We start from the raw sequence: 72089 nt of genomic DNA, 5'->3' as shown, positions 1-72089 counted from the left end.
AGGGAATTCAGATGAATGCTGAGACTAAGGAAAATGAGCCCTTCATCTTCCTGGCTGTGAAAAAAACACCGGGAGAAAAAAAAAGGGATTTTTGTCCTAAGAACAACAGAAAAAAATTGGACTTGGTGAGGAGTAAGGCCATCTGTGAGGGAAAAACAAGGGCGCCGCTTTGTTTCCTCCCAGATTGTTTAATTTTAAAATGTTGACCCATGTGAGAAACATTATATCTGAGCAGCATCAAGGTCCATATTCAGCGTAACCAGAACCTCAAAGGCCGCACATCCTAGCAATGTTTATAATGCATTAGTGGAACAAACTCTACACTGTACTCTCTTCACAAATCCCACCTGGCCACGTATTAGTTGCAGATGTGGCTCTCTAATTCATAATGAACTAATAATGGTTTTGTTAGTGCAAGGTTGTTTTCCTTTCCTCCCTCGCACACACATCTACGGGGCTAATCTGTGGCGGAGGTGTGGCAAGGCAGGAGGCGATATTACACCCCGCATGAAACACACACTTTGGAATGTGTTGTTGCACGCTCGCTCGGCTTTGAACCGCGCTAATGTGATTCTCTCATCATAAATGGATTCTGATCATTAATAAGGACTCATTTTTCCTCTCTTAGGGAGTCACCTCTCTGCGTCTGCTGAGATGATAGCGACTATTAGCTCACCTTCGTGCAGAACAGAAACCACGTAGGTGTGGTGCCTCTTTTTTTTTTTTTATTAAGTCTTTGTGTTTTCTGCTAATGAAAACACATGACAGAGAGCCGCAGTTTAACGCGTCCATATTCTGATGGTGCTCTGATAAGAGGATAGCTCAAGGACGGGACATAGCAGATAAAGAACAACAGAAGATGGAGATCTGAAGGCATCAATTAACAGCTTGATCCAGCTTTTATGTCAAAGACAATGAAGCTTAAAAAAAGGGGAGGGAAATGTAATCATAGGCATCTTTGCAGCTGTTGACATGGAGACAGATTGAATGCATCAACGCTCATTAGAACTTGTGTTAGAATTATTTTCAGGTCACTTGGAAACATCAATTATCTCAAGAAAAAAAAAAAAGAAAAAAAAAAAAAAAAAAAAAAAAATATATATATATATATATATATATATATATATATATATATATATATATATATATATATATATATATATGTTATGCATGCACACTGCACACTCTGGTCAATAAAAAGTTATCTAAAGGTTTACTTCCATTATAACTGTGTGGTATCATTGTCAATGATCACAGAAATGAAGGCTATGCAGTATATTAAATAAATTAGCATATTATTGAAAATGTTATTTATTACAGTAACTCCAACCTATTTAGGTGAAACACATTATATAGATTAATTGCACACCGACTGTTGTTTTCAAGCCTTCACTTCTGTTAATTATGAGGATTCTCTGCTTACAACTAATGAAAACAACATTTAAGACTGCAATATTAATTCAGATCAATAAAAAATAAATTTTATCACAGAAATGTGGCATTAATGACAGCTATGTTTATTATATGCTTTAAGGTTATTTTCAAGCTTTTTTTCATACTTAAATGATTCAGATTCTCAGGAAAAAATATTTAATATTGGAAAAAGATCATGAGTAAATACAGTTAATTTCAAATGATAATTTCACACTTTAAGGGGAAAAAGCGATCCAAGCCACTCTGGGACTGTATGAAAATGTAATTTTTTTTATCCTTTTCCCCTCTTCCCAGCGACATGCTCCAGCTCGTTCTTGGGGACCCTGAGGTGTTCCCAGGCCAGACAGGATATATAGTCCCACCAGGAAGTTCTGAATCTTCTTCGTAGTCCCCAAAGGGAGGCACCCCGGGGGCATCCTGATCAGATATCCAAACCACTTCAACTGACTCCTTTCGATGCGGAAGCTGCTTTGAGCCATAAATGGTAAATGGAATGAACTTATATAGTTCTTTTCCAGTGATATTGACCACTCAAAGCACTGTACACTAGAGCCACACCCACCCAATCGCACTCACTAACACGTGATATGCAGCTCGGTAGGCAACTTGGGGTTAAGTGCCTTGCCCAGGAGCACATCGACATGTGACCCGACCTGATTTTAGAAGGAAGGAAGGAAGGAAGGAAGGAAGGAAGGAAGGAAGGAAGGAAGGAAGGAAGGAAGGAAGGAAGGAAGGAAGGAAGGAAGGAAGGAAGGAGTTTCCAAGGGTTTGGGTCCAAAGCGAACCATAGAGAACCATTATTCAGAAAAGTAGAGCACATGGACCAATGGGGAACCTGCAGAAACGTGTTTTACAAAAGAAACTTCCAAAAAACGTGGACAGCGCTGTCCACTTACACCTTAAGGACAAAGGACACTCTTTTGAGGACAAAAATTTTCACATTTTGGACAAAGAAGACAGATGGTTTTTAAGGGGTGTGAAGGAAGCCATCTACATTAAGAGAGAAAGACCAACCTTAAACAGAGGAGGAGGCCTTAAGTTCCAACTCTCAAAAACGTACAACACAGCTATAGGATTAATTCCGGCCAGGCATCACCTTAACTCTCACCCTCATTCAGGTGATTAAAACATTGTTCCTTTAAGCCAAGCCAATAACAACCCTAACGACTCCTCGTTACAGAGGAGTGGACCAGTTTCGGTCCATTCTGCTTAATGGCTTTAACGACCGCCCATTACTAAGGGGTGGACCTGTTTCGGTTGAATTTGCATGTTATCTAAGCCATTACAGGCCTTTGTTTGGCAATGGTATAAAGCTTGTTACTCCACATTACTCCAGACTTTTTGAATTGAGAAAGCTTCCGGCAGATGAGGCGAAACGTCTTCAACTACGGAAAACAAGTCCAGTTGCTTTGTTTTTTACTTTTTTTGGAATGACCATGACCTGGATGACTGAGAATCTTCACCAGCACAAAATAATCTTGCATTGCCCTGCCCTGCTTGGCACCTTTCTGATCACCATGCAGACATTGAGTCAACCATGTCCTCCTTTGTATCCGGAAGGGTTCCAGCGCGAGGCCACCTGTAGGGCTCGGGTTTTATCCAGCAGTTTGGTTGATACTAAGAATTAAATCCTCAAGCTGTCGGTCTTAAGTAAGAGGTCGTATAGAGGACATAACATTTTGAAATAAGCCAGGAAGAAAAGTTGCATTAATTTGCCAGCACAGCTGGGCGTCCAACTAAGTGTTACAAATCATTAGTGCACACCATTTGATTCAATAAATCACAAGTGGAAAAGGATATGAGTGAATAAACTGTGTACCATCCAAAGTATCCTGCTGCTGCTTAGTGTACACTGTTTTGGCACAGAATGAAATCCATAGCTCAATGGAACCGCCGTCAGTTGCTAAATCGTCAACAAAATGATCAGTTGTGTAACATCAGGATCAGCTATCGAAAATGGTGGTTCTGTGCTTTCAAATCTAGAATCTGTTTATTAATCTTTACGAAAGAAAAAAAATCTGCTTATGATTTTAAAAACTCCACAGCCTATGCCAAACATTCCCTCATATTTTTTATTTTTTTTTTTATACATTGAGCTGCTTATTTTTTGTGATTTATTTGTATGGATTTGGCCAATAGCCTCTTCTCAAATCATGCTCTGAGGACGAAATGTAAAAAGCTCTCACCCTGGGTGGATCATCTTTTAAATTTATACTCACTGTGGTCACACAGATTGACCCCTTGTGCATTTCAACTCTGAGATAAAGCCTAATACGTGAAATACTGGAAATCATATCGAGCGTAGACTTATTACCACAAGCCCGGCGCATTACAAACCTCTTAAATTCCCATTATTTTACACTGCAGTACTTGTTCACAAAGATGTAAACTTAGGCCGTGGAGCAAGTTATGTGGTTTCACTTGATCACATGGCGCTGTGGTGACGTGCGAAGAGCAAAGCCGTAACACGTGTGGTGTAAGGTCCTAAATTACAATGACTTTTTACCCAGAACTTTGATGTTTGACCTGCGAGCATGGAGAGAATGAAGGTTGCAAGCTCTGTATGTGTATGGTGCTTTCTCTTCAGGGAATTCTACCCGTTTGCAATAAGAAAAACGGGCGATAAAGCAAATGAAAGAAGGGGAGGAAAGCAGGAGGAAATCCAGCAGTAAAGAGAACTGGGGATATTGTAATGAGTTGCACCTGTTTCCTTTAACCCAGCTCCAGTTTCCCTCTACAATCACATGCAGATTACCCATCAAAGCCCCTCTTCGCTGCCTCTGCTCAATGGATCCTTTGTTGCCAGTTGTCAGGGAGGCGGCCCACAAAAGTATGTAACACAAGCAGGCCTCATTGCTCTGGAACTTACAGTACATGTAAGCCTCTGCCAGCCACAACAGGAATAAAAAGGGAACGTTTGTAGACACATAGGCTGCAGAGCCGCTGTTTGCTTCTCAGACACTGGTGGCCGTTTTTGTGTGTGTGTGTGTGTGTGTGTGTGTGTGTGGGGGGGGGGGGGGTATGGCATCCATGACCACAACAGTTGCATCATCTGTCAACACTGTAAAAGGGGGGATTATGTGAGCCGTGCCACACAGGACTGATGTCGGCAGAGGAAGGATGAATTTTCCTGGTTGCTCATTTGCCAGGACAAATGCACACATGCTATTAATAACAGCAGCGGAGCTGGACAGTGACCACCACTAGTATTCCCCCACAAATGTGCAATATAGTGGTGTGAAATGTGCCCCCTTCCTGATTTCTTATATTTGTCCGTGTTCGTCACACTTGAGTGTTTCAGAACATCCAACCACTTTAAATATTAGTGAACAACAACACAAGTAAACATAAAGTACAGCTTTTAAATGAGTTTTTATTTCAAACGTACATGGCTCTGTGTGACAAAGTGATTGTCCCCTATACCTAATATAGAGTGTATATATATATATATATATATATATATATGTCCTGGGTTCAAGCCCCGAGTTCAACCTGGGGTCTCTCTGCATGTTCTCCCTGTGCTTCATATTTGCCTCCCTTTACTCTGATACCCTCTGACAAAGTACAGATCAATCCATAGCAGATAGAGTCTAGCTGTGTGAAATGTAATCTCAGCATTGATCCAGCTGTTCTTTGAAGGCCCCCAGAAGTTTGTTAGAGAACATTAGGAAACAAAGACCAAGTCCAAGGAACACAGCAGACACATCAGGGAGGAAGCTATGGAGAGGTTTATAGGAGGGTTAGCTTCCAGCACAGTATCCCAAGCTTTGAACATCTAACAGAGACCCATTTAATCTATAATCTGGCAATAGAACAGTATAGCACTACTGCAAACCTATTCAAACATGGCTGCTCTATCAAGAAGAACATTTATCAGAGAAGCCCCTAAGAGGTCCATAGTAACTGTGGAGGTTCTGAAGAGATCCACAGGTCAGCTAGGTGAATCTGTTGACAGGAAATCTATTAGCTGGATGCAGGGGAACGGAGTGGGACAAACTTGTGGAAGGTGATTAGGTCAGATGAGACCAAAGCTGAAGGGGTTCTTTTCTCCAGCAGGGTCAAGGAAACTGTTTTAATACGCTGGAAATCAATCCAGGGCAATCCCAGAAGAAAAGATGTTGCAAAGCATTTGAGAGTGGAGCAGAGGGTCCCCTTCCAGAAGGTCAATGGCCTTAAACATAGATCCAGAGCTGCAATGGCGTGTCCTTGTGCCAGAATGGCCTAGTCAAAGTTCAGACCGAAATCCAATACATAATCTGTGCCAAGACTTGGTAATACATTTTAATAAACAGTCACCGTCCTTTTTGAATGAGTTTAAGCTATATTATTATTATATTGCAATAAAAGGTGGTTCACTAAAGTATAGACTCAGAAGGGCTGAATAAACATGCATGCCCTGCTTTGCACGTTTTTATTGCATATTTGGAAACCGTGTAACACTTTCCTTCCACCTCACTATTCTGCACTACCTTCTGTCAGTCTATAAGAAATAAAACACACTGACTTTTGTTGTAAACGGCCAAAATGTGAAAAGGTTTACAGGCTATGGACTCTATTGCCTTCAACAACAGTTTTATTGATTGGGAAACTGTGAGTTATTTATTTGAGTCCGTAATCATAATCATCTCCTTTACCAAACAATAACTATGTCTAATAGCAGCGCGGTTTTAACTAGTGTGGAGAAACAAATGTAGAGCTCCATAGATGTATGTATCAGCTATAGAACAACATGTGAAACATGGAATATCATAAACATTCTCATCATCACAAATGAAGCTGTCTATTTATCTATACCTTCAGCATGTAACTGAAAACAGCTTGAGGACTGACATGTTGGTCAATCTTCCTGATCCAGGATCAGCAATAGCTCGGCACATCTGCTGCCGTCTAATTGCTCCATTTAAAGAAACTGTCCTTGATTAGGTCATTATTAGGATTATTTAGCTTTGCAAAGAGAGGAGCGAAGGGAGGAGTGACGCTGGTGGGGTAGTTGTACTGCTTTTTTTTTTTCTTTTTCCTGACACCGAATTGGATGCTGATAGGCTCACACGCTCACCTCACGGAACGTATGTGACAATGAGCGGCGGCGGTGGAGGCAGGAGGCAAAGGGAGGAGAGACCGCTCCCGCATTCAAGCGCTAATTAGAAAAATTAGATCTATGAAAGGCAGCGAGTGATCCAGGCCTTCAACCTACGTCTGTGTAGCGCTGTAGCGGCACAAAGAGGAGGCAACAATGAGCGCTGTGGAGGAGGAGGGGGAGATAAATAATTTAATCCATTATCTACTCTGCAAAGCTCATCAGCACTGCTACACAATGGCCACGATTGAATTGCTGATTGCATTTCTCTCCTACCCTCCAGGAGAAAATGCCCATGCTCCGCTATGTTCTCTCAGCCTGCCAGCACAACCACGAGCAAGAGAAAGGCAGAGCAGGAGGAGAAGTGAGGCAGGGAGAGACAGAAGAGTGTAGAGTGTCTCCCACCAAGGTCAAACTACAATGCAGCAATCTAATTAAGAGTATCAGAGAGTTTCCTGCATGGGGTCAACCTCCCTGTTGTGCTCACAGGCTCATATTGTCCATTATGTATGACATCGTGTACTTCTTGATGTAAGGGATGGACGTAATACTAATTAAATCTGCGTACTTCATCTTCTTGCCAATATCCCTTTTAAACGGCCAGTAAAAGAGTTGCAGGTATTAACTTTCTGGCATTGTTTGACTTGTAGTACGTTTGCGCGGATTATTATTCAAAGAAGAAGGAAAAACCTTCAGGATCACAATTGCATAGCATACGCTTTCAGACATTCATTGACCACTTTCACTAAAATAAATTGTGCTTTAGTCATTATTTGTATTTCCAAAATGTTGTAAATATAGATTCAGTTCAGTGTTGTAGTCAAGTCACTATGCCTCGAGTCCGAGTCCAGGTTTGAGTCTCCAGTGTCCAAGTCCGAGTCAAGTCCAAGTCATTAAAGAAAAATCCGAGTCGAGTCCGAAGCCAGGTCCACTACTCATCCGAGTCAAGTCCAAGTCGAGTCCTTATTGATCAAGTCGAGTCCAAGTTCCGCGCTAAAGCAAGCATAGTCTACATGTTTTTAAACTAAAAAATAAATCCACACTCCACCACATTGCACTAATAATTTAGATATTAAAATCATACACCAAATAATATTCTAATGACATATTAAAATTATAGCCTAATGATATAAAAAAAAGTCAAGTCTTTTTCTCAATTTCTGAGTCAGAATGATCTGAATGTAGGAGTCCGAGTCCAAGTTCGAGTCATCAGTGCTCAAGTCCAAGTCAAGTCACGAGTCTCTAAATTTAGCTAATGACTCGGACTCGAGTCCGAGTCTCGGACTCGAGTACTACAACACTGATTCAGTTTGGCTTCTCGTCAGATATTTCAGTTGAGGGTTTCATTCCCAAGGATTTTGAAAGTCCCAAAATGATGCCTCTTATTTATAGCTTTAGTCCATCTAGATAGGAAGGAGAGCATCAGCAAAGACTTTGACTGGGCCATTTTTCTAATAGATATGCTTTGATCTAAGAAACCCACTCCAGCTCCAGGGTATGTTCAGGGCTGTTGTCCAGAAGGTGAACCTCAGACCCAGTCTCAAGTATTCAGTAGCCTCGAACAGATTTTCTCTCAGGATCGCCATGGATTTATCTCCATACATCTTCCGATGAACTCTGACCAGCTTCCCTGGCCCTGCTGAAGAGAAGCAGGGCATGATGCTGCCACCACCATAATTCACCATGGGGATGGTGTGATCAGGGCGATTTGCAGTGCATGCAGTTTTCCACAGCACATAGTTTATGAACAAAGGCCAAAAATGTCAGGCATGGTTTCATCTGACGGCAGCAGCTTTTTTTCCCTAGATGTTGGGGTCTTTCCCTGCATGGCTTGTGGAAAACTGTTAAATGGGACTTCTGATTGCATTCTTTCAACAATGGCTTTCTTCTTGTTCCTCTTCAAGGATAGATTTGTGCAACTGATAGCTGTCCTGTCAACAGATTCTCCCAGCTAAGCTCTGATTCCCCTTCAGACTTGCCAGGGCTCTGTTTGCTGCTTCTCTGATTAATGCTGTCCTTGCCCAGCCTGCTGATTTGGGTGGGCAGCCATAGCTCGGCTGCTTTGTAGCCGTACTGCAGAGGAATCAAATAACAAGAAAATATAACATCTATCATTTGTGATTGTGTTCATGAATGCGCTGTCAATAGGGAGTCGGGACCCTTGTGTGATTGGCACCCCTCTCTCACTGCTGAGAATATGGAGACAGGTGTTATGTGCTTTCTGCAGGACTTCCCTGTGTTTTTTCCCATCGTGGGTTATCAGGTCGTTTTTTGCATCTTCGTTGATTGGGGGCTGGCAGAAGCTGGGGCAGCATTCAAGTGAGCACCGCCACTGCATGGAATATTGCTTTCTCACTTAAGCGTGCCTTATGCTGCGTTCAGAACACCTGGATGCCTGTGCAGAGCGTGTTGACTCTCTGAGCAAAGGGTGGACAGACAGGTCTGATGCGCGTTGGGAGGAGCTACCCTGTTCTGTTCCTCAAATGGAGAGAAATATTTACCAGGGTAAAAGTTTTCATAACTTACCTGAGATCCCAACTTCCTCGATAATTCTCCTACAGGCAAGTGCCGTTGCTGTCTCTGTAGTTATAGCTCGATAATAGATAATAGGATTGACACAAACAGCGACCATGAGTCTGTCCTCCTTTGTTGACTTCCTGTCATGTTTTTTTTTTTTTTGTTTTTTTTTGACTATTCATCCTGCACTCCATACTCCACCCTTCCCAGTCTCCGTTCACTCACGCACCATAATCAGTTCCTGCTGCTGCTGCTAATCAGTCTCAACCCAGCCTGCCTGGCTCTGTATATGCAGGTATATGCAGGCTCTCCCTACATATACCTGCCTCAGTCAAGCACCCAATGACAGAACGTCTCATCTTGTCCCGCTGCCTGCATGTGGTTTTTCCCAGTGCCTCTTGGCTCAGCCTGCTTCCCGTTTGGACCTGTTCTCGCCCTGCCCTCGCTGGTAGGTTTCTAGTGTGTGTGTGCACTGATGTCTCAGCTTGTTCCTGGTGTTTCAGTTTCTCGCTCTGACCTCGCTGGGTACTCATCAGCACCGTCTGGTCAGTTCAGCCTCTGTCTGCAACCTCTGGTCATCTACCACTTCCTTCCATCATCACCTGGTCAGCCGTCCTCAACTTTTTAAGCTTGCCTGTCTGTTCTGCCACCATTCACCTGTTTTATAATAAACCTTTTGAACGCTACACCGTGTACGGTCTGAATATCGGGTTCATCACGTACAAGGTCATTACACTTCCTGTATTTTCCCGGTCCCTCCGTCACGTTAGAAAATGTGCCTCTACGTCACATAGCGGAGTCTCTCTGATTGGTCGACGCTCTGTGTCCAGCTGCAAAGGTTCAGATTTTCCAACTCTAGTGTCTGCTGCTTTGGACGCTCAGATGCATGAAAGCGTCGCACCCAACAGGTGAAACGTGCTGCGAGGTGTCTAGATGCTCCAAGATGTGCGTCTGCCATAGACTTTGCATGTAAACCAGACGGCCTTGATGCTCAAAATGCATTCAATCTGAATGCATCAGACATCTATACAACATTCTTCCTGACCTGTCGGCTCTTATCTTTGGTCTTCATGATGCTGTTTGTTCACTATTGTTCTCTAATGGTGTATTCACCCCAAAAATGACTTCAGCAAAGAAATGTGTCTGATTTGCGTGCTGTTGCTCACTTGACAATTCGTCAGTAATTCGTGTGGCCAACAGGGACAACGCTTCACTCGTTTCACCACGTCATCAAATAGGGGGAGCTTCTATCCGCTTGCCTGTTGTTTGTTCAAATCAACATGGCGCACTAGAATTTTAGCAAGGGAGTCACAGTGCTGTATTTAATGTGGAAACCCTGTGTCCACCAGATCCTTCAAAGATGCTCCCAGTTCGTGGAGTCAAGGAGCTACGGCTGGATCATAATCGCTTCTTGTGCTACATCCGTCCTTCCAGGATCCAAAACTGTCATCCTGCTTCAGGGATGGATCACCCTTACAGCACAGGTAAGGCAAGAAGGAGCTCTGGAGCTAAGGGGGACTGCGGGAGGTAGGTGCAAGAGAGAAGTTCAGATTTTATAACCCCAGTGAAATTTGCTTCCTGTTAATTGGGGGTTTTGCTTCACCCTCTCGTCGCTACTTTCACTCTAATCACGTCGTTTGCATTGCTTTGTCCCTGAATCAGCCTCTACATAGGAATGTACATGTCAGTCACTCACGGTCATATTGTAATTGCCGTTCAGTGTGAAAGCACCGTAACAAACCTCTGAGGACAGAAACAGAGACAGCTGCGTTTCTACTGACATACTGACAGCAAAAGGCGGAACTGGATTTTAATTTAGGGTATCAAAATAAAAGGGGCAAACTACAACTACACGCAATACCTTTTAGATTTTTATTCATATATTCCTAACAAAAATAGTTGACTTCTGTTGTTGGAACATCACAAAATGTGAAAACTCATTAGTCACTGTTACATTTGGAAGGATATATTTATGGGCCTAAGAGACAGACCCTTTACTAAATACTCCAGCCTTTTCCTCTACTGCCATGCTTCCCTCCATATTTAAATCTGAGTTAGATTTCCAGACAGCTAATGGAGGAGCTGATTTTACATGTGCTACAGACATCCATCCCCTCCATACTTTAGTGATCCTCTCACCTTGCTACAGGGAAGGGCAACCCGATGCCTCTTTTATCAATCAATCTGTATTCACCCTTTCAATTTAATCTGGCGGCTGCTTTAAGGATTTTTCTTTTTTGCCCATCTCTTAAGGTTATCAATTATAAAAAAAAAGAAGAAAAAAAATGCAAAACTGCTCAAAGGTTTTGGGTCAAGTTTGATTTCAGATGTTTTTCTTCAAATGAGCCCGATGTTTCCTATAATCTCTGAAGTGTTTGTGAGCAGTACTTGTCCATTGTTTGGTGAAGGTCTCTCCCCGCGTTGTGGCTGCTTTTTAAAAGCTAATTTCTGGGTCAGTCTTTGTATCCGCCACTTTTAACAGAAATGGCCTTTTATTTTCTAAAACCACTTAGTGCTGACCTATGAATCATTCAAGTGGAAAATAAATTAAGCACATACTTTCATTTATTTCTTATTAAATGTATCAAAACCAGGAGACAATTACAAAGATATAATGCTAGAATTTATTGAGTTGGTAACATCTTAACACCACCACACGTAGCTCACAGCTCTCATGCAAACTGGTACGTTTCTGCTAAAATGTCAAACCCATAGCATCTTGTTTTACCTCAAAAATAGGACTTGACTCACAATGCGTTATGTGTGAGTGATTTGTTACGAGCAATTAAGAGTAAAACAGGGAATACCTCCACATAACTGGTTATTTTCCATTAGTAAGATTTTTAGCCAGGGATTGTAGAAGGTTTAGGCTAGTACTGGAAACGGATGGGATTTCAATGCACTGTTAACATCTGAAGCGAAATAAATCTGACTGCTGGTTTGCTCCTTGCTGCAGGAGTTGGAACTTTGATTTGCGAATGAAGGTCACATCTAACTTGGTCTTGTTGGGATTTCTTAATTGTTGAGCTAAGTGTTCAGGATAATGATGATGGCCAATACTAGATGAAAACACTGCACAGAGCTGTGGACTGAGATGGCCATGGAAGACTGCTTTGGTGGCTTGTGAATCATCTCTGTATTGATTAGGTAAAATGTTTTGGATCATTGTCCTTTCGAGACCCATTGACAACCTATTTTCTACTCTGGTAGAGTCCACCAGATTTATATTTAAAATCTCCTAGTTTTCAAAAGACTTCAAGATGCCAAGCACTCTGACAAAGTTGGAAGAACGTTTTAGGAGACACAGGCCCTCAGCCTCACTGATCCTCCATCAGTGGCTACAATGTGCTTTTCCACATGTTCATTCTTTGTTTGACACCAAACCTAGTTTGGACAAAAAAATACATTAATTCAGGCAGTGAGGAGTTCAGTCTGTCTCATCTAAACAAAGTGCAATGTTCCAGTCAAAGTCTCAGTACTGTCAAGCAATATCCACATGTTTACATTTATGATTGTAAGACAAAACTGTTTTATTTCTGGAATCTCTGTGTCCAGGTAGTCTCTAATAGAGGTTATGGAAACTTAGTGTCTCCCAAGATGCCCCGATCAAGAGCATCAACTGTGAGTTTTGGAAGCATTTTTTTTTCTTCTCAAATGGCCCCATGTGCCACTCTGGAAACAGAGACTTTTAGATTAGCAATAAGAAATTGTTGGGCACTATAATGAATTGAACTTGTCACTGCATGAATGAATTTACCTATATACCTAAAATCCTAAAAATCCTCCACCTCAAAAAGCTTCTTGGCAAACCCACCAGATGTTCCTCTTGTCTCTCCATCTTTCAATACGTCACTTTCCCTCATCCTGACCGCAGCCCCAAGCACCCACACTTAGCCGGAACTTTGGTTGCATTATTCAAAACTTGTCTGGGACGGGGTTATGCCTTTACATCGGGGTGAGTTACACTTTGATTTCAAATATTTTAATTCCAAATCAAATGCTACTGAAATAAAATATACATTTGTTTCAGGATGCGTTTTTTCATATCTTTGCTAGAGCAGCCAGGACTGTATATTTAATTGTATTTATATAAAGCACTTTAGCAAAATGCTCACTGTCCCATTTTGTATGCTGCCACGTATGACTAATTTAATGTGATATAACTCCAGCAGAATTGCAAAAAAAAAATTATACTGCCACTTTATATCCATTCTAAATAAGCAGCAGCCATTTTGGATTCTGAGGAGGAGGTAGCTCATGTTAAAATACAAAAATCGCAGGATGTTCCAGTGGATTTTTTACTTAGACTTAGAGATAAATATCTATTGTCAAATTTAAGTGTGCTGAACACACAGCTGTAGGTGAGAGAATATAGCAAGGCTTTTCGGTGATGGTGAATTCCATGTCTTACTCTTCTTCTCAGCTGCAGTCATTCATCTGCACCAAACTCTGCTATAGTAACAATACCAGGGACACTAGCGGTTCTGTTGGCTCAATTCCTGTTGCATGCTGGTTTAATTTTACCTTCTTTTTCATCATGACACATTTACATAAAACATGCACAGAACTGGTACACATGATGGTCCCCTTCGGCCAAGCCCTTGAAGGTCCTGTCCACAGTCCCGGTGAGGGGCAGCCAAGCTGCCTCTGCTCTGCTCTGTTTGTTTTATGGAGCAGCCGTGAAACCGCTTTGAGGTCAGCAAACTGGAGACAAAAAAAAAACTGTGCTGGGTCTCTTATGGTCTGGTCTGCAGAAAAACTTAATTGCCAAAAAGAGGCCGTTATTTTGCATCCAGCAGCTGCAGCAACAGCAAAGTCTCCAAATCAGATACAAAGCGGATGGTTTTGATTTTTTGATCAGTTACTTTTGCAAATGCTGGTGCAGGTGAGGTAAAAAAAAAAAAAACGAAAAAAAAAAAAAAAAAGAATTGTCTCAACTGCACAACACGCAGCATTATGGGGACTATATTCACACATGCTGAATTCCTCTGAGTGCCGTCATTATGCAGGCAGAACACAAATTGTCCAAGACCAAGTGAAACTATTTATAGACATCATAGACCCTGAGAGCCAAGTGTGTCTAATGGTGTAATTTGTATTGTTAATGGTAATGCGCTGTTAGTTTGCTCCATTTGGTTTTGCACAGGTGCACTGATGGGAGGCATGAGAGGGTCTCAGTCAGTCCAGCCCTCAGTCTGTGCTGCATGGCTGAGGGTTTTCCCGTGGTTCCGGGGCTCCCTCTGGTGGACCAGCACAGTTCTACCTCAGTCTGGAGTCAGGGCTGGTGGGAGAAGCTGATTATTGGTCGCTTTTGGAGATAAAATAGGATCAAGAAATTTCAATGCGACATCAAACACAGCACTAAACCAATAAATAAATAAATAACAAATAGCTTGTGTAACAACAGCCTGGATGTTTGAAATATTCTGTTCCTAATTAACCTTCAAGCTCATCAGCCACAATCAATATAGAGTGTGGGCTTTTTTTAATTGAGATGAAGTAATTATCAGACTGTATTCATCTCGTTAATGAAACAATGTTCCAATATGCCTGCGGCAAAACTGTTAATTGAGTTCTATTTTCTGAGACAGGAAGCCTCTCCTTGTGCCCATGACCACAGAGCACCAAATGACGGTTGGGGGGGGGGGGGGTCTTTTTTCTTTCTGCCTGTGTCTGTGCGGACACAAGAGCAGACTGTGGACTGGTGGAGCGTGCTGGTGCTCCGTCCCTACAGACGGTGACCCCCCTCCCCTCTAGCTCTCCTCCTCCCTCGTGGCCGCTCTTCCCTCAGAGAAGGAGGAAGTAGTTGGTAACACGACTGACTTCAGCAGATCATCCCAGTCGGTTATTTCACGCTTTCACTGGGTAAGTGCTCTCTGTTGAGGAAGATATAGCAAAGCAATTATTCTGTAATTATGAAGCCAAAGAGTTGGAGAGAGAGATAGAGAGATCTGGGAGAACAGAGCTCATACCATCCTTTGTAAGAGAACCATTAAATGGTGCAAAACCAGTCTTAACGCATATGCGCGCCACTATAAAAGCGTTTGCCCCTTACAGAGTTCTTTACATATTACGGATACATGTATCGGTTTATTGGTCAAATCTCAAACAAGAATCAATATAGAATGAGGATTTTATTCATTGAAGGAACAAAAAGCTATCCAAACCACCTTGGCCTTGATGATGATAATGATAATGATAAACTAATTCCCACCCTCAAACTCGATGTACCTTACCTCATCCTTGGTGACCAGAGGTGGCACCAAGAGTTTGCGTCAACTGAAAATGAGTGTTTTACATCACTGTGGAATTGTAGCCCACTCTGATTCAGTCACAGTGGAGGATTTTCATGCGTGGAGAGCCCCCTTCAGCTCATGCCACAGCATTTTACTCAGATCCTAGACTTTGACTAGGATCATTGTCTTGCTGCATAACCCAAGTGGGCTTAAGCCTGAGGTTCAGAGCTGATGGCTGGGCGTTCTCTTCCGGGATTTTCTGCTAGAGAGCAAAATTCATGGTTCCATAATTATAGCACGTTGTTCAGGTGCTGAAGCAGCAATACAGTCCCAGACCATTACACCACCACCGCCATTTATGACTTCCAGCATGTGGTACTTTAAAAAAAGGCTGTATTAGTTTTACTCCAGATATAAGAGAACGTGCACCCTTTAAATAGTTTCACCTTTGTCATAATCATTGATCTTTTGTGTTTTTCCGTCGGCAGTGGCTTTTGCCTTGAAACTCACCATGGATGTTTTTGCGCCCAGTTCTGAAGGTCGAATGATAAACTCTGACCTTAACTGAGGCAGGAGAGGGCTGTGATGCTTTAGATGTTTGGTCTGTGGTTGCGGTCAGTAGTATGATGAATACTATCAATAAACTCATAAAAAAGTACAGACCTTAATGTTACTGAAGCTTGTCTTGTTATTATTATAACAAGCTTGGCATGTTATTATTTTTTTCATATGAGGTTCATAGTTAGTTCAAAGTCGACTGCAACAAAAATATGAATGCAACACTTGGTTTTGCTCCCATTTTGAGATGAACTCAAAGATCTAAAACTTTTTCCACATATACAATATCTCCATTTCCCTCAAATATCTGTGTCTAAATCTGTGATAGTGAGCACTTCTCTAAAGACAATTACAAAGTCGGCTTTCTATTACCTGAAGAACATTTCCAGGATTAAAGGACTAATGTCTCAGCAGGATCTGGAAAAACTAATCCATGCGTTTATTTTTAGTCGAATTGATTACTGCAACAGAGTCTTCACCGGTCTGCCTAAAAAGTGGATCAGACAGCTGCAGCTGATCCAGAACGCTGCTGCTCGCGTCCTCACTAAGACTAAGAAAGTAGAGAACATCACCCCAGTTCTGAAGTCCTTACACTGGCTCCCTGTATCTCAGAGAATAGACTTTAAAATACTCCTGTTAGTCTATAAATCCCTAAATGGCTTAGCACCTAAATACATCACAGACTTGTTATCAGTGTATCAACCCTCCAGACCACTCAGGTCTTCTGGCTCCAGCCTGCTCTGCAGAACCTAGAACCAGAACTAAACATGGAGAAGCAGCATTTAGTTCCTATGCTCCACTTATCTGGAACAAACTTCCAGAAAACTGTAAAAGTGCGGAAAGCCTGAGTTCCTTTAAATCAAGATTAAAAACACATTTGTATAGGATTGCCTTCGACTGTTCTAGTTAAAATGTTTTAAACATAATTAGGTTAACTTTGTAGTCCAACTGTTTTTAATGTTTGCTTTTAGTTTCTATTCTCCCGTGTTCTTTTTTGTTTCTACATTGTATTCCTACTTGCTTTTAGTCTGCTTTATTTTCCTATATTTTAATCATGTAAAGCACTTTGCCTCTGTACTGAAATGTGCTATACAAATAAATGTGCCTCTCCTTGCCCTCTCCTTTGCTGAGATAATCCATCCCACCTCACAGGTGTCCCATATCAAGATGCAGATTAGACACCATGATTAGTGCACAGGTGTGCCTTAGACTGCCCACAATAAAAGGCCACTCTGAAATGTGCAGTTATGTTTTATTTGGGGGGGGGGAGTCTGGGGACTCAGAAAACCAGTCAGTATCTGGTGTGACCACCTTTTGCCTAATACAGTGCAACACATCTTCTTTGCATAAAGTTCATCAGGTTGTCAATTGTGGCCTGTGGAATGTTGGTCCACTCTCGTCAATAGCTGTGCGAAGTTGCTGGATATTAGCAGGAACTGGTACACGCTGTCGTATACACCACTCCAGAGCATCCCAAACATGCTCAATGGGTGACATGTCCGGTGGGTATGCCAGCCATGCAAGACCTGGGACGTTTTTTACAGCTTCCAAGAATTGTGTACAGGTCCTTGCAACCAGGGGCTGTGCATTATCCTCCTGCAACATGAGGTTTTTGGATGTATGGCACAACAATTGGCCTCAGGATCTCATCACGGTATTTCTGTGCATTCAAAATTCCATCAATAAAATGCACCTGTGTTCTTCGTCCATAACAGACGCCTGGCCCATACTATAACCCCACTGCCACCATGGGCCACTTGATCCACAAAAGTGACATCAGAAAACCGCTCACCCACACGACGCCACACACGCTGTCTGCCATCTGCCCTGTAAAGTGTAAACCGGGATTCATCCGTGAAGAGAGCACCTCTCCAACGTGCCAGACGCCAGCGAATGTGAGCATGTGCCCACTCAAGTCGGTTACGACGAGGAACTGGAGTCAGGTGGAGACCCCGATGAGGACGACGAGCATGCAGAAGAGAGACGGTTTCTGAGAGTTTGGGCAGAAATTCTTTTGCTATGTAAACCGCACATTAGAACAAGCCCAAATTGACCTTATCCTTTGCACCCTTTCATAGAGTTACGCCCCGGTCAAACATTAGTAATTCACCATAAAAATGTACAGAGACAGACATGTTAGGGAGCGCACCTCACTTTGTAAGTGGATCCAACAATAACTTGAGGAAGAAAGAAAAACAAATTTAATAGCAAATGATGGTCTAATCCAATGAAAATACTGTAGACCCCACAGTGATTTGCATCCAGATTATTAAAATGTGTTTCCGGTGGGAGTAGGAAGGACGAGTATGGTGACTCGCAGTGTTTTGAATCGTTCTGGTCAGATGTTTACATACCGTGCATTCCTCCTGGGTCATGAATGCCATATTTTGGACTTTGAATGGTGCATATGAGCTGTTCTTTAGATTGAAGTGCAATTTTGACCAACAACTTTACTTAATTTGGTTCAAAATTTGGAATTCATTGTTGATTTTCTCCAATTCAGAAGGAGCCAAAATTATATTTTTTAAATAAACTAATCTGATAAAATGTCCTTGACAAACTGCACCTTCATAACACATTTTAGCCATAAGCAAGCTTCTGACTCGATTTTACTTTTCCCCATGTGAGAATCGGTGGAGTTGTTATTGAATTGGCTGGCCTCCTGGCACAATACTGTTTCAAACATACTCTTCAGATTTTAGCAGGGTTGAGGCCGATCCAGAAGCTCCCTGTGAGCCTGCTTGATCCGCTCCATGTTTGGGTGGGTGTTTTGGATTATTGTTCTGTTGGAACGAACTGTGCCCACGTTTCAACCATATAGCTGTGGATTTAAGATGGAGGCAATCCTCCTCCTTTATGTTTGTATCCATTCTGTTCAATGCACCAGTACCACTAAACAGACCCTCAGCACCATGGCACCACCACCATGCCTGGCTGTTGGTACAGTGTTATGGCTGAAAGTTTCAATTCCTCCAACATTCTATTAATTGGGAACAGAGGATCTTTGCCTCTTGGATCTAGAAAACCTTCCTCCAGAAGACGTGGTTTGTCCATGTAAGTACATTATATCTATGGACCTCCCTTTTCTGAATTTTTGCTCAAAATAACATGCTTAAATCTAATAAGGCTTAGTTCAGCAATTACAAACTCTATTTAAATAATCTTGATTTAATCTTAGATAATATGTGGATACCTAATTTGCTATTTTAACAAAAGGGAACTTACAGTAATGAGCCTAGAAAAAACAAAACAAAAAAAAAAAGCTTAGATTTCTCCCCCAGAACTGGAGGCTGCTGGGTTTGGGTCAATATGGAGACCAATCAGCTAACATGCATGTCTTTGGACTTTGTGAGAGGCTGACGTATCAGGAGAGAACCTACACATGTAAACCCTATAAAGGCCCTGGTCGGGGCTCAAACTTAGCTTCTTCTTTAAAGCAAGGCAACAGTACCAACTCTGTATTGCTTTCGAGGAGAAAACACTCAGTTTACCATTTCTGACTAGATTGGCCTTGTCCCAGAATCATGCCAGGATGTTGTTGATGACAAAGTGACATTTATAGAAATCATAACAGAGATGTAGGGATATCTTTGAGCTTGAATGACTTTGAACATGTAGGAGTAAAACTACATTTAACTCATACGTTGTCCAACCAGTAGACATTTTTCTTAAAAAACACTTCAAATGCCTGATTAAAAGTCCAAAATGAATGCCATTCATGCCCCATGATTGTATGTATGCATCTTTCAGAGTTTGCTATCAGTTTAGTCCGTCAACTACCAGCCTGTTTGTTTCAGGCGCTAAACTTATTTGGGAATAAACAGTAGAAGGTGGATAAATGAGAAAGGCCGTGCAGGCGAGTCCGACAGCTTGTTTAAGCAAAGCCAGAATAAATATAAAGAGATTCCATCCAGCTATTTGTGTTGTGTTAGCATTTTAGCAGATGACTGCATATTGTTTTCCACTCTAGCTAGTCTCCTCCTTTGTTCCTACAGGGGGACCCGACACCCAGAACTAAAGCAAACAGATCTATTAAACTAAGTGCCCGTTAGCCATCTGTCTGGAGGAGAAGCTCTGATAAACTCTGGTAATGAAATGTAAATCCGAACTGCAGTGAGGAAGAGCATTACCCAGGACCTACAATTCAAAGTGCAGTCAACTTTGGACCCTGAAGAAAAAGTCATCCAGCAGATAAATGAAGGCAAATGAAGATTACAGGAGCCAAGCATTTTGCAGTCATGTTTTCTTTTATGTCAGAATGTTTGTGTCGGATGTGGGAATCAACAGAGAACTCAGTCAGAAGACACAAATGAGTGAAAATGTGAGTGGACAAAAAGAGTCCTATTACAATAAAGGCACTATCAGTCTCCTTCTGGCTAAAATCACCCTGTACATCCAGACTGTGTTCCATTCTGATTAGTGCCTTTTCTCTGGCTCCAGCTCCAAGAACAGCAGCTAACAGATTGCTCAAAAACACACAGCACTATTTCTGTGACAGAACACGGACAATACCTGTTTTAAAATCAAAGACCATCTCAATAAATCAAAAATGGAAACCAGGAAGCAAACGTTACAGTGGTCCATTCATATCTGTGTTTTTTCTATCCCCCCTCACCTTTTGGTCCATAAACGGTTTCCAATGCATCAATACCAAAAGGAATTTGTAAACAAGCTTTGGTGCACAAATCAAAGCAGAAGTTATTTTGTTTTTCTACAGAATCCGAGTTGTGAACAGGTTTTAAGTGTTGAGCTAGATTTCATTTGCTGCCTCCTGGTGGTAAGTCAACTAATAGAAATTATTTCTTTACAGCACAGATTTTTAGTACACGTTTTAGTTTTCTCATCAGCTGCTTCAGAAAAATAAAATAAAAAGTAAAACAACATTTCTAACATTTCTCATTGTAATTCAACAGAAGAGCCAGCAGCAAATCCAGTGAAATCACTTTGTGTATATCCCCCTCTGTGAAGCGTCTCTGTCAGAGTTCCTTCGCAGCCTGACCTCCCCGTTTTTCAGGCGCCGCCCTCAGTTCACCTTGGGGTAGATCTTTTCATAGAAGAAGCTTTGGGCCAACACATACAGTTCCCCGTCCTTTTCCCTGACGGCGTGAGCTCGCACGAACTGGAACTGCTCCAGCGCAAACTCGTAAAACTCATTCTCAATTTTCCAGATGTCGGACTGCTGCAGCTTGGCGATTGTCTCCTTGGTGGGAGGCTTCTTCTCGGTGGTCTTCCTTAGATGGGACCTTTTGCCTGGGAGCAACACAAGAAGTTTTAATGAACGTGTCATTATGGGAATAGCAGTTATGGGTCTATAACACGACTTCTGTGATTAAACTCATTAAGGGCCAATGAACATTTTAAGAGAGGAATTTACAATGCCAGGGAGAGTTTGCCTGTACTCATCATCTCCATGGATTCCACGATAGACCAGCCTATGAGGCTGCATTACAACTGTTCTGGTTGTAAGGTGAATTAAATATGCAACAAACAACTTGAGTTATTTTGAATAACAAGAACTTGGTGCACAGGTTTGGAACAACACACCTGGCATAAAGCTAAAAACAACCCGAACATTGAGCTGGATGGTGGGAAGAGCCAGAGACTCTAACCGCTCCGACCTTAATGGCCCCATTAGTGGGATTGTTCTGACTACAGTTTATAAGCCTGGAGCTTCCAACCATGTTCAGAACTGAAGAGGCCTTCTCCATGAGAGGTGAAACGTCTCCAAGAAACAAAACAAGTCCACCTGACTACTATTTAAGCACGTAGGATTGTCATGTCCAGGATGACATATGTACATCTAGTGCACACAGGGCTGAAATTATACGTCCAATGTAAACATACAACTCTACCAATATGAAGCAGGCTGGAAAAAAACAAACAACAAAAAACACATGCTTTCTGTAGCCATCAACAAGCTCCGGGGCTGGATATTTAAGGATTGGTGGAACTCCTTTAGATTGGTTGTTTTTTATAGGACAGACCCGCCTTTTAAACACAGAACATACAGAATGTACAGAAGCTAAATGCTAGCCTGTTTTTTAAATGAATTAATAAAGGAAGAAATGACATTATTTCTATTGTACTGCAGACAATACAGCAACATTTGAACAATTTTATGTGGAAAAACTATTTTTCACCATTCTTCCGCTTGGAGAAGTTGATCAGGTTTTTTGCTTTACAAATGTAAATCTTATGGGTAAGAACAGCTTATTCTGCAGCACCGCAGGGCAGAGAATACATACAAAAAACAAGTAATTATTTGTCTTTTTAAACAGTGGTAACAGTAGTGCATTTACCCTATTTTATGTTTGTGTGTATATATTTGGCTGATCCTGCAACTTCGTTAGGTGTGATGTATATCAAATAATATAACAAGTTAAATTTTAATTCATACTGACAGTAAGCTGGCAAGCCAGATTGATAATGTGTAGCACTCTAGTTCCATTTGACTCTGTTTGGGGAAAGCAGCGAATTTCAGAAGAACTTTCTGAGCTGATTGGGCAAAGTGACACCTAGTGTCCACATACCAAAGGTTGGTTGTAGCCAATCTTGGTATTAAATTAAAACGTACTGAGCAGCAGACCTCATGAGAAACCACAAGAAGGTAAGCTAGTCAAAACACTTCTTGCTGTTCTATCTTGTTCATCATTTTAGAATGTGAAAAAACTGTGACCCTTGTTCATTGCCTGTTTGTCCATTATGCATACTCTTAGCCAGAGTGTCCAAAGAGAAATTTCACCATGGTAACACACGGTGACAATAAAGACTCCTTGAATCAAATATGAAATTGTGGATTCTGACAAAACAGGTGTGAAAGCAGCAGCTACGCGTGTGTCCTCCTGCGCTGCCATGCTTGTGTTGGTTCGGCTTTGGGCTCAGCCGCTCTTGCTTTCGTCGCACCGGTATGTCCCGCCTTAAACTACAATACTGCAACGTGATTGGCCCGAACCATTTTTGGTTCAGACATCGGACAAGGTGGATTCTCAGGTGTTTGTGAACGCACAAAGGCAAGTTTAATGCATTAGAACAAGCCCAAAGCCACAAAGCAGGGCTAGCATGACCTGAACTCATCTCTACTAAAAATGTCTGAACTACGTTTAGAAACTGGGTCGGTACTTGGACAACATTAACACCACTCTTTATAAAGTCCGCTATTGATGTATAAAGTTTACAAAAATCTACCAGAGGCTTGTTGATGGCTCCAAAAAGTGTTTAATTAACATGCAACTTTGATCTTGTAAAGGGACATCTAACTAAATATTTATATATTTGTAATCTTAATCCTCTTTGTATAACTTTTGAGCCCTTTTAGTTAAGTAAATCTAAACTTGTGCACCCATTTTTTTGTCATTTGTTGTCTAATCCTTTCCAGCATTAAAACAAAAACTTCTTGTGAACTTTTAAAAGCCTCAAATGTCTGGCTTTCACATGGATGGTGAGCATAAGAGATCACCAGAACAGGATATGCCTCTGCTGCTACCTGTTCTGTAGAGTTCTGCCGCTCCCTTGAAGAAGCGTGGCAGCGCCGCCTCCAGGATCATGATGAAGTCCTCCAGCTCCTCGGTTACTCCAACTAACAGATACTCGTTCACCAGATTGTATTTGGCCTGCTCCAGAGCCCATCTGCTACCTGCATTCCTGCACACAAAACACACCAAACATGTTTCCTGTAGTTTATATACCAGCAGGATTGTTGGGATCCTGCTCATGCCTGTCTGGAAGCTTATTTAAATCATCTGCATCTAAGAATTTGACTTGCTCTACAGTTTCACACCAGTCCGAAAGGTGGCAATACTGTCCAGACCGCGCAGTGGTGAGAAACCCATTCATTGCTTTTGATTAGAATCGTCAAAGCAGGTATGAGGAAAGGCCCACTTACCAGCACTCTGAATGGTGCCCACAGAAAAAGGGGATTTGAAGCCAAAGCTTCTCAGCAGCACAATCGGACCCTCCTGATGAAACACAGTCATCAAAGCTCTGAAACAAACCAGAGGTTAACAGTTACTGTAGACCCAGATTTAAAAACAAAATTAAAGAAAACACAAGCTGTAAAACAAGTGATTGATACAACACAGACCTTCTTATCCCCCTGTTTTCTCCGTCGAAGGCCTGGTCTGTAATCGTCACCAAAGCGCAGGAAGTAGTAGTAGGACACAAGGCGTTCTATCGGATCCCGCACCACATTTATGTACATGGGTTTGCCTTTCACACCAAATCTAAACAAAAACAAGTAAATGGATATAGTGCCATTATTTTCTTTTTTATATGAGGAACAAAGTTTGGATAAAATACTCTTAACGACTGTTTTTATTCCATACAATAAACTGCTTAAACTATTCCTGGGCCACTTCTTTTTTCCTGTACCTTTTTCTATTAGGAACTATATGTGGAAATATTTTGTTCTATTATTATACTGGCGAGTATCAAATCTATTTTCCCCTCAAGCAGTCTGATGCTTACTCTATTCAGCCTCTTCTTGGCTGTCATAGTGACATCAAATCGTGGCTAGCTTTAATAACATAGAACCAAGGTGATTTTATTCAGTCCCAAATGTTCCACCAGTTCCGTATGTGCTGATCTCTCCTCCCTACCCCTCATTTAATCTCTGTTGTTACCACCCTAGGTGGTAAAGTAGACATTCCCGTTACGTTTGAGAACCACATTAATGCTGCGGTAAACTCTAAAATGAAACCTCTCCCTTCTAGGCGTAACCTGGAATCAGTAATCCATGTTTTTATGTCCTCCCAGATGGATAGATGCAACTCTAGCAGGAATTAGGCCAGTCACTTTCCACTAGCTGTCCATTTATTTTCAGGGAAATGTTATAATTCTTTTAAGTTTTTTAGGTCTCTTTGTCAAACCAGCTGCATCCCAAGGCCCCTTCTCGTTTTCTCAGGTCCAAGACAAGATATAATGTCCAAGTCTCCAAGTGTGGGTGGGTGGGACAGCAGTGTCCATATCAATAGTAGTCGGGGTTAATGCACATTTTTTCATAACAAAGTCCCACACCTTTCCATTTTTAGATTTTCCCCTCTATTCATTATAACATTATAGGCATTCCACTGCAAAATATTGTCCTTAAACCTGCTTCTGTTATAGTCGGGTCTTAAAATCTGCAGCTGCAAAAGTAAAAAAAAACCACTATACTAATATTGGCTTGTGATGTAAAAGTGATGTAAAAGGGCCAATTCACCTCTAATTTACACTCCATAAGGAATTAAATATCCTATCAGTTCCATTAAGATTGTCTCTAAAATCTTTGGAAATAGCAGTTTTAGCGCTTTGTTTGGCATTTTAAAACAAACTGGTAGTAAAAAGGTCACTTTTTGGTCAGTAAGGAAAACCATTCATCATTATTATACTGTTGATCTTTAGAAAATAAAAGAAATACAAAAAATGTAAGAAATACAAAAGTATGGAAAGTTGTTTTTTCCTTAATTCTCCATCTTAATTATAGCAACTTGTGTACTTTTCCAGACTGCTTGGGCTCTATGCGCAGCCACCGCAGAGCGTGAAGCTGGAGTCTCTGAACTGATTCGCAGTGTTATTGTAACCAGCCACCGGTGAACGGCTGGCAAGGTCATGGCGAGGCACGCCAACAGAAGGTCGCTCTCTCTCTCTGAGAAACACTTAGACCATTAGAATAATTACCTGCGATCACTGGGATGATAGAGTCAGGGGAGATAAGGACAACAATGCTATTAATCAACACTAAAGCACAAGTTGGCAATCAATACATGACCTCCCTTTATCTGCTCTGCTAACTGCATGTAACTAATCTGGATATTAATGGTATTACAGGAAATGAAGCGCCTTACTTTGAGAAGTCCAGATAAGCGACGTGGCCGTGGTAGAAGCCAGGCTTCATCTCCCTCCATGTGGTGACGTTGCGAACAAAGCGCACCTGCAGACCGAGATAATGGGAGTTCATTGTGGAGCAAAAAAACAAACAAGAGACAACATTAAAATGTTCACCGTGTGCTTTGTGGTACATGCGGGTTTAAGTCTGGGTTAACAGCAATGAAGAGTGGAGACATTTGAATGTAAAGACCCCGGTTAGCATCCTGGATGCAAATGCAGCAAAAGGGGAGATGTGGGGCTGTGATGTAACCGCAGACTGAAATGTTTTCCTCATCTCAGCCTGATCGTGTTCACAGAGTGTGTGAGGCCACGGCGCAGCTATTGTGAGGGGGCAAACAGGATATTACCTTGGCACTGGCAGCCAGACAAAACAATAGTATAGCTGCGGGGCATTTACGCTGTGTGACCTGAGCTGCATGTGCTCAGTGCAGCAGGCGGCAAACAAATACACCCAGGAGATGAAAGCAGATGAAAACACGACACCTGGAGAAGTAAGTAACGTGTAGCGATACGCTCCACTTATTAGCATGTGATGGGAACGGACCCAACAATGTAGCACTGGGCTACTAAACCAGGGACCAACAGCTTCTTGGAGAAGGGGCCGCACTGTACCGCAGTGTTTCAAAGTCCTGTTTTAAAATGAAAATACATTTTGCTAATTCTTTTTGGAAATCAAAGTCCATGAGTCCACAGAGTGGCCCTCTCCATTACTTCTCTGTTTGTAAGGCTATTGGAGGCTAATGTGGCTAATTATAACACAGGGAGCAAAAGGTGTTTTGTTTTGAAACAATTTCAGTATAGAATGATCCTTGATATGTTCCTGATGTGTATCAACAGCAAATTATCAGGCAAATGGAAGCCCACAGTGGCACACTATAAAATAGCAATTCTAATAAAACTATTAAAAAATGTAGACTTCCATAAAGACTATTAACATGTATACTAATGGCATTATCTGGTTTAATGTTATGCCAAACAGTGAAGTGACACTTAAAATATAAATGTCTCTAAACAAGGGCTGAAATGTCGTTTTACTTATTGGTTTAGTCCTAATTAAGAAAGTTAAATTTTACCACATATAATTATTAATTTTATAATAATACAAAATTTGAATTAAATAACCAATTGTCGGCTTTAGGAGTGAAACTTCCAGTTAGAACAACAATGATTCAAAGCAACAAGTGGTTTATCTCTGTCTGTGATTGGACAAATATACTTTTTTGTTCCCAATTTACCGTATAGAGACAAATACGGTAAATGGAGTCACAAATAAAAAACACAATCCTTTGTTCTTTTCATTGCAAAGCAATAAACTGTTTAATCCTAAGGTTTAAAATTAAATAAAGCTTGTGTGTTCTTGCTTTATACCCACATTCACATGTGGCTTCAGCGGGCTTCTATTTTTAACCCCCACATTTAGCTGCAGGCATCAAAGCGTCCACAGGCGTCAGGCTGTGGATCTGTGGAGCAAAACTCTCTTTTCTTTGGTCACCAGTGTATGATTAGTATCGGCACGGAAACGGGCGCATTACGAAACACTTAGATTAGCGGTTCTCCATCTGTAGGGCGTGTCCCCCTAAAAGGGGCATTAAGGCACGACAGGGGCACGAGAGCAGTCTCTTTTTTTTGGGGGGGCCCAGAAAATCCAGCGCAGGTGTGACACAGGTAAAGAACAAAACAAGAGGCTGTGTGGGGCAATGACAGATAAATCCTGTCTAATGGGACAACGGCACCATATGCTGTTTGGGCTGAGCCTGCAGTCAGTAATGCGAGTAGCAAGGTTTTCTGGGTAATCCTCAGAGCAAGGGTATCAGTGCATTGAGAGTGAGAATAAAAGTGACCTTTCAGACGCGTTTTGTTGGGATGGGAGACGCTTTTAGACACGAAGGTCTGCGAGATGCGTTGTCCAACAGATGATCGGCCAACGCCTCACTGAAAGGATCTGAAGAACGGTTAACCGTCTCTAGTTACCTGGTCCTGCAAAGACATGACGGGGTTGTTCTTGGTCGTGTTGATGTGCAGCACGTGGAAGCGGTTCTTGCTGCAGAGGTCGTAAGCGATGTTGGTGAAGGACGTGCTGGCCGTCTTGGGCACTCGGTTGTAGATGATGACCGTGTCGTCGTTTTCAGCCACAGGGGACAGATCCCGCCCGCCGCCGTCTTCGCTGTGGCGCTGCTCAACTTCGGCCACCTCGTGCCTGGCAATGGTCCGTTCTGTGGCGGGCAGAAGCAAGGCAGCCAACGTTACCCGATGCTGGGTGAACATTCTGGTCAGTTTTAGTCCATGTAGCTGCAGGTTTGCTTCATGGGGCGTTGCCTAAACAGAACTAACCGACACATCTGCTTAAACGAGTCACCTAAAGCGTTTCCCACTTCGGTATTTGGTCAGTGCCACTCAGAGGGCTGAAGGAGACCAAAAACAACAACGCTGAAGACGATGGCAAGCCGATGAGTATATTTCAGTGTATTTGCCAGCTAGTAATACATTACTACACTCATCTCCTGAATGGCTGATGGAAATGGTTGGCATTTCAGTTGACTAATGAAAAATGAGTTGGCCAATGAGACAACGGATAAGAAATCTCATCAAATTTAGTTTTAGTCATGTGGGCAGGCAGGACAAACTCAAATGAAGCTGGTAAATCAAATAGCCTGTAGCTATATAGCACTTTATCAAGTATGAGGACTCCAGAGCGCTTAAACACTGCTAACTTAAATCTATTTCTGTGACTTTATTCCATCTGAGGCATTTCACCTACGTGTTAATTCATTATTTTTGTAAATATATAAAGGTCTCAAAAACAAATTTCTTGACGACTTACTATTTTAGGAGGGTAGATTTATAACTGATCCAATCTAAAACGTAATAAGATATTGTCAGCTGAAGCCAACAACAAATGATGTAAATTTAATTAGGTTTCGCTCAAATTACAAAGACTGAAACTCCATTTAAACGTGGTGTGCAAATTAATAACTGGTTTTGGATAAATACTAGAGGTGGGGAAAAATATTTAATTGCAAAACCACTGGTGAAAATAATAATGCTGACATTGATTACCGCTAACCGGCATGTTCCTGTCGTGTTTCCAGCTCTTCTGAGCTCTACCTCTAAATGTCTACATCCTCTGTGGGCAGAAAGGGCCGTGAGAATCCATCACACTGGCCAAATATATTATTCATATGCACAGCATGAATTCCTGACACTTGAAACGGTAGCATCCCAAGTATCCAATATTATTATCCTATACTCAGCAATCTTTTGCCATTCAATTTTTTATTGTCTGTACGTCCATCCTACGTGTGTTTTCTAACTTTTTTTGACCACAGCTAAAAATCGTTCATATGTCATCAGACATTAGTGATCAACATGGAGATTAGAACCAAGGTAAAATAAATGCGGTGATTTTTGGTGAAAAATAAAGAAAATTATAAGTAGTTGCAACTACACTGGCAATAAACAGTGACAGTCCACGTTTTCACATGATCAACTGAGTGTGGAGTATTTTAGGATGACTGAAATTAAACTAAATCAAGCATGTTAAATCTCCTTAAGACCGTCTGTCTCAAGGAGATTTAACAATAGAAAAATGCGGTCAATAAAAAAAGTCAGATGATGTGTTCCGGAAAACATCTTGAATCCATCACTTCCTCAAAAGGTGAATGTGGACAAATGAAACCGCCCACGTGATTTACATGCAAAAAAAATAATAAAAAAAACAGAATCTTGCTCAAATACGGAAACGTTTTCAACCTCTACCTTTGGGTTTATTAATAAGCAAACAGCTTGGAGAGGTGTGGACGGGACTCGGAGTGGCTGGTGCCGTCTCAAGCTGTCAGAGGAGCGCTCAGAGCTGTGAACGCCGGGATCTTTCCTCCCACATGAATGTGACATAAGGTCAGAGCAGCGTGTTTGCAAACCGTAATTAAATAAAAACCACACAGCTCCTAAAAACAGAACAACTTTCAGACACTTCACTCGGGGTTTGAGGAGAATATCGACAGGGGGCATAATTAGAAGTCTTTTCTCTTCTTCTTTCTCCCCAGCAGTGTTAATTAAAGCCTATTCCAGGAGTGAGCGCGTATCCAGGAGAGGAGAGCGGCCGTGACGTCTCATCGCTCGGCTATTCAGAGCTCACAGAAAAGCTTCTCCTATGTGAAGGAACAAACGCGTTTGGGATGGATGGATCACGAATGAACAGACACACTCCTGTTTATGAGTTAGATATCCAGACACAGGGGCTTACAAAAATATTCAGAAAACATGAACTTTAGCATAATTTTTTAACAATAAACCACCACAACATAGTAGGTTTCTGTGCATACTTTGTGTTTGGCTCCTTCAACCATCACCTTGTAGAAACACCTTTCCCTGTAGTTGTACATCTTTAGGGTTTTTAATATAGCAGCTTTGCACCTAGAGACTGGAAGCTTTGCCCTTTAGTTTTTGTGAGCTCAGCCCGTAAAGGAAACATCCGATTACATTACTTTTATAATCTTCCCAAAGAATTTAGCTTGGACTCAAATCTGGTCTTTGACTAGGACATTCTAATGCAAACATAGCTCCAAAAATGACAATATTGTAAAAAAGGTTAAACGTTTTTTGTCCCTCATTTCAGAAAGTGAAACTCATCATCTGAGACGGAGAGACATCTTTAAACATCTCTGTGAGATGTTCTTGTTCGGGATATTGTTTTTATAATCTAATCCTGGTTTAAACTTCTCCCAAACTTCCTCCCTGGCCTGTCTGCCGGGTTCCTTGGTCGTCATGATGCTGTTTGTTCACCAGAGCTCAACAGACCAATGAGGCCAGAAACTGGACAGCTTTATACTGAGAATAATGGCACCCAGGTGAATTGGGTTTTATTTAGGGACATTAGGTTAAAATGCTTCAGAACTATGCCCCACTTTGGGATGGTCTATCATGTTAAACTGGTCAAAAGCATTAAAGGTGTAGCTGTAACTAGGGCTGGGCAATATGTCGAGATTTTTTCAAGTGATACAAGGTGAGACTATATCGTTTCCATCAAGGTGGTCTGTGTTACGCTGGAATTATTATTTTATGTATTCCAGTACGCTGTTTCTCATATTTATCTACAGCTGTTAAATAAAATGTGCCTGTGAGACATTTGGGATAAAACTTTGATTCCGAGACGCCATTTTATAATTACTTTATGAAAAGATAAACATATGGACATAAATATTGTATGTCGGTATACAGCCTAAAAATATTTTTGATCCATGTTGCGCTGCCCTAAAAATGTATATGGGGTATAAATACTTTTGCAAGGTTTCGCATATGTGTGGTCGGAGTCAGATGATCCGGCATTTGCTGAAATATCTGACTAACCTTCTCATACGACAGCAGACCTCACATCACTTTCTGCATCTAAACTGTTAAATTTCTAAATGAAAAAAATAAATAAATCCTGACAAAACAAAAGTGTTGACCCACAGCAGACAGCACTGTACACAAACGGCAGGAAATCAACGTTAAATGGCTGAATGGACATTTTTAAAAGTTTGTTTTCACTTTTGAAATCCTTAAGAACGTGTTGGACTGCAAGACTCAATTCATCGTGGTGAAAGAAAAGCCCGTCATCCACGTGCAGAATCTAACCTGCCAGTAAATGCTGCACCGAGACAAGTTTAAGTGGCAAGCTGCCGCCTGGCTACAATTAGGGATTTTTTTTTCTTCCTAATTTTAAAACAAAACATTATGAGAAATAATCTAACATTTACTTTAAAGAAATGCTGATCTTTGATACAATACTTTAGGAATACTACAAGTTTATTTATACAGCACCAATTCATGAAACATGTCATCTCAAGGTACCTTCCAAAGTCAAATTCAATCAGAATATACAGATTGGTCAAAAATGTCCTATATAAGGGAACCAGTTGATTGCATCAAAGTCCCGACAAGCAGCATTCACTCCTGGAGAAGCGTAGAGCCACAGGGAGAGTTGTCTGCATTGTACATGGCTTTGCTGCTATCCCTCATACTGAGCAAGCATGAAGCGACAGTGGAGGGAAACTTAGTTTCTACATATTTCTCTGATAAAATGTCCACATTTTTCAAAGACTCCAATGACTAAATGTTCCCACCATTTATTTTGACATTCTTGAACAGAGCTGCGCAATATATCAAATCTTAACTATCATCATATTATCAACGCATAAAATAATTTGTTCATCACTATCAGAAATGTATGCATGGATTTTATATTTGAGGCCCACGCATTAAAATTCTGCTTTTAAATGTTAGAATAGCCTTCATGTCCACAACAAACATAGATCAAAGTCAGAGAGCTTAAGGAAAGTGGAGCAGGCACTGACCGTGGTGATAAAATGTGAGTGTGAGGAGGATGTGGATTTATTGCAGTTATGATCATCATTGCAAGACGCACAGTAATATCACAATGTTAGGATTTCCTAATAACCTGCTGCTTTATATTTGGACATTTACCTGGTTGGGTATTCATTTTTAGCTGTGTTTCACAGCTATTGAAACATCAGTGTTTTCTTTTTTTTGGCATCCGACACCAAGACTTGTCAAATCTGCGCTAAAATCATCTTTCTTTAAGCACAGTTTTGGACCTTCAAGCTTTAATTCTGTTTGTGATGTTGTATACCACGGGGGAAAATGTCATTTGAATATAAATCAATGTAAACACTTATTTTTTTTTTTTTCAAGAATGAAGAGTTTAGTAATCTGCAACAGATCAGACATGCTGCAACCCCACACACCCACAGAGCAACAAGCCAGGCTGTGTGGGGAGATAACTCCGGATCTCTTACCCAGCTTGGCCCTTGACTCGTCCAGTCTCTGGATCTGGTTCTCTATAAGGAGCATGGCCACTCCGAAGGCCAGAACGGCCAGCAGCTGGATCTTGGGCGGCATCGTGCTCCTCAGCAGCCCCATCAAACAACCAAGCGAACCATTCTTTGGACACAGCGAGCTGCTCAGGAGCTCCTCAGATCGCTGCTAATGCCAGCAAAGCCACTCTATGGCCACCCCGGCCAAGTCCCTTCTTACCGTCTTGGCTGTTGCGACTAAAAACTACCTTTTCGGTTAGCTTCCGAGCGCCATTGACTAATGGTTCCAGCAGCTAGTTAGCTAAACAGACCAACACGGGCTAGCTCTGAGCTAACAATAACCAGCACTAGGGAACTCGTGCTAGCTTCATATATGAAAAAAGCGGAGCCGGTTTCTATTCTATTTTATGTCTTATTAAGAGGTCAAAGATACGGTCCTAATACCATAAAAACATTTTTTACTATAAAACATATACCGTTAAAATAAAGCCTAGACTCCTATTTCACTAATAAGCATTTTACGAGCTCGGAGAGGTAGCATGCTTCTTCTGTGACGTCTATTTATCAACAAAGCAATTTCAAAGCTTCTCAAAGCGTATGTCGCCCCCTGCTGGCCTGCAACATAGTCTTCCAAACAAGAAAAAAAACTAAACCGTTGTATAACCTGTGCAACAGATGATATATGAAATACCACTAGAAAATATCTTTGTGGTTTTAGGTGCGTCCTATAAAAAGGTTATTGTGTTTGAGCTAAAGAGGCTTTCCTATGTTGATTGATAATTTAATTAAATCAATTTACAGTATTTTTTTTTCCAACAGAATTGCAGAGATCTACAAATATACAGTACAAACATACATATATACACAAATTTGAATTGCTGATTGATACAGTTTCGCATTTAAGTTTGGGAGAGTTAAAACATTGCTTTCGGCAGGTGCCAATCTCTGCCCAGGCAGTTATAGAAACAGACAATAACGACGGGAAAATAAGAACATCTGAATGTTTAGCATAAAAGAAATTAGACTCGCCTCTTTTAAATTTTGAATAGAACAGCTCATGGAAGTAAACAGCATGGGGGAAAGGTTGTTGAAACAGAGTACTAAAAATCAGACAAAATAACACATACTAGGTGAGGCAATCTTATCTGTATGGCACCATACGCACACAGGGTAATTCAAGGTGCTAACAGAAACACAAAGTAACACAGATAAGACACGTTACAAACATTATGTACTTCAAATGGACTGTGTAAAAATCCTAGAATGAGATGTTAAGTGGTTTTAAAAAAAAACTGGTGATCGAGAAAAAAAAACTGGGAACAGATATGTTCCATTTACAAACAGTGATGGGAAAAACAATTCCTCTTCCCCTTTCAGATTTATTCTGTTTTTGCTTTTTTACCACTATTAAACATGTCAAATCATCAGAATAAAATTTGAGACAAATTTTTGAAACAAGCATAACCTTACATAAGCCATTCAATCCTAAATTTACTGTGATTAACCCATTTTTTTAGTTCAATTCCACTTGCTTGACCTATTTCACATTGTTGTTTTATTACCTTGCAGACTGTAAAAAGCTTGTGTTTTCTACACACGAGGTGATTCTTTAAGTGATTCTTGGAAACTCACCATTGAGGGTAGATAAAGTCAAGAATGACGCATATGAGAGATGGGCATTAAGCTGGTGTGCTATAGAGCAGAGATTTCCAACGTGGGGCTTGCGAGCCCCAGTGGTTGGGGGTGGTGGTGGTGGGGGGGGTGGGGGGGGGGTCACAGAGGTACAGCACCCCACCCCTGCTCCACACAGGGGTGGGGTGCTTATTATAATAATTTTATTTAAAATGCACTTTACATTTCAAAGAAATCTCAAAGTGCTACAGAGCAGAGGGCTAAAAACAATCCCTGGAATAGAATTAAAAACATTAAAAACAGAATTTTATAATCACCATTAACCATATCCCACAAATAAAATCACACTAAAGTTTCTAAAATGCTTTTTTTGAGCCGAGGGGCAACTGCCTGAAAGGCCCTGTCTCCCATAGAGCAGAGTTTGTTCCTGGGTTGGTGAAGGCAGTATAAGGAGGTGGTGGAGCGGAGGCTTCGTGTGGTGGTGTGAGGTAGGCAGGGGCAGTTCCATTTATACCCTGGTAATGCTTGTAAACCCACTATGGTGTTTGTGGTTACATGGAAAATAAGAGAACTGGTGACAGAGAAAGAACTGAATATTCTTCTTATTCACATGTCTGTTATGTGTATAATTAAAAATAAGATATTTAGTTAACTTTTTTAGATTATGCATTGTTAGCTAAAGTGATCCCTTTTACAGTTCTCTCTTTCAGAAGTGTGAATGTCTCTCTTTATCTCATGTTTTTTATGAATTTAATAGCTAAGATGGACACATTAGTTGATTACCTTCAGTCCCCATGTGAAGGAGGGCCAACATCCCCAGCAACTGCCATGAGAAATATTATGTTCTGGTTCAAAGCCTGACTGACAATGGCTGATTTTAGCTGTATTTTTCCTCCCTCCTTCATTTTATGGCAGTGGTGCCAAAATGTCAATTATATGATCTTGCAGCAGCTTTCCCATCATTTTTGCCTCAGAAAAGGCCGCTCCACCATGATGATGATCATCAAATTTTCTCTAGATATTTCGACTCTATGTTTCATTCACGGCAGCGCTTTCGACAGATAAAGCATGAGAAGCTACTCCATGTACTGATTAAATCAGGAAGCTTCACTGGTTGCATCACAAATAATGCATTAAGTTCTCCTTTTCCTCTCCAAACAAATGATTTTTATTTCAGCTATGCCCACAAATTTTCTATAGGATTCAAATCCATGCTTGATAAAAGAAACCAACTTTTTAACCTATACTGGGGTATGTTCAGGGTCAGTGTTCCATTGCTTTAACTTGCAGGCTAATGTCTAGAGATGATACTTCAGAAGTTTTACATGATGTTTTCTTCCTTGTGATGTCATCTATTTTTTGTGCACAAAATGCACCTGTGGAAGAGAGTCCGCACACAGCCTCTGCATCAATCAATGGGGTCCCGGACTGAAAAAGCTTGAAGATCTCTATAGATGACAAACAATGACTTAAACATAGTAAAAAATTAATACAGTCAATTTTGCATAGTTTTTTAAATTTTTTATTTCTTTGGTGTGAGGAGCATTGCACATGAAATGTACTGTGCGAGTTGACTTGAAAACAGTACTCTAACAGTGAACTGGGACCAGGATCAGTGATGCACACCTTAGCCAGCAGATGGTGGCAACGTTCCACGAATAAAGGTCTGATAGACTGGCTCATGAACCAGACACTGGAAGACAGGTTTTTTTTCATTTCATGTAATGTATCTTAGTTAGAACTCACAGTCTGAAGGGAAACTGAATTACAGTCACATTTAATAGCTGCTACATCCATCATACACAAGAGCTGTGTAAATGCATGACCTAAATTTGCTCAGATTGTTTTGGTTTTGTGTAAGTGTTAATTTATCCAGGGTCAGATCAATGACAGAAATACAACCATGGAGCAACATCCTCTCTGTTTTTAGCTAAAGAGCCTCAGCGTTGACTCTTGCTAGACACAACTGGAAAATTTGAGGAAAGTAAATGTTCGTAAGCTAAGAGCTTTTGTGTGGTTGTTTGAATCATGGCTACAAAGACAAAATATAATGCTGACAAGGAACAGCATGGCCCCACTAACTAGTCATGCTAGTGATGAATTGCATCTTTGGTGCAGCTTTATTGTATAAATATGTCCAATGGTAAATTTGAAGATACATTCAGACAAAGCTGTCCATCTACCATCAGTGTTCAGGTCAAAACATTTTCAGTCCATCATCAGGGAGTTTGTGTATGCGTTTCTAAACACAGGTAAACAAACAGATGGAGGAATGCCACTGGTGACAGAACTTATCTGTGCATATTGCATAATGCATTTATTGGCCGTATAGACCTCCCTCCTCTAAAGTGGTCCCTTTCTATTTCTGAGAATGTATATGATCAAGATTTCCCCACCTATTACCTTTGACATTAAAACTTTCTTCTAAATTCAGACACTTACTCAAAACTGCCCTCTAGAGGCTACATTGGCCAAAAAAAAAAAACATGGCAACTTAAAGGAGCAATAAGTACGAAATGTACCTTAAAATGAACCAAAATTATTCACATTTGTTCCCCCGAGATAGAAGTAAGTACAAACAATCCTCTCCATCAACAATGTATTAGTCATGTTTTGCGGGTGCGGAACTACTTCGGTGCTGTGTAGGTCATGTTTAGTTCCTTAAGACAATCATATGAGAGTTCCCAGGGTTGCTAACAGAGAACACAGCATTCGGTATTTTATGACAAAAGTAATTGCACAACAACGTACTTTGGCTGAATCTTCTTCACTCGTCATATTCAATCCAGCTGTGCAACTTCCTCGTCTGTCTTGACTCATTAACCTGTGTGACACTTGGGGGGAGCACTATCAGTTTTGTGTGTTGCTCCAATTTGAAACCCATTATTATTACTTATTGCTTCTTTAATAAACAGATTTCAACCACAAGGACATTTGAGCCTGGCAACGTTAGAAAAGGTACCACCACCAGAAAGAGAAGGATGCGAGGGATACTGCAAACCCTCCCAAAAACTAAAATGGTTATTTAAGGAAAGGTGGGAATTGCTTGTTGTGTATCAGTAATCTTACAATTACTAATTTAAACACTAGCAATGTTTAGTTATTAGTATCTGCAGGTTTTCTGACAAACAGGGCCTTCACCATGCACTGCAGTGGTTCGCTGTTGAGCGTGGAGCAGCTGGGATGAGAATCAGCTCATCTAAATCTGAGGTCATGGTTTGCTACTGTAGTGGTTCCTAACTCTGGTCCTCAGGGACTCCTGTCCAGCATGTTTTAGATGTGTTTCTCTTCCAGCTCACCTGATTAAAACAATTGCATGAGCTCCTCTGCAGCCACCAAGTGCTGCAGAAGCTTCTTGATCAACCATTTATTTAGGTCAGGTGTGTGGCAGCAAGGAGACACCTAAAACTGCAGAGCAGGAGTCCCTGAGGACCAGGGTTGGGAACCACTGCTCTACTGGATACAGATTTTACTCCCTTTGGTTGAGGTTTTAGTCCCTACCTGAAGCAGAGGAGCTCCAGTGCGAAAGTGTTTTAATGGTTGATAGTAGGATAAATAGATTGATTGGAGCTTTTTCTGAAGGAATGTGACACTACTCAGGTCCGTTGTTGTGACCTGAGCCAAAATGCGAAGCTTCTAATTTACCTGTCCATCTATGTGACAGCTGTCATGGGTGGCCGTCTCAGGCTTTGGGTTGGGAGCTCCACCATCCACAATGTAGCTCAAAATAAAGCCCCCGCCCCTCCTCATTGAAAGAATTCAGTTGAGGTGGTTTGGGCATCTGATTTGGATGGTCCCTGGGCACTTCCCCTTGAAAATGTTTTGGGCACATCAACGACCACTGAGAGAATGGATGGATGAATGGATGGATCATCAGTGGTAGAACTGATCATATGCTAAATAACTTCAAGTACAAGTGAATGAATACCTCAAGGAGAATTTATGTATTTTTCATACAAACAAATTGGAACACCAAACGAAAGTCAGGCCTTCATTCCAATATACCTTCTCAACATTTTTGAAAGACTCCTCTTTATTTTATCAAGCATAGTCTTTTAACACCAATGGTGTTTGAATAAGTTAAAGCTTTGATTGTAACTATTTATTTAGCATAATAACTATTTTGTAGTTTTAGTGCAGACGTTCCCTACTGAACAGGAAAATACGTGTTTAAAGAGGTGTGGGGGGAGGTACAAAATGAGGTGCTCATACTGATGTAAGTACTGCAACTGTGTAGTACCACTGGATAAGAACATTCTTTCTTTTGCTTTTAGGACTTAACACAGCAAGTTGAGAGTCCAATTGAACTACTGTTTTAAAATATGTAGTTTTCAGCACTAAGGTACTTTGTACAATGTAATATTTACTGCAGTGCTACTTGTTGTAAAAACTTTGAGAACTTGTGAATTAGCGTAAAGTTAAAAAAAAGCAAACAAAAAATCTCTTGAGATATATTGTTTTATTTTCAGTTTTTATTAGTAGCTACTTCAACTGATCACTTTTTTTTCTGTATATGTCATTTATCATCTAACAACAAAAACACATGAAAGGAAAAAGAGAGAAGAAAGCAGATTTATTAGGTAGCTGTTTAAAAAAAAAAAAACATCAGCAAATGCATCGAGGACGTCAGCACCACAAATACCATCTTCACCAGAGCCAACCAACGACCCTGGTTTACTGCGGAGGTCCGTCAAACGCTAAAAGCACGGAGCTCAGCCTTAAAGTCTGGTGACAAGGAGACACTGAGGACAGCGAAAGCCAACTTGAACCGGGCCATCAGGTTAGCGAAGCGGAACCACAGTCAGAAAATCCAGGAGCTTTTCCACGACGCAAGCAACACCAGAAGCATGTGGAAAGGAATACGGGCAATAACAGAATACAACACGCCCTCCCCCCCGGTGGGTGAAGCAGATGCAGACTTCCTAAATGGACTCAACAACTTCTTTGGGAGGTTTGAGGCATTAAACAACACGCCAGCAGTGAAAGCTCTTCCCCACCAGGAAGAGGAGATCCTCTGCCTTGACACAGCCGACGTGTGGAAGACTTTGAGGAGAGTCAACCCGCTGAAGGCCCCAGGTCCAGACAACATACCTGGGCGGGTCCTCAAGGAGTGTGCAGGTCAGCTAGCTAGTGTCCTCACAGACATTTTTAACACGTCGCTGGACCAAGCCACGGTGCCTGCATGCTTTAAGTCTGCCTCCATCATTCCGGTGCCAAAGAAACCTCAAGTCACCTGTTTCAACGACTACCGGCCTGTTGCACTGACTCCCATCACGATGAAGTGCTTTGAAAGGCTGGTAAAACAACACATCGTCTCCAGTCTCCCATCTACACTCGACCCATTCCAGTTTGCCTACCGACGGAACCGATCCACTGAGGACGCCATCTCCTCTGCTCTTCACCTGAGCCTAGCACACCTGGAGGAGAAGAACACGCACGTACGGATGCTGTTCCTGGACTTCAGTTCAGCGTTCAACACCATCATCCTACAGCATCTGGTGGGAAAACTGGAACATCTGGGCTTCAACACACCCCTTCGCAACTGGCTGCTAGACTTCCTAACCAACAGACCCCAGTCGGTCCGGGTCGGACAGAATGCCTCTGATGTCATCACCCTCAGCACGGGATCCCCTCAGGGCTGTGTCCTGAGCCCCCTGCTGTTCACCCTGAAGACTCACGACTGCATCCCCAGGTTCACCACCAATCACATCGTGAAGTTTGCAGACGACAAGACGGTGGTGGGCCTGATCAGAGACGACAACGACCAGGACTACAGAGAGGAGGTGGAGCAGCTGGTGGGCTGGTGCAGAGACAACAGCCTGATCCTGAACGTGGAGAAGACGAAGGAGATAATCGTCGACTTCAGGAAAAACCGGCCTCACCATGCTCCACTGCTCATCAACAGCTCAGCTGTGGAGGTGGTCAGCAGCACCAAATTCCTGGGGGTGCACATCACGGACAACCTCACCTGGTCTGTGAACACCACGTCACTGAAGAAGAGGGCACAAAAGCGACTGTACTTTCTGCGGAGGATGAGGAGAGCCCGCCTGCCCCCGCCCATCCTCAAGACCTTCTACAGAAGCACCATAGAGACTATTCTGACCAGCTGTCTCTCTGTGTGGTGTGGAGGCTGCAGTGCCTCCGACTGGACGAACGTGAGGAGAGTGGTGAGGACAGCAGAAGGGATCATCGGGGTTCCTCTTCCCTCCATAAAGGACATTTCATCTCAGCGCTGCGTGTCCTGAACCCGTAACATCATCAGGGACCCCTCACACCCCCATCATGGACTGTTCTCCCTGCTGCCCTCTGGGAAGAGGTTTCACAGCATCCGCTGCAGGACCACCAGGTTCTGCAAAAGCTTTTTCCCTGTTGCCATCAGACTGTTGAACTGCTGAAGTATAAAATGGACTGTGTACCACACTCGCTGATTTGCACATTTGTATCGTATCCTTATCTAGCACTCAAATCTTAGTCTCCAATATCACTTTATCTGGAAACTTACTGCATAATTGTTTACACTGCAACTGTCTACTGTTAAATCACTGCTGCACTTTATCCAGAAGTCAGTTGAAACTTATCCTCACCTTATCTAATTTCACCCTATCCATTTAAGATAGACATTGACGTTTTAGCAAACTAACTCAAACACACATAAGCTTTGTATTTCTGCAGCTTTTGTATTAGGGGAACTATTAGCTTTATTCAATTAACCTGAAACAATGTGGCAATTATTTTATTTATCCTGTGGACCTGCCGGGCCAGAGATAACAGCTATGTAATAATGATAAACTAATGACCGCTGTGTTCATTGCGGATAACAGGATAAACAACAACAAACTATCGTCCCATCTATCCACACATCCATTATCTGTACCAGCTTATACTTGCAGGGGGGTTGCTTCCTGTCTCCAGCAGTCACTAGACAACAGTCAGGGTTGCACGCTGGACAGATCTCCAGTCCATCCCAGAAAGCAAAATATAGTCTGTATTAACAATGTTTTAAATGATATTCCCATTATTTTAAACAAAGACTATGATGAAGTTTGTTTTCTTTAAAATAATAAAAAAATGTGCATCAAGTTTGTACTTCCTTCACTAATGTCACTTAGCCAGCAGAATATGCTTCCAAAACCTTTCTAGTTCAACACAAACATTGGCTGAAAAGTTGTTGTTTTTTTGTTTTTTTGTCATAGATTAACTCTGGGTGTCTATAGACACATTGATATATGCGTGTTGTGATCAAGGAACTTTACAGAAAAGTACAAGAAGCTTATCTTCAAACAACTTACGTGGAATACAGAGTCACACTGTTAAAGCTTTGTTTATCTCCATCCCCTGTTAGAATGACTACACATAAACATAAGTTATTACATGATGTGAAGTCTTGCAGTTTCATGGGCTATAAAGTATATTAAAATAACACTGACTTTAAAGAGAAGTTTTTAAAGGCCCACTTGTGGGCCTGCTTCCATTTGCTTTTCACTTTGCTGCTGGTACACGGGAACTTCCCCTCTTTGTGATGATAAGATATAGTTCTATTCTGTTCTACATCTATCCCAGTTATGATACTGTGCAACATCTATTTGTACAGTATGTTATTATTTTTATACTGTACAACAAATATATTTGGTTTGCATTGCTTTACTGGTCTCTGAGCAAAACAACCAGCAGAACCCCACTGGTTTTCTGATTTTCTCCTGGAATTAGGCTGGGTGTGACGTCATTGTCACATTCGTGTTCTGCCATCTGACACAAAATGGAAAGCAGCATCAGTCTGAAGTTCTCCTCGGTGTAAGTCCTCCCTGGTTTCCTTCTTCTCTGCTGCATCTGTGCCTGGTACTCAAACCTCAGTTACTGGTTACTGCCACTTATTATTTGTTTATTTATTATTTGTTGTTCTACAGGTAAAAAGCCATAAAAAGGCTTAAGAATGTAATTATTTCATTTCAGTGGCATAATTTCTCGCTTACATTTTTTGAATAAAATTTAAATTCATTTGAGTTTTATATTTTGTACCTTTATTTAACCTGGATGTTTCATTGTTCATTTACACGGGAGACAGCCAAGACACCAGCGATACAGACCAGAACAAAATAAAATAAAATGGTTTTCTTAAAAATATATATGTACACCCTACATCCCACTAATTCCACAAATTAATGTCAAAATATGTAAATATTTAAAAGTAACAGTATTCCCAACCATGGCTGAAAGTCTTATGGAAGCATTGGCAGTCTGAAGCGATCTTGGGTGAGTCTGTCTGACCAAGCTTGGCACAACTGTTTTGTTTTTCTCATTTTTCTCTGCATGTTCTGTCCAGCTCATCATAGCTGGATGGTCGGTGTCCGTGGACAGACATTTTTAGATATTTTCAGTGAAGTTTAATTGGATTTCAGTCCAGGCTCTGGCTGAAGCATTTAAGGACATCCCCAGACTGCCCTTTAAGCCACTTATTTGAAGTCTTAGCTGTGTGCCTCGGGCCATTGTTGAGCTGGAAAACGAGTAGCTGCTGTAATGCTGGTTGGATTTGTGACCAGCGGTTTAAAGGAGGCGGCATTAATATTAAGCAGGACAGTCAAAAAATAGGTACTGGGAATTCCTCAGCGCTTATCCTTTAATTCATCAACCTTACAAAGCCAAGTTAAAGGGCTGCTGCTGGGACGCACATGAAAATAACCAAAAGTAACCTGTGATGTTGAGTCAGGGAGACTGAAACATAAACTCTATCTTGCAGTACATGCAGCTACCATCATACTCCCATAGCTCTCTAGTGGCGCAAACTCGTGACATCCCCATTGGTAACGTAAACTGTCTTAAAGAGACGCCACACAATTATGACAGTTCCTTAGTGTGAGTTCCAGGCTATACTACAGAAGGCTGTCTTGAAGAACCTCTTGCTGTCATCTAACTCTGTACATAGTCCTGCTGGCCAGTTCCTGCCACAGTAAAGCAACATCCCCACAGCATGGTGCTGCCACCACTGTGGCTGACAGTAGAGATGGTCTTAGCCAGGTTATGGGCAGTGCCTGTTTTTATATCAGGCATGAAATTTTGAGTTCAGAGCAAAATGGTTTATTTCAGTTTCATCAGATCAGACAATTTTGATTCTGGAGTCTGAAAATGTCTAAGTTGCTTAATGGCAAGTTCAGGCATGTAGTCATTTCCACAACCTGACACAATCTGGTTTCAGCGGTCCACAGAAAATTCCTTTAACCGTATTGCTTGGTCTGCGCTCTGATATGTCCTGTCAAAAATGAGAGCTGGTTCCCTTCCAGATCATGACAAAAAAGTAGATTTGATTTCTGTTATGGAGACCATCTTGGCGAAAGAGAACTCTGCTTACTGAAGTCCTCTCACAGTAAGACTTTAGAGATAATTAATCAGAAATTAAAGGACTAATTGAAAATCCATTATTAGTTTATGCAGTTGTAATTAAAGAATTTGTTTAAACGTTTTTAACAGGGAAATGGCAGGCTGTGTAGGTCAAGAGGTTGTCCTTTTTTAGAGAATAAATTGAATGCATTTGAAATGATTTGACAGTTCCTGGACAGCTGAGTGACACTTTCCATTTTTCCAATGAATATACAATTTAAGAGTAGTTTTGAAATCTCAACCCTGGCAGCGTTAATTTCAATTAAAGTTGAAACAGTAAAAAAGAAAAAAAGCACATCGCTGTGGATATTTTCAAGCAAATGTGAAGTGAAAACCTCCTAAGTCAAAGCAGCATGTGGTAAAACGTACCATTTTTCAGCGTCCTGAGATAGCGTACCTGTTTTTAAGCCTTTAAACCCTTACACACAATATGCTCTACACCACATTCAGCTGTTAAGCGCCGCGTGTGGAAATGTACTTTACATTGTGTGACACTCTAGTAAAGCTTGTGCTTGCTCAGCTAAGCTTTGCATGTCTCATCAAATTTCCATTTGATTCCAGAGAGACACCATCTTTTCTGCAGTCGACTGCATTTTCATTTGACGGGGGGTGGAAATGGAGAAAATCTGCCCTGAAACCTCCCGAATATTCTAAAGTATCCTCCAAAAGTACTTTGGAAAATGTTCCCCCTAATCCGACATGTGGAGAAATGTTTGATAAATGTCTCCTTTTCTCCTCCTCGATGTGTAAAGCTTTTACCTGGCAGTCCCAGCGCCAGCGGAAAGGAAGGGTCCTGCATTGGTTGGCGCTGTATGCCGTACTTGCATGCCACCATTTATCAGAATAATTTTGTTACTGTTGCAATATTTTGATCTTGTATGCCGTACAAATTGGTTGAAGCGCCACCTGATATTAAAGCTGTTTTCCCACTGTTTCCTATCACACCATAAATGCTGGTGTATTGAAAAACCTATGCTACATGGGTCTAAAAGTGAGCAAATAAAGGGGACTTTATTGGAACATCTGGTCCTGTCACATTTCTGAACTATGTGTGATGTGCTCTTATTCTTGATAGCTCAAAGTTATTGGCATGAAGGGTGTAAGATTAACACTGTTGGCTTTATCAGAATGAGATACATCACATTTGCTGTGAAGTCTCCCTCTTGTTCTATCTTATTTTATATTTAAGAATCAACGGACTTTCTGTGAAGGAAATGGCGGTGCCGCATTAGTGTTCCCAAGGTGTTAGATAATGGTTGGCTTTTTCTGTGGTTCTCAAACCAAGCAAATTTAATTTTAGTTGTAGAGAAAAAAAAGACAAATTGATATTGGTCTGGACATTATTTAAGATAAGATAAGATAGGCTTTATTGATCTCACAATGGAGAAATTCACTTGCCTCATCGGTTCATACAAGAAGGTGCAGAGTAGGAAAGGTGCATTCAGTTATATACAGTGAATCTTCATATATACAATGGATCAAAAAGGATACAAAAAAAATACAAAAGAAATAGGGATTTATATGAATTAGCTATATCTCATTTGTTATTAGTCCCAGTGTTATGTAGAAAATGTAATTTCTGATTGATTATTTTCAAGATGCAGAAGCTATTCTGCGAGGGTAAAGATCTTGTTAATTGTTCGTTGACCGAGACGAAAGCCACATTGACTTTCCTGTATCTGAAGTTTGACCATCATTCAGAGCTTGTCCTGCAGCACCCTGAAATAGTAAGTGATGAGCAAATCCCTTTTTATTAAATGTGTTTATAAGATGCAAGAAAAAGAAATGCCTGATAAGACCAACGATTCACCTTTATGAAATCTTGTATAACCTCTCTAGTTTAAACGTGAGTTTAGAGGAAATAAACATGGACAACAAGGAAGGATAAAGAGCGATAGTTTGTGGACTAATATTAACAGAGATAATGCATTAAAAAGGCATTGATTAAAGCAGTGGAGACAGTACGAACGGAGGTCTCTATGTTTGATACTCTATTATATTGAGGTAAGGTGTGCAGTTCTCTCTGGGGTTCCCTCACCTCGCATTTTGATTGGCTACACGTCACAGTCAACACGCTGTATGCTCATTTGTCCTGGGGGAACACCCCACGTGGTTATTGGACCTAAATAATCCAACATGTTGAATATCCTCGATTTCAGGAGCGGTCCTCACGTCCTTCCAAGTGGACCAGATACACACCTTAACACACCACACACTGCAGGAATATCTCTTGAGATTATCTTAAGAACCATCCTGATAATCACAGCGTGTCAGAAGGAGAAGATCAGGGCAAAAATTGGGCTAATTGTCCTACCGTGTAAACCAGGCTTAATATGGCTGGAGCTCCATCAGCTGCAATAGACACCACAGTTGTGATGTCAATTCCTCCTTTATAAACTATCTGCATAATGGCAACATAAACATTCTCTACTCTTGCCAGACAGAACAGTAGGGTGAGCCCCAGGAAGTCCTGACAGAACTCTCATTGTGACTTGAAGAATTTGACAGAGACATAACTGAGCATGGGTTGTGCTGTCTGTTAACTCATCCACCACCACTGATCTACATGGTACGTCCTTAATGTTATCAGTTAACTGCTTAATGGGGCCTGTCCTCATGGTCAAAGTACCATTTTATAATGAAATCTGAAGTTCTCTCCAAAGTTGCGTCTTTCATTTTTCTTAAACCAGAGATGTCAAACTCCAGTCCTCGAGGTGCGGTGTCCGAACTTGGCTGCCACTGAAATGTTCTAATTATACCTCCTGTTCCTTGACCTTTCATGAGGTCAACAGTATGAACTCTTATCATGGGGAGGAAAGGAGCTTTGGACTGCTGTGCCAATTTTGGACATAGGTCATTACGTGATGGAAACACACATGAATGATGCGAGTCAAATCCGTGCCTAGAGGTATCTGAAAAAGATCTACAAAAAGTGCACACTCTCTTCCCTCCAGACACTTTTGTTCATTTCTGTGAGGTGGGCTGTGCTTCTGCATCATTTCACACAAAGGATTGTGAGATTACTTATAGCTCCTTAGCGCCAGTAAGGGACATTACAAACTCCCTGTGCTAAAGGAAATAGGATAGGAAGTGGAGGCTCCTTTGCCTACCTCCTATTTTACCGACTGCACTATTCGGACAGCACTTATCATAGTTAAAGACTCCTTATCAGTTAGACCTTTTCCGATGCAGCCTTTGACAGCATATTGAGGACCTAATTCAGCCACTTGATTCAGATATGTTGGACCAGGGACACGTAAAAGATGTAGAACATGTAATGACCGGGGTCCGAGCCCGAATTCAAACCACACACAGAGCCGGATATTTAGGAGCTTTATTGCCACAAAGAAGGTAGGATATCAGGACCGGGCTGAAGAAGACTGGAGATGGTGGAGATTTAGCAGGCAGACGGATACGGTGGTCCTCAGAGCCACCGCAGACGGGACGCTGGAGCACCGACAGAACGAGCCTGATGAGCTCCGGAGCTGGGTCCAAAACGTGCTGATGAAGTGGGACAGGTGGTGCGTCGGTACAGGGACCAGGATGTGAAGGAGGACTGTGGCTGTGGTGCGTCAGGGTGAGAGCCAGGACGTGCTGGTGGATCGAGACAGGAGGGAAGACTGGAACACAAAGTAAAGAGGTGAGTGGGAGGCAAGATCCACTAACCTGGGATGGCGTGAGGTAGCAGGCTGGCTGGCGAGGAGTGCACAGGCTGGGGAGCAGAAGGGAAGCTGGACATCTGGTGATTGAGGGAGTGCAGAGTCTTGGAGATCAGACAAACCAGCAAAGACAAACTGAAAGAGGAGTGCTTATATAGGGATGGGCTGACAGGAGTAATTAGAGCAGGGAATTAGTTGCAGGTGACGGTGATCAGTGGGGAGGAGGTGATCAGGCAAAAACTGAGGTAGAATCATTACAGAACACCAGCCCTCAATGACAGGAGCTTGACACCCCTGTCTTAAACAGTCCTCTGGCCACCTCATTTAAACAATATTTTTTCCACAGCACCCAGGCAACTTGAAGAGACGCCTCGATACATCCTTCTTACTGTGTCATGGGCCACACAGACAACTTAATTGTTGATTGACATTACATTTTTAACAGAAGAAGGTTTTTATTTTACTCCTCATACAGGTGTTCTGAGGATACTGCTGTTCAAGATGTCCATGCTTTGAATCATTGTCTGGTTTCACATTTCCATCCTTCACAATTCCAACCGGTTTTTAAGCAAATGAAACACATTGGCATTTAGCTGGACTGGGGCATAACAAAGGCATATGTTTCCGCCTGATCATCTTCAAAAACGTATCTTTAAGTCTTTTCTTTGAGATCATGAAATAGCAACTTAATATTTCAGCTCCTTCTGTGCTGTTTATCTGATGACAACGATACAGAGTGGAGATGTCACCTTCTTGTGCTGGCAGGGCAGCATGTGAATCCTTTTTTGCTATAAGTCGACTGGCTGAATTTGACAGCCAGACAGGTGATGCATGTCAATCCCACATCAGATACAAACTATTGTTGTTGCCATGGTTTCATCTTAATCCGGGATCAGGTTCACTCCTAAGAACCTAAAATATGAAATATTTAAAAAAAAATTATTAATAGTAAACATATTTTAAATGTATGTTTCATGCACTGCCCTGCAATAAACTGTTGACCTGTCCAGGGTATACCCCGCCTCTCGCCCCTTGGAGAGCTGGAGATAGGCACCAGTACCCCTCACGACGCCAAAAGGGATAAGCGTGTTAGAAAATGGATGGATGGATAGATGTTTTAAAATAAGAAGTAAGGTCTGGATTAACGTGCTGTTCAGTCCAGATCCGATCCAGAACCCAGACTTTGAGAAAGGCTGCACCAGAGTAAGGTTCTCCAGGGAAGCTGAGAAGTGTGGTCGTTCAGTAGTCAGAAGTCACAGTCAGCTTCCCTTGCTTGAACATTCACCACCCCAGCCTGCAACTCCACTGGACTTGTTCCAGCGCACCATGTGACATCAAAAAGACATGTCAACGATGACACCCCCTTCAAATTCAGCCTTCAGGATCTCAGGCTGAATTTGATCCACTCCCAGCTTTCTGCAACCACAGATGCTGCAGTCCTCCTTGCCACCTGGTATGTGTCAAGCGTCCTAAATAAAAATCATGTCCTAGAGGCCTCCTCTGGTTGCTCTCACCCTCTGGAAGCCACATCGGCAATGGAAAATGGTCCACATTTCATGTCTCAAAACGTTCTTGAAACATGAGAGAAATTATCCTAAAGGCATTTCTTTAAGATTTCCTTAAAGGGATCCATGATTAGTTAAATTACTTGAAAAATTGTATATCCTTCATCATATTTTTCACCCATGGAGGTCACCAGTTTTCAGTTGTACAATGCATGCTGGGTTAATGATGCAATTAGGTCCTACTGGACTGGAACCTATGGAGTTATTGGAGTTGTTGTTTTACTGTATTGAGTTTCACTGGTGTAAATTTAGAAAATTCCACACATTATGGCTGTTGGCTGCAAGTTCAAAACAGAAAACAACAGAAATGGTGAGATGAGTCTTCATCGCATCTCACATGAAAAAAAAAAGAAAAGCGCAATGGGAAAAAGTCGTTAGAAGAACAAAATTTCTGAAGGACCCACATTTGCACTCTCAACACCTCCCCATAGAAGACTTTGAGCCATTTGTACCAACAAAACTGACGAAGGAGAAGGTGGGCATCAGCCTCGCAAAATATGCCTAAACCCCACCCCTTGTGAGCAAAAGACGCTAGGAGAAACATCAGAGAGAGGCTCTGACACTTGAAGCCATTTTAAATTACAAAGGTACCGCCACTGACTCTGGTACCAAATGGAAAACTACAGACCTGACACCGGACCAAATACTGGACCCTTAACAGGTGTAAATGGACCGAGGTCCAGACCCATCAGATCTTTAGCATCAATTGTTATTGGACCTGACACCAGAGCACTACTTGCCAGATCACATAGTCCTATGACTGGAACCCGTCATTCATCAGGTCTAGTTGTATGATTACAACTAAAAATGGCGATTGCATGACTACAATTTTTGTTGTAACCTTTGGCTAAAGGTCACACACATGGTGTTTGTCATGGACACAGACACACCGAGGTCCAGTGAACAAAAAATAAATAAATAAACTAATGGATTCAGATCTGGTAAATCAATCTTCTTTAATCGTCTAATCTCTTCTCAATCTTCCTAAGTAGAGCCTGAAAAGAGGCATTAGCCATTAAAAAGACTAACTATTTCACTGGCATCCTACAATTGTGGACTTTTGACTTTTGGCATCCTACAATTGGAGACATTTTGCTGTTTAAAAAAATCAAAAACAGTTTATTTGGGGTAAGTTACTCTTTACAGAAAGAGGTGCGGCTTTAAAAATAGCAACCTTTTGTATTATATACATGTACTTTGCCTGTACAGTAAAAATATTGATTTAAACTTCACAAACGGATAACTAAACTTTAATTAATTTACCGTAATAAAACAACAATACACATTGTAATAATATACTTATATTTCATCAATTCTTGACTAATTTAACCTTAATTCCTACTGCATTTCTAAATATTGACCTCTTCTGCTTGGGATTCCAGAGTTTTATAAATGATAAATCAGTTCTTCCGCAAATCTCAAATTTAGTTTCCTAAATGCAGCAACAATGTAAGAAAAACATGCGGCAGTTTAAGAATCCCTCACTGAAACAAGTCTACAAAGGAGTGGCTAAAATCTGAGGCCATTTTCCTAAATGTACTTCTGTGATTAGTTTCTGTTTTTATTCAAAGCTCGAGACTGTAATTGTCTTTTCACTTCTTTGCTCCTATTTTTGTATTTAAACATTAAACACTTTATAAAGACTATTTTAAATATGTTGGAAAACAAATGTGGTCTACATATTCCTCGCACCAGGATATTTCTAAGTTGCCTGACCCATACAGTCATGTTCTGCTCCTTGACGCAATAAATATACGTCTACAGTAGTTGAACATAGACCAACTGATCCTTTCCCAAAAGGCATTTTTCAAAATACTTATTCTGATAATTTAGGGCATATATAAGTCTACATTTTCAGTTAAAGACAGCAAAGAAATCGGCAGACATAAAATCGTATCTCCTCTACCTTTTCTCTCTCATATTATTGCAACTAAACAGGTAGTTAAAAAATAGCTTAAATCTGTCTGTCTGTCTTTTTTGTGTGTATTTAACAATGACAGATAAACATACCCAGTTCAGCTATAGAACAGTTTAACGTACACAACAGTAATTGTTTAGCTTTTTTGTTTGTCTATCTCCAAAAAAAATGGAACAATCATTTATGGACCTTTTGCCTCTGTACATTTTGAAAGAAAGGTTACACGACATGCTAATTTATAAACGTCAATAGACCAACGCAATCTACATTTATGTTTTCTTTTACTCTGCACGTTAGTTATGAAACATTATAAAAGTATTAAACTTCAAGACATAAAACTTTAGTTTCATGAGTGTCTAACTTTCTAAATTCAACCACAGCTGTTTCTGATCATCTTAAACAATAGTTCATGTCATTTATTTGTACAGGTAACGGCTGTAAAATAAACTAATATTATTTATGAACTCTCTGATCACAGTTCTAAACCTACAACTGGTTGACAACTTTGTTAAATCCTGCAAGCAAAACAGACAGAAAGTGGCCGCTCTCCGGTTACAAATACTACAGGCTGTACCTGCCCATCTGAATTTTAATTCCTTTGCTCAGGTTGGGTCCGGTAAACTTTCAGAACTGTAAAAATATTCCATCAAGAAGTTTTTGCATTCTTAATGCACATATGACAGTAAAGATTTCATGTTTGATACAAGGGAGTCATTTATGTTGTACAACACATAAAGTTATTTTAGACAAATTTGTTTTGAGAAGTACATACATACATATATATATATATATATATATATATACACACGGTGGTCATCATACATTTCTTAACACACCATGTTTCAGAGACAGGTTTATACCTATTTGAGGGTATTTTGGGGGGAGGGACGGGGCATGAACAGCCTTCATTACTCCTAAAAAGTAGGAGTAAAGTTAATGTAAATGAAGTTTCTCTTCAATATTAATGTATTAATGGCTTGATATAAATTTTAAAAGAGATTCTGTGTAATCTTCAGAATGACAGCTTTAATGCATTAAAACAGAAAACGATAAAAGTTACATTTTTGACCCATTTTGTTGGGATGGGATGGGGGCTGACCATTTTTCTTTCTCCAAAGAGGAGTGCAACAGAAAACATTTGAGAACCACTGGTGTACAGGGAGAAGAGCAGAGAGGAAAGGATGCAGGCTGGAGGGGAACTGGTGCTGATGGCCCTGGAATCAGAGAAATGGTTGCCCAGCTGAATGTGCTGCTTCTTGTTTGTCAGTCATCCACCTGCAGGTGGAGTCAAGCACGCTCATCTGGAAAAGAGTGTCCAGCAACAGGACTGGGATGATGTTGTTAAAAACAGAGCTGAAATCCATAAACAGGATCCTAGCATAGAGAGTCCATGTGTTGCAGGATGAAGTTAAGGAAAATGTTTATTGCATAATACATAGAATTAAGACTGCTATATAAAACAAAGTCCAGGCTTCTTCTGCCTAACAGGTGTTTGACAAATTAGTAATGTAACTTTTCACTGCCCAGCGTTTGAATGACCAACGTGTCCAATGCTGATCTCTATATACTATAAGGTTTTTGTTTTTGGGCAAACAGTTCAAGTGGTGATTTCTTCTTTAAAAAAGAAAATATCAACCACATAATGATCCTAGAGGAAACCCTAACCTATAATAATTATTCATGAATATTTGTTCATAACATTGCAAACCACCATAAAAGTTACCAGAAACTCTCAGATGACGCAGTCCAACAAACAGGCACATGTTATATAGCAGGTAGCAAAATCTGCAGTCGTTTTCTCTGAGACTTTTTGGGAGAAAAAAAAAAAAGGTTGGTGTGACAGAGCTTGAAAGAAAATTTCTCCAGCAGCTTCTCCAGCTTCTATTTCGAACTCCATTCAGGAGCCTCCATTACTGCTCGGGCAACAATGCGAAAACACTAGAAAGGGGTGTGCTGAAATGATGAAAGGCTTTCCCAGAAAATGGTAGAAAAATGGCCCATTTACTTTCTTGCACCTTTTGGGAAGTCTAAATGGATTTTACTGAGTAATCAGTGCAATGCACCCTGAATCCCGCTAGAGGGCAGAGTGAGTGCACAGAACATTTGCAGCCACCACAGCAGGAAGCCGACTTGCTGGAAGGGTGATAAGGAGGCCTTTCACATGTCAGGGGCAAGGTGTGAATATGCACTTTCTTTGTGGCATCAAGAACTTTTACAAAATGTAAGCATGACAGAAAGAGGAGAATCAGAAATCTTGCTGAATAGAAGCATAGATATTTTTTCTACTTAGTTTTCTTTTGAGAGGCTTATTGTGAGAAGTATACAGGCCTAGTTTAGCCGCAGTAAATGAATCACATCCTCATCCACGTCAAACCTGGAAACAATGAGCTCTACCTAAGCAGCCAGGGAGACGTCTCCCACAAATCTACTTCGTTTGAGGAATGAGGGAAAACTTCAAAAATCCCTGAGCAATTAACCAATCACAGTCCAACAGGACAGTGTGACAGAGTGCACACATCATCGGCCGACAGGCCCGCATCCGTTATGCTTTCAGTGGGGCGAGATCTAAATTAGAGAGCCAATTAACTCTGCTAATAGCCCTCTCCTATTTAATCTGGGAGACAATGGGGATTGAAGAGGAAGCTTTTACAATATCCTCTTTCTGCCACGATTCTGAGGGTCTGCGTTTGCCTCCTTGTTTTCACTTCAATTAGCCCAGTGCTTTCTATGATTAAGTACCTATAATTATTTTTCAATTAAGGCTTTGATCTGCTGTGTACTGTATACAGCTCCTCGGCACGCCTGGAAGAATGAGGATGAAACAGTAAATTTGTTCCCTTCTGTGTTGTGCTGATGAGGGTGCAAGCCAGATTAAGCCGCAGCGAGAACAAGTGCAGCCAGAGAACTTGATCGAAATTCCTTCCAGTGTTAAACTTCTTTTTAATCATTATTTCCTTGTATAATTGATCGGTGCTGTGTGGAGCAGGGAGATATCTGTTTTCTTCCGCCCATGTTTACTCGCTGAAATTCCAGTCTCAAATAGTTAAGATATACAAAAGAGCATCAGTATTAGTGTCTCTTAATGTGTATTCTTCTACTCAAGCAATGTGCATTTAGAGAAACGAGAGGAGTTACTTACATACAATAAAGGTAAAAAAAAAGTGAAATTTCAGATGTCTGGTGAATAAGCGGCCAGAATTATTTTTGGAAAACACAGAAAAAGTAATTTTTCCCCCCTAGTTTTCTTGTAACATTGCTTAAGTTTTCAAATGGTAAGCAGCCTATACAGTAAAGTGCAATATTATTTGTATCCCTTAAACTTCCCTCACAGTTTTCCCCAATTTTCTTATTGTGTTGGTAACTTGTGTCAAAGTCGGCCGTAAACGGGGGATAGTTGTGAAATGGAGAGACAAATATACAGTTTCCAGTTATTCAACCAAAACAAAAACTAACTACTTAAACTATAGATTGCGTTTTCAGCTCTACTTTGTAGGGAAAATAATTCCTTGTGTTTTAGGTCATTTCTCCACCAGGTTTGAACGTCTACAGACTAAAATTTAAACTTATTTTTCCTGTGTGAGTGTGATAAAGGAAATAAATGTCGACATCCATTTAATTTGGGGTTAAGACTGGAGTTTGAGTGGGGCGTTCTAACATGTTAATTTTCTTTGATCATTCCACTGTAGCTTTGGCTGAATGTTCAGGGTCATTGCCGGAAGGTGAATCTCAGCCCTAGTCTGAACCCTTTTGCCAGCGGGGTTCTTTCAGGATTGGCCTTTATTTAGTTTTAGTCATCTCCCCATCAACTCTGACCAGCTTCTCTGTGCCTGCTGAAGAAGAGCATCACCCACTGCAAAATCCAACTCCTGCCATGGTTCACAGCAATTTCCAACCGATGTAGCATTTTACATATAGGCCAAAAAGTGCAATTTTGGTCACATCTGACCCGAACACCATCAAGTTCATGTCTGCACACTGCTTTTGAGGAGTTTTTTTTATGCCTTTCCGCCACAAAGGCCAAATTAGACAACTGTATTACCCTGCTTTTACTTTCCCTACAAGTTTCTCCCTTATCTTTCTCCTGTTCACTAATGTTCCCCAACAAATCAGTGAGGCCTTCATCCAGCAGTTAAATTTATCCACAGATTTTATCAGACACAGTCGGTCTCTATTCTCTCATATGGTCCGTTCTAAAGGTAATATTTGCACTGGACTTTTTTTAAGTGCATCAGAGTAAATCAGGCTGAGTACATATGCATTCTATACTATTCAGGTTTTTATGTGTGAAACATTTTTAAAACCATGTATCCTCATTGTTCAACTTCCCGGTCGTGCACTGCTGTGTTCTTGCTGTTGTTTTTTCCACAGAATCTCATGTTGTCATCAAAAAGACATTTTTGTCATCGTACAGGTTTAGTAAAGAGAATTAAAAATAGAATTGATGATCACAATCTTTACAACTGTATGATACTTTACACTTTCAGGTGTTACCCTGTAACAGCTGAAGCTGCATTCCATGTATTCTAATTCAAAAAGGTTTCACAAGCAAGGATGTCCTGATACAATCCCAGGTATTGGATCAGGGTCATAGTCAGACAATGAAACTAACTCCTCTTACCTCTTCTTGGTCTACTGACTTTGTCCGTTGCACCACATATTGTATTATGTGGTCATACGCATTATTTTGTCATGTCAATTCAGAACATTCGCTTATCTGTAATCTGTTTCCCACCCTTCTACAGAGCATCTACAGTGATGCTCACAATGAAAGAGGCCGCTGCAGCTCCCTGTCCATCTGTGCCATGCGACCCGCTCTACATACCGGGCTAGGATTGTAGGGGAAATCTGCACAGGGTACATCTGAAACTAGTGATACAGTTTTATTTTCTTTAAAGGTCTTCTGTTGTTGATGAAGCTAGAAATTAGTTACTATATATTAGGAGGGTAATTACTCATGATAGGTGCGCAAATCAGATAACGGGCAAGTTGGTGTCAGAGGATCCACAATCCTCTGACACCAACTTTTTGAGTTCTGTTTTACAGTTTATTGTATTTGCCATAAAGTTAAGATCAAATTGTAATAATAATAATAATAATAAAGACTTTTGGAACTGTTTTATTTTGGACACTTTTCAGGGAGGAATCTGTCAGTTTTGGACTTAATGAAAGTTTTTGTCATCACATAACCTGTGGGGCACTATTCAAAAATAATGAAGGTTCTTTATCCTTCTTTGCACATTTTAAACATGCCAACAGACAAATGTTGCATTGTTGAATATAACCTTGCACCTTAGAAGTTAAGGTGATTTGTTTTTCTGTGATATTTTTGAAGGTTGTTATTTGTTTAAAATAGGCAGATGTAAACTTAGCAATTGACATTAGTTACTTTTTCTGATGTCTCCAATCTGTATTGAACTGTAACCTGAAGCACATGAATTGACTGAGTGTGTGTAATGGTCCTTGCCGTGATGGAACTGCTAACAAAAGAGGCTTCAGGAAGGGAGGCAGGGAGTGTACAAAAACTCTTTAAAAGTAAAATTAGGGACGGCAAGGAGGTTCACAGAAAGAAGTTGGAAAGCAAGCTTCAGCAGTTCAATATAAGAGATGTGTCTTATGATAAAGAATCAGAGGCTTCGAGCAGAAGGCTGATCAAATTGTGGGAAGTCTGAACACTGCTCATGTACTTAACTTATTCTTTAAGCTCAGTAACCCCCTCTCATGCCCCAGCCAACAGGACCCCCCAAATCTCCTCCAACCAGCAGACTCTCCTCATGGAGAGCCAAGCAGCAGGATCATGGGTGCTTCTTCGTCTTTGTCTTCAACCAAATCAGTAGATGGTGTTGCACCATTCCTCTCCCCTCCTGCCTATCTGCCCCTAAGTCCGACAGACCTGGTACTGGACAGAGAGGGCGACGCCCATTTTTTGCCTTCTCTAAAAGTAGTTCAATCATTAATTTTTTCTTCATAAATCCCTCGAAGAAAGAGGCTTTATTGTTTCTGAAACAAGCCATTAAAATATTTTTCCCCCTCACAAATACTATCGGTTTAACACAGGGGTCACCAACATGGTGCCCGCGGGCACCAAGTAGCCCCCGAGGATCAAATGTGGTGCCCACGATTCTGTTTAAAAAAACAAGCCCAATCCACCAGAGAGCTGCATCTAAAACTTTATTTTGTTCCGTTACTTTTCTTGTTTAGTCAGTGTCGCATTTATATAGATTTAAAAATGACAATATCTATAACAAAGTATGAAAAATGTATTTATTTTTCACAAAGTTAAGGTTAACTGTGACTCTTCTAGGTCAAAGGTCGGTACTGGTAGCCCTGACACAGTACCAATGAAGTAGCTCTCAGTTTCAAAAAGGTTTTTGGTTAAGCAGCACCTAAAGTACAGCAGCTGCTTAAAAAAAAGGTCTATCAAACATGGTGGACTCTTCTGGAAAAATGCTTCAGGACACAGATATGCTCTTGTTAAAGAGTACTACCTTCCCAACAATTTATTGCATGGCTATTTTGGACATTGTCAAGTGACGCAATTTCTGTGTGTAACAAGTATTATAAAAGTGGTAGTCAATTTTAGATTTTAGATCCACACTGTTATTTGACCAGATTCCCTTGTATGAGGTGAAAAACACATCTGGCACAGATTTGGCACATTTGGCTAAATTGTGCCAAAACGACAGCTCCGCCTGGCACACTGGCTCTTTCAAAAGATTGTGGATCAAATATGCTTCAACTGATTCAGTCCAGATGTGCTGGAGTTATAGTGAAGGTGTTGATAAATACAATCTGAGCTGTCTCCTATGTTCTCAAACGGTCTTTGATGGTGACCCCTTTTTTTGTTTAATTACAGTAACAGTTGTGATAGTGGTTTCCACCCAAAAATATTTAACGTCTTACCTTGACACTCGTACCAAAAGATTGCATTTAGACATGATAACAGTGGAGCTATTCTTGATTTATTTCAGTTGTGTTTTCTTTTCAGAAATTGCTTCTGAAACATTCTGGGCTTAAGGCAGCTGGAGAGACTGTACCAGACAATGGCAGACCAAGATGGTGTCAGCCCCAGAGTCCTGAAGGTCTGTTCAGAGCAGAATTGTGGGATGCTACAGCACCAAACTTAGCCTGACCCAGGAGAAGGCTCCAGTGTTGTAGAAGACATCCTGCATTGTTCCAGTAAAAAATAAAACTCACTAATCAGACCTCAATGACTTTAGACCTGCTGCCCTGACATCCCAAACCATGAAGGTCCTAGAGAGACTCGTGTTGGCCCACCTGGGTAAGCAAACAAGAACCTTCCAGGTTCCCCTGCTGCTTGCTTATTGTCATGGAGTTGAAGTTCAAGACAGACTCACTCTCATCTGGACGAAACAGGCAGCACTGTGGAGATCGTATGCCAGCAGGGCACAACAGGTGGACGCCGGCAAGCAGGTGTTTTCTGATTCTGCTCCAGCTTAGCTATTACCACTCCGCTGCTGATTCTCTCTGTCCCGACTCCCTGGCTAGTCGGAAACCCTTGAGCCTTCCCGGATCTCTGGTCGTCCTGGCACTCCTCTTCCACCGGCGTCTGGTTCCAATGGTCCTCCCCCGTTGTGGAACCGCCATCCTGTTCCGAGCCACACATGGTCTGTGTCTGACAGCTCTAGTCAAACCATCTATCCATAAGACAGTCTCTGCTTGTCATTTTCTGGCCTCTTATTGCCAGTGCTCATTATCTCTTTTTTCTTTCCCAGTTAGCCTCTACCTTGCATCACTCTTCATCATAATCCCCTATTATTGTGTTTGTCAACAACGACCCATACCGTTTTATTGTCTCTGTGTTTGTTGGTTCCAGGTCATCATTGGAAAATCGAATCGTGGCAATTATTTGATTTCTCCAGTACATTTAAGACAATTCACAAACTCCAGAAGAGCTCAACAATCTCCTGGATCAATTATTACCCGACAAAAAGACCACAGACCGTGATAATGAAGGGTAGTATATCAGCAGCACAGGAGCACCATGGGGACTTTACTCTCACCATTCCATTCCACCCAGTGAACCTCAGACTTCCAGTACAAGACAGATTACTGTTATATCAGAAATACTCAGATAACTGCAATTGTCAGGTGTTTCACAGATGGACAAGAGGCTGAGTACAGAGAGCTGGAGGACCACTAAAGGGCATAGTGTGGAAACAGTAATCGTATCTTGAATGTGAACAAAACAAAGGGGATGATTGCGCATTTCAAGAGAAAAAAATAAGTGGAGGTGGTGGAGGAGTATAAATACCTTGGTGCTCACCTGGATAACAGACCAGATTGGAGATGTAACCGTGAAACTGTCTACAAGAAGGGACAGAGCAGACTGAGGAAGCTCAGGTTCTTCAGGGTTTTGCAGATCAAGATGATGCAGATCCTCTATGAGTCTATTTTACAGTGTTTTCTCTTCTGCAATCATCTGCTGGGGTAACACCATATGAGCCAGGGACTTAAAAAGCTCAACAAGCTCTTTAAATATGCCAACTCTGTTTTGGAGACTGCTCTGGAACCTCTGGATATGATTGTGCAAAGAAGGATTCTTCATGAAATGATTAGCATTGGGGATACCCCTGAGCTTTCTCCTCCCAATACAGAAGCTTTTTCAGATCTACAGTAACACTGATCACTACAGGAGATATTTTCAGACCAGACCTTATAGCATCTACAAAACCTAAGAAACTTACATAGTAGTACAATGAAACTAAACAGTTGGTGTCCATTTGCTCATGTTTCATAGTCTCAAAAGAGTGAAATACATTGTAGAATGGAATGGAAACAGTCTGCAACAACAAGACACAGAGAAGCCGTAAAACACAAACCAAAACGTGTAGAAAATAACTCATTTTAAACTGAAGAGAATTGAAAACTATGAATAATTATCCAAAGGCAAAGTTTGCTTGCAAATGAAACATAAAAATCAATGTCAATAAGTCTGAACCTTGATAATTCCTGTTGTTCTACCAAACATTATAAATGGTCAACATTTTTTTTAACAGGGAGAATTTATATGTCTACAATTTTATAAAAAATTTTAAACGTTTAATGGATAAAAGAAAAAAAAAATTTCTGGAGTGCCTCCACCAGTTTCGTGGCCTTAATCTGACGAAGAACCTGCGTAGGGAGCAAAAAATAAGAGTCATGGCAAGGAAATCCTCCAAGCACAAAGTCTCCGGAGTCATCACCCCATAGAGATCATTTACATACAAGTAGAGGCATGCAGAAAGGTGGTCCACAATTATAAGAAAGGTTTGATGTAGGAACGCAGTAAAAATGCATCCATTGATTATTTAGAATGTTATCAATAAATCTTGAGATACCATTTTTAAATAGAATTTAAATAATAACTGAATGTCTGTAATGTAATTAGCTAGATCACATGGAGGATGAAGGCATTAAAATTTTATTATTTTATTAGAGATACTTTGATCAGAATGCCTATAGCTGATCTCCGGTTTTTGTAAAGTTTAGATCTGCTGACTTGAGTTCATTTCTGTGAAAGAACTGTTATATAGAAGGAAATGATGAACAATATTTGAAAAAAATTTCTCAAACCTTTCTGGTGTGATCATGAAACCTTACATCCTGGATGTCTAAAACCTTGCCACCGTTTCAAATTCCAGCATGGGCTCAGATGATAAAGCAGCCCTATTTTTTTTTTTTACTGTGTTCAGCCTTCTTGTTCTGCGTTAAAAGTCTTGCTCTCTCTCACTCTCTTTCAGACGATTTAACTTTATGACATGTTGCAGGAAAATAGTTTCTTCTTAATAGCTTCCTACGTCTCTATAATTTCTCTGACTTCATTTCAAGCACGTTTGATGCTGAAAATACCAAACGTTGAGTCTTCACCAGTGACGTGCAGTCAGGGTAGGCAAGTGAGGCCAGAAAATATATAATAATGATAACATAATATAAATTGTGATTCACTCAGTCATTTGTAATAAAAGTTCTTTTTTATCTAATTTCCTAATTTTTCATCATATTTTCTTCAAAATGGCAGAATACTTGCTATTTTCCATGTAAATCCTTGGTCGCGCTTGATAGCGAAGCCGGTGAGGCCGCAGCGAGCTTTGCCTCCCCTGGGATTGCGCAATCCCATGTAAACTGCGCTGGCTTCCATTCTGTGAATGCATCTTCCTGTCTCTAGATCATACATTCAATTGTTCAAACAGTTATGAACTGATTTTCCACAGTTTAATATATGTGGATTATGAATTCTGTTTTGGTCATCAAACTGTGTGCAGGTAACATGTTTTCGTGCTGCTGCGCGATCATAAATGACAGAAAAGTTGTTTTAGGTGAGGCCGGCAGTTCCTTGGCCTCTAGGCAGGGGGCGCTCAAGGAGCACCGCTCCTGATCCCAATACTGTGGAGTCACAGCAAGTTATAGATGTATTGTTAGCGAGTTATGCTTAACAAGTAAAGCACTAAAAAGACTCTAAACATACAGCCGGAACAGGACTGATGAAGGAAGGCTTTCCTCCCTGGCAGTGAACTCCACTGAGACTGAGAGACTTTTAAAACTGAAGAAGATAAAGAGAACTTTTACTGAAAAATTATGATATTTTTGTTCAGAAAGAGCGCAGCATGGACTTAATTTATAAGTAGAGGTAAGACAGCAATAATTATTCATGTTTTGTTGTTGTAATGAAATGTGCGTAATGTGTGTTATATTTTTAGAATGTGTTACAAATGCAGAAATCCATCATAACCCATAAACGGTTACTAATCAAATGACAAATAATTTAGTTTTATCTTTTTTCATCAAAGAATCAAGATTTTTTCCATGTCTCTTGGTGAATTTATTTGGCTCAATCAGCGTCCTTCAGCAATGAGTCTACTCTGTAGAGTGTATATATTTGTAAATCTGACTCTGATGACATCAGTGCCTTACCAGCTATGAACCCTACTGCACGTCACTGGTCTTCACTGAGGAACATCTTCCACCTTGAAGAGTTGCGTTATGAGAAAACAATTCTCAGCTTTTTTCCTGGACTCAGGGCTATCATGTGCAGGGGAATTTATTTTCTAAATGTTAAACACACACACACTTCATACAAAAAAACCCACATGTACCACAATACCTTTACAGCCATGTCACACTCACTTTACCTCTTGATTTAAGCTTCCCTGTGTTTCAAACTTGTCTTGGAGCTAATAGAGAATGCGAAACTGAAATCTACTGAGAGGCCAGTAATTAACTCCTTTACTGTAATTAAAACACTCAAGTCTCAAAAGGGTGCCGGGCTCCTAATGAGCTGTGACATCAAAACTGTACTCTCATCCTGTGGTACCTGAAGAAAGGCAAAAGCTCGCAGTGCAAGTGAAAAGAAAAAAAAATAGTGGAAAGAAAAGGAGACGGGAAGAAAGAGGAAGATGGGATGCTTTCATTACCCTAGAAGGGAAATAATGCAATATCAGGGCTTTGTGAAAAATAGAAAAATAAAAATGGGAGGCGCAGGTAGTGAGGGGAGGGAGGTGGGGGTGGTTTGGAATTGTGTCTGAAATATTTTGTATGACCTCCTCTCTTGCCCATCCATCAGGCAGGCTGGCTCATTATTCTAACTAGCCAGTTCTTTTCTTCTGTAGCGGGACGCCATCAGCTGCAATCTGCATGCCAATTATCGGCCAGACCCCCTGATACCCCTGCATGGAAAATGATCTGTCAAGAAAAAAAAAGGGGGGGGGGGGCGGAAAGCGAGAATGCCTGGGCAATGTAGCCCCAATCTCTCCACCCCCCACCACCTTCACCCATTTCTCTCCTTTTACACCCCCCCCCCAACCCAACCCCCACCCACCCCCCTCTCCGTCCGCTTTCCTGTACAGCAGTGACAGGGCTTCCAAGAAAATTAATCTATGGAAAGAGAAGAAAAAAAAAATTATAAATGTAGCTATTCTCCCGCTCCGGCCGCTCAGTTCTCTGGGATCCGCAGGGCAGGGGAAGTGGAGTTTGTGATAATTGCCAGGGAGAGGGGGGGGTGATAACAAAGGGACACTCTTCCCTGAATGTTACACTAAGGGCAAGAGGAGCAGTCATGAAGCAACCGTCACACTTTTAACGCTCCCAGGTATGCTCCCTATTCTCCCCTTTCATTCCCATCCATTTCATCATCAAATTACAGATGGGATGAGCTGCCTTTTTCTGATCACTCTCTTGATCTCTTAACTATGACAGATATGCAGACCAGGGAATAAAGAAGTTTGAACCCAATGGGGCATGGGGTAATCACTAAAACTGCAGAATCTCGGCCCTCTGATCATAAACAAAGGCTGAATACCTTTAAGAGGAACTTTAAAACTTGCCGTAGCTAGGACCAGATACAGGCAGGCTGGGCAGGAGTTGAGAGAGGGCTTAGAGGAGTTGCAGCTATAGGTTCTGAGGTTTAGGAGGCCACAAAATGTGCATAAAATGAGTGGAGTATGCTAGTTTTTACTAGCATAACAATTGTACTTTTCCTAAGAAAGCTAATAATGCCTGCAACATTGCAATGGTGTGTTCACACCAAGCACACGTTGACCATCGGGGGCTTCTGGTTCACATGGAAAGTCTATGGTGACACGCATCTCAGAGCATCAAAAGGTCCTGCAGCAGGTTTTGAGATTTCAAGCATCTGAACTTTTGCAGCTGGACGCGAAGCATCAACCAATCAGAGAGACTCTTCTCTGAGACGTAGTGGGGGATTTTATTATCTATGATCTGTCTAGCTATCACTACAGGACCTTGCCTGGAGGAGGATTAGGGAGGAAGTTTGGATTGGGTGAACTGTCAAAACTTTTACCATGATAAATATTTCCCCGCATTTGAGAAAAAGAACCGGGCAGCTCCTCCTAACGCACGTCAGACCAGTCTGTCTGACACTTTGCTCAGAGCATCCAAGTTGAGGCGTTGAACGCTTTTTTGTTCGGTCTGAGCGCAGCATAAGGTCTATTGATTTATTGGATTTTCCTGTTGCAATTATTTGAAAACAATGATGTCATGGTTTCTTCCTTTGACTGAACAGTTGACCCCAAGCATGTCTGTTCATGCTCAACAACCTCCTTCAGCTTCGCTTCATTTTGGCCACAGCTTTATGTCGCAATGCCATAAGTTTAATTCTTTGTAAGAGAACAGAATTTCTAGAAATTATGCCATAATCACTGAGGACATTTTAGAAAGGACAAATGCGAAAGTCATGCAAATACCTTATATATGGCCTGTAACCATTAAACTTACCTAACTATCAATCCATTCACAAAGGTAAAATTCTACCGTAGATCGGGTCTTGCATATAGAGCAAAAGGTTTATTTTTGGACTCATCTAGACTCACCTGCGGTGTCCCCTAAATAGCCTGTAGCAACCTTAAACTGTAACTCACTTTTTTCGCAAATAAACCACATAAACTGGGCCTAAGGGTGCTACTTTAATGATACTGTGCATTTTTACATTTTAATGTGAACTTGTATAGTTCTGAAATATTTGTCTTAAAATTGTCCTCATGCTTCCTTCTAAGGGTTAAATGGTGACTATTGCAGTTGAATTTTCCTATTGGTTCGAATGGTACGTGATCTTGTTACCGTAGCCCTGCGTTTGGGGAGTGAAAAATCCTCCACCTCAAAAAACAGATCTGTGACAAGACCATCAAATTTTACCCGGTTCAGTCCATGTTTCAACAGGTCACTTTCCCTCGTCCTGAGCGTTGCAGCAGCAAGGACTCTGCTTAACCCCCCCCCCTCACCACCACCACACACACACACACATACACACACTCATTTGTGTCTGTTGGAATCCCCCACTTTGGTGCCATTTTTCAAAATGTGTCTGGGGCTGGGGTTATGCCTTTACATCGGGGTTAATTACACTTTAAATTGGCTCTACTTATAACAAGGCCCTTCTTCTTGCCATTCTTCCCACATGACTATAATTGTTTTTGCACAGAACTTATAGTTGTCCTTTCAACAGATTCTCCCAAATGAGCTGTGGGTCTTTACAGCTCTTCCAGAGCTACCAAGGACCTCTTGGCTGCTTGCTTAATGCTCATCTTGCACAGGCTGTCAGTGTAAATGATTACTCATGCTTTGCCAAACTTTTTCAACTTTCAGATCATGGATTTGTGAGGTATTCAAAGCTTGGTATAAGCCAACCCTCCTTTAAACTTCTCCCCAGCTTTATACCCACCAGTATGCTATGTTGCTTGGTCTTCATGATGTTGCTTGTTCATTGGTGGGCTCTAACCACCTCTGAGGCCTTCACAGAACAGCTGGATTTATCTCAAGAAGAAATACCGCAGACTAATAATAGTCTACAAATACAAATACCTTCCTCACCTTTCAAATTTAAAAGAAATTCTGAAAACCATGTTTTATGTACCTACCTCTTCATAATTATATTATGACACAATCACAAACACATGGAAAAGTTTGCTGCATTGTATTAAAGCCAGTCCTAGGTGTCCCTTACTTAAGAGACGAAGCAACGGATCTGTAAGGACAACAGAGAGAAACAGCAACACAAACACATTACAAAGCAAGCCTGATTTTGATTGCTACTGCCGAAGCCAGGAGAAAAGGGAAAGAGCAGCCACTCAGTAGAGGCAGTGGAGAATTGGGTTTGCTCTGTCTGCCTTTGTCGTGCATGTGTGTGAGCTTTGATTAAAGACAGAAGATTCTTTAAGCACATTAGGGCCATTTTGTCCAATTGTTTCACGCCCTCTCCCATATCCACCCGCACAAAAGATACCGACTGCAGCACAAAGCGACGCTCACCCTCTTTACTCCTCTCTATCTCACTGAGCAGGCCCGGAGCAGACACAAACAGGCAAGGACCAGAGGAATTATGCTCTTGTGCAGCACTAGCAGCAGCAGAAGCCTCAGTGTAATATCTTATCACTTTAAGGGTACATAAACTGTTGCCATACAAAAGCAAATGAAACAAAAGACATTGTGTATTCTCATTTCTGGAGTATAGAAAGTCAGTTTTTTAACAACATTCACTGATAAAATGTGTGCACTTCGATGGTTATTCTCAATGGACAGCTGTAAAATGTTTGTAATAACAATCAGGAAGCATGTGGAGTTCTATAGCCTGCAGGGCTCTTGTGTAAATTATGTTGAGCATTAAACCGGGAAACATATGCATTTCATTTGCAATAATCGCCTAAATTCAAAGTGTCGGGATCTGGCACGGAAATGCAGCGAGCAAAACTGCATTTCAATATTCGCAGAGAAAAGGGAAAAAAATGACTCTGTTAGCGCACTCCAGAAGAGAGCTGAACCCAGGCCAGCCAGCCACCATACCCTAGAGTAATAATTAAGAATCCCGTCGCCAAGTTGTCAGTAGTCAATTACACCTCCTGTTCACTCGGGCGCACGATCTGACTGCAAGCAAAACGAAGACACTGGAGCTGTCATCAGAGATGGAAAAAGAAGGAAAATGAGTGAAATGAAGATTACTGTGGAGTAGGGATTTTGAGCAGGGTTTAACAGTCTCTGTCACGAGGTGAGTGCTGAATGCGAGTGACCAGACGCCCTCCCAAACATGAAACCATTATTGCCGATTACACAGAACGGGGACTTTGGTGGGGCATTAATTGAAGCTTTGGCACGCATCAGTTTCCAATTACTTTTATGCTAGCCTACGGTTAATACGGTGACAATGGCTGGTAGGAAGGCACTTCACAGACTGAGGACTGGCTATGAAATGAGAGAGGTTCTTGTTGGCACTAAGTGTGAATATAGTGAACTCTGCAAGGCAGAAAGACTGCTACTAAGTCAATATTCAGCTTGTTTTATGCTAAAACCAACTTAAAACCAACCAAGCTTATACATTTAGGTCTCATTATGGCCTAGTACCACTTTGGGCCTTGGAACCACATTAATAATATTTTATATATATATATATATATATATATATATATATATATATATATATATATATATATATATATATATATATATATATATATATATATATATATATATATATATATATACAGGACTGTCTCTGAAAATTAGAATATTGTGATAAAGTTCTTTATTTTCTGTAATGCAATTAAGAAACATGAAATGTTATACATTCTGGATTCATTACAAATCAACTGAAATATCGCAAGCCTTTTATTGTTTTAATATCGCTGATTATGGCGTACAGCTGAAGAAAACTCAAAAATCCTATCTCAAAATATTAGAATATTTCCTCAGACCAAGTAAAAAAAAAAAGATTATAACAGCAAAACAAAATCAAACATTTGAAAATGTCCATTAATGCACTCAGTACTTGGTTGGGAATCCTTTTGCACAGATTACTGCATCAATGCGGTGTGGCATGGAGGCAATCAGCCTGTGGCATTGCTGAGGTGTTATGGATGCCCAGGATGCTTCAATAGCGGCCTTTAGCTCATTTGCATTGTTGGCTCTGGTGTCTTTCAGCTTCTTCTTCACAATACCCCACAAATTCTCTATGGGGTTCAGGTCAGGGGAATTGGCAGGCCAATCAAGGACAGTAATGCCATGGTCAGTACACCAGTTACTGTGAGAATCTTATGTCGTCTCTTAACCACTACCATACTTGTGATTTAGTTTACTGAACCAAGCTGAGTGTTTTTCAAGGCTCAGGAAACCCTGCAGTGTTTCCAGTTAATTAGACGATTCAAGTGATTAGTTGAATAGCCTACTAGTATACTTTTTCACGATATTCTAATATTTTGAGATAGGATATTTGGGTTTCTTAAGCTGTACGCCATAATCAGCGATATTAAAACAATAAAAGGCTTGCGATATTTCAGTTGATTTATAATGAATCCAGAATGTAATTGTCTTTTAATTGCATTACAGAAAATAAAGAACTTTATCACAATATTCTAATTTTCTGAGACAGTCCTGTATATATTTATCACTGTGATGGACCGGGGACCTGTCCAGGGTGTACCCCGCTTCTCGCCCATTGACAGTTGTAGATAGGCACCAGCACCCCTCGAGACCCCAAAAAGGATAGACGTGTTAGACAATGGATGGATGGATGGATATATATCTCATTACAGCCACAAGATTTAATGTAATCTTTCGGGAATTTGTGATATAGGTGAACACTATAGACATACTAACCTTTACTAACCCATAACTGTGAACTGGTAGAAACACTTATGTGGTTTTAAAATAAATAAAAGTCTGAACCGCAGTGCACATTGGTATTCAGCCTCCCCTAAGAGAGTGCTTTTTTGGACCTCACTTCACTGCTTTGTTATCTGCTAAGATTTATATTTGACTAGATCCTTCTAGCACATGAACGTCTAAATCCATCTTCTAATGAACTCTGACAAGTGTTCTTGCTCCTGTTGAAGATAAAAATGCACATTATGATGTTGTCATCGCCAAATTTCACTATTGTGAAAGTGTGTTCTGGGTGGTGTGCGGTATTAGTTTTTTTCCACATACATCGCAGGTTGGCGAAAAGGTTCAATGATAGTTTCATTTGTACGGTGGCTGAGAGGTGCAAACACACTGCAAGTATATAAATGAGATGCAAACACCAAAAGTACTCCATTCACACGCAATTGAAAAATGCAGCAATCACAGAATTTAGTCACACAAAGGAAGGATGCTAATACCAAGGATGTATATATACTACTGTTCTATAATTCTGTAAACATTAAGGAAAACATACCTTTTCTTTCTTCTATCAAAGTTTCCTTTGGGCATCCCGGATCTAGTTTGTAGCTTTTCTTAACTTGCAGTGATTTTTGCTACTTGCAGGATTTTGCCTTTGCGCTTGTTTTGTGTGTTTGTGTGTCAGCATCATTTGTCTTTGTAGCATGTTTGCACTTTCTGTGACTAATTTCTCGGATTGCAGCGTTTCTCTTTCGCTCCACTTTTCCATTGCACGTGTTTTGCATGTTAACCTCTTTTTTGTGTTTGGAGTACTTTTTGTGTTTCACCGCATTTAAGAACTCGCAGTGCGTTGGCACCTCTCAGCCACCGTACATTTGACTAGGGCACCATTTGAAAGTGAAAAAGGAATCTCAACTCTTCCATCATGACCACATTTTGTTGAGTTCACAATTAATAGTTGCTCTGTCATCATTATCTCCCATATGAGTAGTGGCTCTCTGCAGCTCTTCCAGAATTTCCATATTTCCACTGACTACCGCTCAGGTTAAAGTTCCCCATGCCTGATGTGTCTGTGGTCAGCATGTCTTGATAACTTTGCTCCATACTTTTTTCCAGCATTTGGCTGATGGATTGAACAGAGCACTGTGAGACGTTCAAAACTTGGGATATATTTTTATAATCTAGCTCTAAAGCTACTCAAAAATGTCATCCTGTCTTTGTTCTTTCATGATGCTGTTTGTTTACTGATGTTCTCTAACAACCTTCTGAGGCATTCACAGAACAGCTAGTAACTCCTTGTTACAACCAATGAGTTACATGAAGTTACATGCTGTAAATCTGTGGCCAGCAATAATGTTCCTTCCCCATTCTTTTTTCAGTCTCCATAGTAACCAGCTGTTTTAGTGGCTGATGGTTGGTGGTAGTCTCTGCTATTTGATGGAGATGGTCAAAAACAAAAAGCCCAGTAGTCTCGAATTTGTTGTTGCGGGTGCTGTGTCTGCACTTGCAGGTATAGAATACCTGTCCATGCTGTGGGACTAACACTTGTGTAACAGAAACAGTGGGTGACTGTCTCTTGAAAATAACCTCTAAGCTGGGTTCATGAACCCCAGACTCTCCAGGCATTGTAGATTGTCTTTTTCACTTAATATCCAGCCCTTCTTTGTCAACAGGTTGACCAATTTCCTACATTATTTTTATTAGAAGACAGCCTTACCTCAGTCGAAAACTGAAAACAACCCAACATCAAAGGCATGGAGCTAAAAACAAATTTGTTCCAACTCTTTCTTGGCACAGGGAACATAAAAGCCTCTTCATTCAGACATTATGCTGTGCAAGTTATACAATATCACCTGCACAGCAGAGATAAGAATCCTTCTAAAAATAGCTCAAAAGTGCTGAAGAGAAAACAATAACAACAAAAACAACAAGGACCCCAAAACAGAACCGTGAGGTACAGTATAGTTAAGTAATAATTATCTTTATTTGTCATTGCACTATACATTTCTATGAAATTCATCCTCTGCATTTAACCCATCCCTTATGGAGCAGTGGGCTGCAACTGTGCCACTTCTAGGGAGCATTCTGGGGTCTTGCTTAGGGACCCAATGTGGGAGATTGTGGGATTCAAACCCAGAACCTACAGTGTCAGCAGGCTGCAGGTGCCCAGCTCTATAACCACTAGGCCACCAGTCATACAGCGAGTATGAGGTATTATATAATGAAGTAGACTTCAAAAACCAGTAATTTAAAGAAGCTACAGTCGCATGGAAATGAATCACACCAATAGACACAATATGTTTATACCCTGACCCTAGACCTCAGCCTATCAAGTGGAAATCATCTTTATAAAAAGGCTGAGGTCAGTTCCATCATAAGAAGGGGAAGAGGAAGTGGCTGCTGTGGATGTGCACATATCCCTGCTCAAACTATGTAGAGCCATTTGTAAACCACAGCAGATTTCAGTACCATAAGTAAAAACAGCTGGACATAAGTAGATGTAATGATCACTTTACCAAGATTAGGAAGATGACTCAAACCTTCCTCCTCACATAAAATTACAGAAGTCAGAATCGTTAGTAAGAACTAAGGAACCACTGATTCCCAAGCCTGACATGAACTGGAACTTTTTGGGAACATCAGTGTCCCTTTTCTCAGTTAAACCAGTTTTACATTGCCTTGTTATTTAACTTCATAGTACAACAATCAAAACTTCAACTGAGGTGTCAGACCACCGTAGCTTTGTCTATTTTTTTTGAAAGAGAAAAATAACTGAAGGAGCCGTGATTCTTACATCTACAAAGGGCCTATTTGATACCGTAAAGCCATGTTAACTCTTCCATACACTGTTTTACCACAAGACTTTAGAAATTGCTTTTGGCACTTTTGTTCTCTCCTCCTCTACACCTGAGCAGAAAGAATCCCTCAGCAGAGTTTTCACATTTAAAGCAAAGGCAGAAAGGGTCGTGGAGCGTCTTAGCACCCCGCTGTGAAAAAGGCTACGCTCTGGCGTCAGCTCCACATTTGCCCCTGCTCAGCATGTCTCAGATTCAAGCACATCCAGATTTTTATCACTTTCCGAATTAAACCTTGATTTTCTGTCCAGTCAGCAAAGCAAACTCGACATCATTTCACACTCTGGACAGGCAATCCGCAAAGGTGTGCAGACGAACACAAACCGACTTTCTTCTTCTTACCAGAGATGGACTAAAAAAATTGCAATAAAAGGTTCCTGACACTGATTTGTATTTATTTATTTATTTCATTTTTTTTTTCAGCTACACCCTCATTTCCAGGCACCTTTTCTGCACCGACCTGGTCTCTGTGGATCCACGCTCGCAGGAAGGGAGGTGGGGAAAAAGAAAATTAAAATCCATCAGCTAATGTGTCGTCTAGTAATGAAATAAGAATCTGACACTCTCCAGCATTGAAATGCAAAAGAGGTGTCCTGGCCTTACCCTAGCAATTTATCATAAAAGCCAGTGAATTTCTACTTAATATACATGAGCTACAGTGAATTATTACAGGGCTTGCCACTATAACAAACTTCTCAAAGTAAACAGACAAAGGGGTCAAGCATATTATTTTCCCTTACATCACTCAGATGGATGATCTAAATGGCTTTCCGAAGTTGGAAATTTCACACTTTCTTTGAATGCGTTTTGTGGTTTGTCCCATTTTGGACAATGCAAACCTTTTTACGCTCTGTTCCCTTTTTTTCAGTGGACAGAAAATGGGGAGAGTGGGTATAGAGAGGTAGGGCAAAAATGTCACCTGAGTGCTTTTCCTCAGCTCTAATTCATCTCTGCCCGCAGTACACCTCTGCTTTGCTTTTCCTCCCAAACCACACTCAAACAACTCAGGTTTAACAAGTCCGCACCTTGTTTAAATGAATGTAAATCTAAACAAAACAAGAGCATTTTAAAAACTCCTTCCAAACACAAACCATGATTAATCATTTGTTCTTCATCTCCACATTCCGCTAGGTTGAAATGATCGCCAGTTAACAAAGCTCGTGATTGATATATGAGCCAACTGCAATTAAAAAGTGTACTTGAGGGGGGGTGGCAATGGTGAATAATGCTTGGTGGTATTACATGTGCCTCACTGATTGATGACTTTTATCAAGCAACGGCCTAGAACAGTTTGCGCATGTGATTGATGAAAAAGAAAGGCTGTTTTACCTTTCGACAAGATCTGCGTTAATGTTAACTCTCATGGTGCTGTCAACATGTCCGCCACATAATGGTAAAAATAACGATGTGCTGAAACTAAATAAATTCTATGTGGACGTGGGTAAAGTACAGCTATTATAATTAGGTGTCATTTGGCCACGGCGAAT

General features: G+C 41.0%; 1 protein-coding gene across 1 annotated transcript; it reads right to left on the bottom strand.

The window, feature by feature from the left end:
* Positions 1-20430: 20430 nt before the first annotated feature.
* On the bottom strand, positions 20431-33067 carry hs2st1b (heparan sulfate 2-O-sulfotransferase 1b). Its single transcript, XM_012862864.3, has 7 exons — positions 32484-33067; positions 27658-27899; positions 25644-25729; positions 23903-24041; positions 23705-23802; positions 23306-23463; positions 20431-21072 (listed from the first exon to the last, which is right to left on the bottom strand). Exons 1-7 carry the CDS (start codon positions 32605-32607, stop codon positions 20846-20848), a joined length of 1074 nt encoding a protein of 357 aa, XP_012718318.2. The 5' UTR covers positions 32608-33067; the 3' UTR covers positions 20431-20845.
* Positions 33068-72089: the final 39022 nt, after the last annotated feature.

Source organism: Fundulus heteroclitus, chromosome 9, assembly GCF_011125445.2.
Source record: "Fundulus heteroclitus isolate FHET01 chromosome 9, MU-UCD_Fhet_4.1, whole genome shotgun sequence".
Classification (NCBI taxonomy): domain Eukaryota; kingdom Metazoa; phylum Chordata; class Actinopteri; order Cyprinodontiformes; family Fundulidae; genus Fundulus; species Fundulus heteroclitus.
Note: the sequence above shows the minus strand (reverse complement) of the source record. Positions and strands in the feature narration are given on the sequence as shown.

Bases quoted from the DNA above. Each gene is read 5' to 3' on its own strand.
- hs2st1b (XM_012862864.3), bottom strand. From the start codon at position 32,607: ATGGGGCTGCTGAGGAGCACGATGCCGCCCAAGATCCAGCTGCTGGCC. The intron at 27,900-32,483 runs GTAAGAGATCCG...TGCCCGCCACAG, and splicing joins CGAGTCAAGGGCCAAGCTGG to AACGGACCATTGCCAGGCAC. The intron at 24,042-25,643 runs GTAAGGCGCTTC...GTTTTTGTTTAG, and splicing joins GCTTATCTGGACTTCTCAAA to ATTTGGTGTGAAAGGCAAAC.